The sequence below is a fragment of the Phragmites australis genome, chromosome 4 (assembly GCF_958298935.1).
Source record: "Phragmites australis chromosome 4, lpPhrAust1.1, whole genome shotgun sequence".
In the NCBI taxonomy this organism is placed as follows: domain Eukaryota; kingdom Viridiplantae; phylum Streptophyta; class Magnoliopsida; order Poales; family Poaceae; genus Phragmites; species Phragmites australis.
In genome coordinates this window covers 37,680,025-37,751,251 of record NC_084924.1, presented here as the reverse complement: position 1 = coordinate 37,751,251, position 71,227 = coordinate 37,680,025, and the positions used below count along the sequence as shown (strand labels likewise).

Below are 71,227 nucleotides of genomic sequence, written 5' to 3'. Positions count from 1 at the left end.
TAACTCAAAGCATCAAACCTTCCGATTTGTTGGTCTTTAACTCCCTTGAAAAATCTAATATTTTGTTAAATGCTCCGGTGTTCTTACTCTTCTAACACCGGACCATCCGGTGAGGTGATCTTCACCCTTCGTCAGAAATACTCCAGTGTGTTCACTGGGGCATCACCAGACCTTCTAGTGAGTGCAACTTCACTGAACTCCACTAACAGAATACTCCGACGTTGCCAAAACTTTTATCACCGGACCATCCAGTGAGTTCAATAGCCTCTGGACAAAATGCTTCGGTGAGTGCAAACTTCTTTGCACCGTACTATCCGACGAGAATAATTTATCTGGGACTTCTCCAATTCAATCAAACTTTATCCTAACTACTGTGATTTCTTCATGTATTGCCTTTATGAGACCTACTAACATATATTCTTGACAAACATGTTATTTCCAATGATTATATTACCGTTAATCACTAAAATCACAATCATGACATAATAGGGTCATTTTTGCCACAATCTTCCCTTTTTGTGATTGGTGACAACACAACCAAAGCAAGAGGCAAATGATATCAATTAAGAAAATATATGATTTCAAAACTTCACAAGACCATACTCTTTGCTTGAATGCATGTAAGAAAAAATTATGATACCAATTGTGAGAACAAATGTATTTTTACCAACATTATATCTCTCTTTTTGCTACAATTTCCCTCAATATTATGCCCCCCTTCTCATTGTGGCTGCCACGCAAATAGTTCTTCCTTTTTCACCATTGTCATTATCTCCCTTGATTGATCTATGCAAGAGTTTCTTCACCTTTGTCGACTAGAGATGTATCCCCCTTTGTCAATAATCTACTCAAGATAGTTCTTACACATTGCATTGGTCTTAAAATTGTCTTCCTTTGTCAACGATCTCAAAATGGCTATAAACACATGTTGAACTCGAGGAAATACTTTAGAGAAAAAACTTTAGAATACTTCATCTGTGACTTTATGGAATGGCTCGACATAGAAGTCGTGGGTTGACATGAGCATGCGGTGGAAGAGAGAAACATACGAACTTTGGAAGTACAAGCAACAACAGGAGGAACTACGGCTGAAGTGTCAGGAGGAGGAGCACATGAGGAAGGCAACGGAGGAGCGTGCAGTAGTTGAAGCACGCGAAGCAGAGAGGGAAATGAAGCGGGAGAGGGTCTGTCGTGCTAAGGCAAAGGATCCCGATTCTCTAAGAAAAGGCAAATATCCTAGGTGCACTTAGTAGAGAGCATCTATTGTAATCCTACCTATTTTTATTCTCTAAGATATTTTAGGTTTAGCAGCGGCATATTATTAGGTTAATCTTTACGTATACCATACATGTTAATGTTTGTTATCGTCATCTTTTTATGGTTAAAGTTCATTCGTGCAATGACGATAAATCCTATGTCGCATGTAATATTGATCAGCATATGTAACCTTCGTGTCAGTTTATATTATAATTGTGTTTGACAACTATTATTATTCGACAAATTAGATTTTGTATTCTCCTAACGTTACTTCACTGAAAATTAACTCACATATTTTTGCATCAACTAAATAAAGAAATGTCGATAAAATGACATCAAATCAAAATTAAATATAGAATAAATCACTCTGTGATGTTGTTTGGATAACTATTTGCATAACTAGTATTTTTCACCGAATGAATGTGTAATATTTTTAAATTGTCATATACAAAAGTTATATTAAAAAAACAAGTATACATATGTATATTCCATTATATATTAATAAATATGTCGTTTATTCACCAGGAGAGACGGAAAAAAGTTCTCGCCCACTAAACAGGCGAGATGTTTTCCTCTCTAATTATTTTATGCTATGAGCACCAAGATCCACAAATTCTCCCTCGTTCAACGGACGATAGTAGCTTACGCATGCAATTTTTTCAAATAGCATGTATTTTGAAAATATTAATATATATATATATATATATGTATAATTCAGATTTGGACACGTTCAATTGTCTCCGCGAGCTGTGGCACACTGGCACCACCTTCTTCCATCGACTGACCGCGTCAGCCCACAACATAATCGTAAGCATAGCCCCACCATCAGCCCACCGACCGTCTCGTCCGCTAGGCTCGCATCCTGCCTCTGCTGTGCAAAACCCCTCCCGCCGCAACCGCAGCCGCGCAGCGCTGGGCGAGAACGCGTCAGCCTGGCTGGCGACACCGCACGGGGCCTGGCGTTCAACAGGCCGAAGTGCGCAGGCCTCGCGCACGAGGTGGGCTGAGAAGTGGACAGATCTCGCCGTCTCGAGTATGGTCTCTCTGCTGGTCCTCGCGCCGGCGCACGGGCAGGGCCGAGACATCGGATACGTTTGGTTGTTTAGCTTTGATCGGCTATAGCTCAGCTGGCAAACTGGCCCATTCTATGCCGTCCTTGCCTCGCCTCATCATTTGGTTGTTTCGTTTTGGATGGCAAGTCTCGGTGACCATAGCACAAACAGTTCACAGTTAGGGCATGTGCAGTAGTATAGATGGCTACTGTTTATAATACGATTTTATGCCATATATACATAATATAATAGGTAAGTTATTGTGTGAGTTGGTTGTAAGTAATCTAAATAATGTGTGAAAAGTTAGGATCATAAATAACAGATGACATCTATATAATGAAGAAAATATTGTGAATGATTATTCGATGTTTTAGATCGTTTGTTAATTAATAGACGATATTTTTTTGTCTTATTTCTTTTTTCCTCTACGTCAAATAAAATACTACTCCATCTGTCTCACAATATATGACAGTTTAGACTTGAGCACAAGTATTAAAGTGAAATATAAAATGACTATCTTACACTCCTTTATTGCACATTGATCTATTAGTAATAATGATATAACATTATTGAAAAATGAGATTTACATTAAAAAGGAGAAACTTAATAGGGAGGTAAAACTGAAAAATATAGGATAAAGTTACCTCGAAACCCTAAAATGTTATATATTTTGAACACCCTTGGTTTGGTTTGGTTCGGTTCCCTGGTCCTCTCGCGCGCGGCCCGCCGCGCCCCAGGCTGGCAGACGCCAATCCCCACCACAAGTCCACAACCACCGACGCCTGCACGACCCGGCGCCGGCGGTCTCCACGCCGTGCCGCCATGTGGCGAGGGTGAGTGGGTGCTCTAACGAACCAGGGGAGTAGAGGACCCGCCTGTCCACCGGATCTTCTGGAACTCTAGGATCCATGTCCTGTTTGGTCCAGCCTTTGAAGCGTGCACCACAATACGCTTCGTTGGTACAGGGTGTCATCCGAATAGTGAACGTGGGGTACGTGACAGGACAAGCGGAAAACACCCAACAAAATGGTACTGCTGCTGTTGATTGGAGCACGTATTTACTGCGTTTCAAGACTTCCAACACATAGAGCCGTAGGCTGTGTAGTTAACAACATTAGAGCAACTCTAAGAGGCTAATCAAATTTAACTGGTAATATTTATATTTAGATATCCACTTAAAAGATTTCTCTTTTATATTTCTATATACTCTAGCAGACGAGCTAAATTCCACTTTTTATATCTCATATACTACATTTTATTGGTAATGATGGTTTCTTGCAACGATTTTATTCTAACAGTATTTTTCTTCAACAACTATATTCCAATGACTAATTTTTTTAAATAGTTTTTCAACGGCTATATCTCCGCTCTATATATAAACAATTACCACATAAGCACATGCATTATAAGAATTTACAAGAACAGTTACCACACAAGCACACGCGTATAAGAGTATTTACCACATAAACACACACGTTGTAAGAGCATTTATCACATAAGCATATAGGTTGTAAGAACATTTATCATTAAAGCATACACGTTGTAAGAGCAGTAAGAGTAGTTATCACAAAAACACACATATTGTAAGAACAATTATCATACAAGTGCACACGTTGTAATAGTAGTTATTACAAAAATACACGTGTTGTAAGAGCAATTATCATACAAACACATACGTTGTAAGAGTGGTTACCACATAAGCAAATTTTTGAAATTTAAATTTATACCTTAAAATTTTAGTGAAATATTAAAATAGTCAAATTTGAAGAATTTTTATTTAAAATTTGTAAGAGATTTTTAGTAGGAACCATTTAAAATGTATTCTTTATTATTTATTCTATGAGTAAAAAAACCAGTGTGATTTTTAGATCATCAAATAGAATTATGAAATAAAATGGGAAAATAAATATAGGTGCACACATAGCTAGCTAGCTTTCTATGTTCCTCACGGTGCTGTCATCGGATAGCGAGCGGAGAGGCGATCGCCAAATTTGTCGAGCAAGCGGAGAGGTATGGTGAGCCTACAGGGATGGCCACTTGTTTGGCGAGTCTGCTGGATCCACTGTTCTTAGCCTTTTGGTCAGATTTACGGATAGCGAGCTGGTTACCGATGCTGCTGGAGATTCTCTTAAGTCGCCGGAGAGGAAAACCTCGGCCGCTAAACCATGAACTGAAAGCTTTCGAGAATCCAGTCACATGGGGACGTTTGGCAAGAATTCTCGGAGGCTTCTTTTTTCAGAAACAAGAGAATTTCTGTCAAGCGAATAGTTTGATTTTTATTCTTGCAAACAAACAAGGGACCTGTTTCTGTTTTTTACTAGCAATAGAATCACTCGAAAATGAAGTTTCTTACTTATAATCACCTTCCTTTCTTATATAGATCCATTTGGTAGTGTTCCGAATTTTTTCAGAAACATTTTAGATTTGATTTTATTAGGATGCATAAACCAATCAATTCATCTAAAAACCTAAACTAAATAGACAAAGATATATAATTCACTTATACTTCAACACTCCTCATCACATGGAGACTCCCTTAAGTCTCAGACGTGGATATAGGTTGCACCCGCTAGGACTCGAACTCGAGAGCTCTAGCTCTTATACCATATTGAGTTGTATGCATAAACAGTTTATTTAAAAAACTAAGCTGGTGGAGGAAAGATAAGCAATTAACTTATACTTCACCATATTTTTTTTTCTAAAAACGTTTGTATAGTGAATCATAATCACTTCTAAAATAGTTTGGCAAGATGTTGAATTTAATTTCTTAAAAGAGAGAATTATGATGTAATTAACCAATTTATCCTTATCAGTTCAACAAAAATGGGCATCCATCATGCTTACCAATATACTAAATGCATTATGTCGCTCTGCAGTGGCAGAACTACTTGCCCTTCACCTTATCAACAGTCACGATATCTAATGCACATTTCACAATTACATATGCAGGCTTTCAACAATTTCATACTTCTAATTAATGTACATTTCACAGTGCTAATTATCCATATGATACTCTTATAATCTACAACAGTTACTGCACATTTTACAGTTACATATGTGTTTTACAACAGCTGTATAATATACATTTCGCTATGCTAATTATCCATACATTCAGCATATCTGGCTGTTGACCGGTTGCCACTCTACAACATACAATATCTACAGCATCTAATGAGGCAATACAAAGACAGCTAACACTGACCACCTGAACTAATCACTATATTGAAACTTGCAATGAAAATAAGGAGACCAAACTAATTGCCAAAATCGTCGAGCGCGGAGAAGCCCTGATCCTCGACCGCGGTGAGGAGGGCATCCGCGGCGACGAACAGGTCATCGGCGGCGGGGCGCGTGAGTCAACGTCAAGAGCCTGGGAGATGAGCTGCTTGCAGCCCTCAAGGTCACGTGCCGTCAGGAGCTTCTCGGTGACAACCATCCATCACTCCGCCTCCCGCTGCATGACGATAACAGGATCCATAGGGCACTCACCATGGGGGGGCACAAAGTCACCAGGGTAGGTCAGGGGTTTGACTGGGGGTAGGGGGAGATGGGATCGAGGCCTTGTGGTGTCGTTGATGATGGGTTCGTGGGCAGCAGGACGAGGGAGGTAGCGATCTGGCCGCGATGGTAGGTGATGATGAAGATCGCCTGACTTTGCTGCTCGTTACTGATGCGTGGAGCCAGGCTCACATGTTAGTGATGAAGTCACGATAACCCTAAAGTTAGGGGATCTCGATCCGGTAGGTGAGAGGGAGAGCAGATATAGAGAGGTGATGGGCGAAGGACGGAACTGGCCGGGTGAGATATTTTAACCAGAGGTAGACGTAAGTAATTACACACAAGCTTGGAAGGGAGGTGCTGAACAACTCACCCATTTTGGCAGTGAACCTGAGTTTGAGCCGATTCACGAACACACACTAAAAAGGAATCAATTCAGTCAGTCTCAAAGTGAATCGGTCCGTTTTTTGCGCTTGGGACCGATTCTCACTAAAACCAAATCGTTTCTTATGTCCAAACTGGCAATACAATGTCCAAGAATTGAATTTACTGAAATTAACTAAATAATTACACAAATTAATTCTGATTTATCGTAGAAACGATTTTACAGAATTCAAATTCGAAACTTCTAAGAGATTACAAAACCGTAGAAACCGTGTTATAGTATAAAAAGCTTAAGGTGGTATCGTGCCTAAAGTACTAGACCACTTGCAGACCCATTTAGGCCAACTCGAGCGGTTGCTTTATCCTGGCGTTATCCAGTGCTACAGGAGATTTGCTGACTGCCTCAGGCCGCAACGCAGCTCCAGCAGCTACTGCATTTTGGCTTTTTCACTGCTACAGTGTTGCCGATTGGATACGGGAGGAAGCAAATTTGCGGATGGATAGGGTGTCTGTATCACTGTTGACTGCGTATGCACGTGGATTCGAGGGGAGGAGGAGAGTAATGTAAGATAGAAAATAAGGTAGCTGTTGGAAATAAAAAAAATAAGGGATACTGTAATAGTGTTAGAGGATGCTGTAATAGTGTTATAGAGGACGAAATTTTAAAGTATCTGCTGGAGATAATCTTAATCAGCACAGTCCTCATCAAGCCACACATGACGAAGTATCTGTCACCTAGTACACATGAAGGTCAAAGTTCTTAGCTTGACACCGGAATAGTAACACTACACACGAGCGGCACCGTTTTCTGGTAAGACATTTCTCAATGCTTTAATATGGCTAATTTTTTAATATTAATTAGGTGTGCTAAGAAAAAAAATGATATGGTAAATTGTTTAAAAGAAGAAAGATTAGACTTGTTTCTTATAAAAGAAATTAGCTTTTTAATAATCTCGAATGATTTTGAGAAAATAAATTATTTTAAAAAACTTTAAGAAATAAGTAACAAATATGTATATATTGGAAGCTATCCTCTCCTCTCTAAAATATTAGGTATGAAATAAAGTATTAGAAGTGGCTAAAAACCTACGTCGCTCCATTAACCAATGGCCCGATTATTTCGAAGAAAACATCAATCAAATATTTTTGACCAATCTCATTCCAAATCCAGGTCAAACCTAGGCAATAAAATTGCTAATCCCATTCTAATCTACTCCTCCTTTCCACAAGCTGCTTAGCGCTGTATCTCTGGCTCTGCACCGGTCGGCACACGCCCACGTCAGAGGCCCGACCGGACACCACGGCGCACGCCGCAAGCCGCGCGGCCGCGGCCATGGGCGCCGCGGCCTTCGACTTCGAGCACAAGAGGTGAAGTACCATTATACCATACCTTACTCTCCTCCAAATCAAATCCATGCAGCAGCCAAGCCGAGGCTGCGCGCGACATCGTCGTGCCGCGCGCCACGTGCTCCGCGCTCTCGCACCGATGCGAAAAGAGTTCTTTTTTTCTCGCTCCACCCCTTCCCCAATCTGCGCTGCTTCTTCTTCTTCTTCGATTCCTCTTCTTCGCTTCGCGCCTGGGCCTCCCTCGGGTGCCGTGGCAGCGGGGTGCAATTAACGCCAGCGCGCGGCTCCACCCGATCTTGCCGCGATCCGTTGCAATCCCGGATTCCATTTTCCAGAATTTCCCATTCCATGTGCGTGGATCTCGGGACGCGGGCTAGGGTTTATGGCTTTGGTCAATCCATGGCGTGCGGTGCCGAAGTCGCACTGTCGCTTCTTATTTAATGCGCGCTGATCCCCATGGACGCCGAGTCCCGGTAAAACCCAAAAAAAGGCGCCTCCTTTGCCCACTTTGGCTGCCTCCTCTTCTCGTCTCTCGTTTGGTGTTTTGTTCCTTGTTTTGGTATTGATTACTAGGTTTGATTAGCGGGGGCTAATGCCGTGGTCGGGGTTGCCTCGGGGCGTTGTGGTTGATGGTGAGGTTTGGCGCAGGGACGCGTATGGATTCGCGGTGCGGCCGCAGCATCTGCAGCGTTTCCGCGAGTACGCCAAGATTTATATGGTAAATTTACCAGAGTGGAAATGTTATGTTTCTTGTTTGTTTCGGGAAAGTTTTGATTTTCTTTTTGGTGGGGTTTGTTAGGATGAGGAGGAGGAGAGGGCGCACAGGTGGAGGGACTTCTTGGACAGGTTGGCTGAGTCCGCGGATGTGCCCAGCACACCCAGCATTTTGCGGTCCGAAGATGGTGCTGCTGCCAGAGATGGTGATGCAGGAGCTGGAAAGACAAAAAAGAACAAAGGCAGTGGGACACATTGTGTTGAAGAAGAAAATGAGGAGGAGGAAGCTGAGAATGAAGAAGATAACAACAAATTAGAAGACATGAAGGAAGCTGATGCCACCGATGAATCACGAGAAGCAAATGGTGAGTCGGAAGATCTTAAAGATGTAACTGACAACTTGGACATGCTGAAAGAGAAGACTAGTAGTAACTCTGAAGAATCAATCGAAGTCTCAGAGGAATTGAAAGAAGTGAATGGGGACTCTGAAGAATTAAAAGATTTGAGTGGAGGCTCCGAAGAATTGGGAGAAGTGAATCACGACAACTTAGAAAAGTTGGAAGAACTTTCCTTGGATAAGGGGTTGTTGGATGAACTAAAGCCCATAAAAGTTGAGTCTTGTAGGCGGGTGCGGGCATCGCTTAGCATCATTGAGAAAATGATGAGCTATCGGGTGGCGAAGAGAGATAATGGTGCAAATGACATTCATGGAAAGGGTGCAACACAGCTTGCTTCTATTGAAGAGGAAGGACGGACTGCAGAAGCGAGTCATGAAGGGGATCCAGGTGAGGAGTCTTATGTTGCGGATAAGGCGGAGCATGGACAAGAGGCACCTGGTGATTCTACAAGTACTCAATTGGAGGGAAGCAATGGTGGGTCTTATTTTCCTTGGAGAGAGGAGCTTGAGAGCTTGGTTCGTGGAGGTGTGCCAACAGTTCTTAGAGGAGAGGTGCAGCTGCAAACAGATTTGGAACCTGCTGTTGTCTGCTTTGTGTGTGAGATTTGATGCCTTTACACTTACATGTGGTTGACTTCCCTGCAGATATGGCAAGCATTTGTGGGTGCTGGTACTCGGAAAATTACTGGGTACTACAACAAACTGCTTGATGAAGGGACTGTAAAATCGGATGAAAAGGACCTTGAGGGCCCTGTGCTGAACGAACAGACTAGTGCACCGAGAAAGCTTCCAAAGCCTGAGAAGTGGAAAGGACAGATAGAGAAGGTTGTTCTTTGAAACAGTTTGAATTGAGAGGAAGTATGCCATGGTTAACAAGCTCTAGTGATTTGTCTGTTGCCATTACAGGATTTGCCACGGACATTTCCAGGACACCCTGCATTAGATGAGGATGGGAGAAGTGCTCTGAGGCGGTTATTAACAGCATATGCAAGGCATAATCCATCAGTTGGGTACTGCCAGGTAAATTGATGCCCATTGAAGAATTTTGAATTTTATCTAGCCTCTTGTAAGCCTAAGTCTGTAAAACTAAAGACTGTAATCCATGCTTACTGGTCCATGTAAACTATGAAAAGCAATACTTCTATATTGTTAGGTCTGATGAGCATTTATGCAAAATTGTAATCTGTGGCCTTATAAATAGGATTGTGATATGTGATAAAGAGCTATGACAAGTCGCCACTTTTCAATAATTAGTCCTGAACTTCTGATGAGCAAAACAATTTTTAGACCTTATACATATGGTAACTTCAGAAGAGATTTACAAAAGGTAAAACCAATGAAGTTCATCTCTAACGTACAGAATTTGATTACTAGCTAGCTTACCAGGTCGGCAGAATTACCAAATGTACAATGCAGTCTAGCGTTACATTTATCTTGCTTTCCACACACCTCACAGTATTAATCCGGTTTCTGAAACAAGCACTATAACCAAAGTACCTTTTATCTTATATCTTCATTTATTTCTCTCGCAGGCCATGAACTTTTTTGCTGGTTTATTTTTGTTGTTCATGCCTGAAGAAAATGCATTTTGGTATGTCTGCATTATATGCGCCTTGTATCTAGAAAAAAAAAAACTTATTGGCCTTTTTGTAGTACAAGACTGCATGGTGTCTCCATTGTCACTTGCCTTTGAATTTCAGGGCTCTGGTAGGAGTTATTGATGATTACTTTGATGGTTACTACACTGAAGAAATGATTGAATCTCAGGTACTGTTGAATTCGTGAATCATTATACATGCCTTGTTTCCTTTGAACATTTAGATTCTGATGCTGCTCAATTCACAGGTTGACCAGCTCGTTCTTGACGAGGTTGTACGAGAAAGATTCCCTAAATTGGGTATGCATTCCAATTATATTACTGATATATATTCATCTTTGTTACGTTCTCAGTATATTAAAAAAAATCAAGCATATGGTTTGTGTGCTTATTGCTATTTTTTTAAGACACAGTGTATCAAAGTATCTACACTTAAAATTTCTACCATTGAAAGAGTTTTTTTATGGTTATTTCTTTTCACTTACATCAATTGCAACTCTCTTCAGCCAAACATATGGATTTCTTGGGAGTTCAGGTGGCATGGGTGACCGGACCATGGTTTCTTTCAATTTTCATCAATATGCTTCCATGGGAAAGTGGTCAGGTTTTATACAGTTTCTTGGTGCTTTCATTATGATATATCGTATAATTTTTTTTTTCAGTAGTTCACTGTTGTAAGATTCGGTGATATCCCCTTATAGCCGACTAACATTTTTACTAATAGGATATGGAAAATCCATACTCTTATTTTTTTTATAGGTTGCATATTCTGTGTCCTATGTGTGTGTTCCAACAGATCAATCTTTTAATGATATATGATTAAAACTTCCCCTCTCTTGTAGTGCTTCGTGTTTGGGATGTCACCCTTTTTGAAGGAAATCGTACAATGTTGTTCCGAACGACGTTTGCTTTGCTGGATTTATATGGTATTATCCCTCTTTTGATGCTAGCTCTGTTTATTAACGTCTAAAAAACGTTAATATGTCCTTTATTAATTCTTTTTAACCATTTTTTTTATGTGCAACCAACATTATTGTCTTCATATGTTAATTTGTAGGGCCTGCACTGGTAACCACAAAAGATGCTGGAGATGCAATTACATTACTGCAGTCTCTTGCTGGCTCTACTTTTGACAGCAGCCAGCTTGTATTGACAGCTAGTATGGGCTTTCAATCAGTCAGAGAAATGGTATTGCAAGAGTTAAGGAAAAAGCACAGGCCTGAAATCATAACTGCAATGGAGGAAAGATCAAAAGATCGTAGTTCCTGGAAAGATAAGAAGGGCTTAGCAACCAAACTATATAGCTTTAAACATGACCCTTCATCTGTGTGCCGACAAGTTAATTCCAAGGAAGGGGCAGATGGTTTGCAAGTGAATGGGGAGACCGGATCAGCAAATCTTGACACCTACCTTAGTACTAGTTCTGTACTAGAGAATGATTTGGAAGAGGGTGTTGATCTTCAAGATCAGGTAAGAACTCTGATGCTATCTATCTTTCGGACGTGCTAATCTTTTCTATAAAAGAAATGGAAAATATTGTACTTATTATTTGTGTGCAAATATATGGTTTAAACTGATGGTTAAAATCTGGTGATGTATAATGGTTCCATGTCAATATCATGATCTTTTTTTTCTTTTGTAGAACCGAATGGTTCTTTTCATATTGTTTATATTTTTTCGCTTAGAATCGTATCCTGACATATTTTTACAACCCAAGTATTCGAACATTCTTTTCTTATGTTTACATGATGAATTCTACACACGTGCAATGTTCATGCAGATAACATGGCTGAAGGTTGAACTGTGCAAGCTGCTCGAGGAGAAAAGATCTGCTGACCTCAGGTTTTTTTTCTTTTTGTTTGGGACATATTTGTGTCCGTATGAGTTAAGACTAGCAACTTGCGCTCAATTTAAGTATTCAGCTCTGGATACAATAACTTAAATAATATTGCTTGGTTCAGTAGATTTAACATATCCAAAAATTGCGTCTTTGGTTTGAACACAATTATGCCTATTGACGCTCTTCATACCATATTTGAGTCTACTGTTTATCTTCTGGAACAAAGGAAAGATTAGAAGGAACATGCCCGCTGTATCTCCTTCACATCTTCATGACACCTCATGATTTTTTTCTTAAGTGACTAAATTCATCTTTTTTCCTGTTCCTGGGTTTCATGACACATCTAGTTAAAATTATTTGTAAGTTGAATCATATGAATTATTTTTGTGTTGTGGCACTTTGTTAATTTGGCCCATTAATATATGCCCATAAAGCTAATATTTCTTTATATTTTCAGAGGCGAAGAGCTGGAAACGGCTTTAATGGAGATGGTCAAGCAGGACAATAGAAGAATGTTGAGTGCTAAGGTATGATGGTATCTGGAATCACTTCCTTTTCTCCTCTCAGTTTATGGTTTTATGATAATAGAATATCCTTGAACTATTATATGTTTTTGAATTCTTTGAGCAAAACATTCACTTTATTTCCAGACGATAATTTACTTTTAGAGTTTTAGTCCTTGAATCCCCCTTTTGGTCAAATAATTTTCTATATACATTCTTGACTTAGAAAGGCCTCACAGGTTGAGAAATTGGAGGCAGAGGTATCTGAACTGCGAAAAGCTTTTGCTGACAAGCAAGAGCAAGAGCAAGCAATGCTTCAGGTGTTGTCTTACTGCCTACATTCTGTGGCTATAATCTGTTGGTTCTTAAGCATCATATTACATGATCCTCTCAAGTCCATTGGACCATCTGGTTGTCTAAAAATATCCACACATTAACTTGCCTGTACAGATCTTGTTAAGAATGGAGCAAGAACAGAAAGTGACAGAAGATGCCCGCATAGCCGCTGAGCGAGATGCTGCTGAACAAAAATATGCTGCTCACGTGCTCCAGGTTAATTCTTGGAGGAACTTTACTATCAATATTCTAAAACTGCTACTTTCTTACTGGTCTACTTGCACAATTTGTTATGTCAGAAGGCAGATGCCTAACTTTTCCATACCTTTTGTGTGCAGGAGAACTATAAAGCAGCAATGGCAGCACTTTCACAAATGGAGAAGAGAGCTATAATGGCAGAAACAATGCTGGAGGCTACAAAGCAGTACCAGGCTGGGCAGGTTAAAGCCAACCAATCTTTCACTTCAAGGTATGTTGTGGTTCTACACCTTCACAGTACCTGCGTCACTTAGGAGCTATGATCAAAAGCCTATTATTTTTCACGCTGGGCATGACTAATTTGCTTTTGATGCACGTGTCTCACTGTCTATTGCTTCAGTTGGTTTATATTCCTCTTCCGTTACCCCCCCCCCCTCTATCAGACCTAGTGGTTTTTTTTGCTACCAAACATATAGACATTTTCACTTTTCTTTACCTTTGAATACTATCTTCATATGGTAATACTTCATTTACTTGGTATTTCTGTAGTTCACCACGTGCAGACAATGTCCTTGGGAAGACGAATCAAGAGCCAAATCAAGATGCACCTAGCAGGAGAATAGGCCTGCTTTCTAGGGGACTTGGATGGCTAGACAAGAGCAAGGTGCGTCCATAAAGTCAAAGTTTAACAAAATAACATTGAGTTAGTGACATGTGGTACCAGGCCCCACTTGTCATTGCCACATACTTTTCTTTTGCAAGCTTTGATTCTTTTTCGGCTATGTTGTCGATTTTCCTAAAATACTTAATGTGCTAGGACATAATAGCTGATGTGTCCCTACTGAAGCAACATCCTCTTTATATAATATTTGAAAAAGAAAACATAAAATAAAGAGCATTATTCATCTTTATAAGAAAGGGAACACAATCTTTCTAGTTGCTCTAGAAAAATTGTACAAAGTTGAGCGCAACTAGAAAAATTGTACAAAGTTGAGGAGCTGTTGGTTCACTATTTTAGCAGGTTAGGCAGAATTCAACTGAAACAGCTGAAGGCTAAACTCGTCAAGAACCTGGGAGAAAATTGTAGCTCCTATCAAGATCTCAATTGTTCATTAATGGCTGGATTGTCTGATCTCCAGAACAATGAGTTCAAACCATCATGGATGCTTCCTCCGTGGTAAGATTCAACTGGCATTTTCCATGAAGTTTGCAGGAAGTGTACTTGTATCATATTGAGTTCAGTTGTCAGATAAAGCTCTCTTGGTAGGTCTGAAAACTTGTTGTAAGGCATCTGTGTAAATTTTTCTTCTTCTATTAGTTTCATTAAGATTGTCCATAGTGTTCCAAGTAGGAGAGAACAGAACACAACTTCCCATACACATGAAGAAAAAAAAAAAATCCTTGTTAGATTAGCTTACGACAGCATTGAGTTGTACTGGAGAAGGGCATGCTTTATTTCTCTTCGGAAAGAGTTGTCAAAACCACTGTAAAGAAATGATCTTTCAGTGTATTCTTGTTCTATTGCTACGGGTGGCTTGCAACATGTTCTTGACATATCGTATGTACAAAGATCATTGTATCATATGGTGAGGTATTCTGGAAAGCTGATTGTCGTCAGAGGTTCCTCACAATGTTATTCAAAATAATTTTGGAAATGTCACGTCATTTTCCTCCCTAAACCTGTGTGCCATCATGCGTGAATGCCCGTTAACACCCTTGTTTCTGTCAGCACATTAAGACGAATGTTACATATTAGATAATAAGGTCTTCCTGGCTTTCAGGTTATGTCCGAACTTTAGATTAATTTGTACTTACTGATTGCATCATAATACTCTCTTTAGACCTAAATCTAAACCTATATCAAAACTAACTCTAAATCTATTCTGAATCCAACTCTAAACCTACTCCAATTTATACTAGCTTACAAATAGAATAAGACTAATAGTTTTGAAATTAATTATTCCGAATCTTACAAGAAAATTAATTATGCTGAAACATAATAGGAAACTAATTCTTTTCTTCCCTTAATACTTTTCTGCGCCTTTGGTAGGTGATCCCAAATCCGGAATCCCTATCATTTCTCTCCTACCCAACAAGCAGCTCGTCCTCGAGCTGATAAGATGGATAAGCCTGCTGGAAGGACTGTAATGGCTCCCAAGTTGCTTCAATTGCAGAAGAACCTTGCTAACGAACCAGAATTTCGATGTGAGAATGAAGGACTTTATCTAGGGAAGGAATCACCTGGCTATGAACAATATCCGACAATTAAACTGCATCAGTTGGAGGTGCCCCATTATATTTCTTGAGCAAAGCCACATGAAACACATCATGTATACGCGTCTTGTGAGGAAGACGAAGCCTATAAGCCACATCATCAATACGTTCCAAGATCACAAAAGGACCATAAATCTTGGAGACAATTTCAAATGTGCCTGATCAGTAACGACAGCCAAACGATGATGCAAATGCAACCATAGCCAAACGATGATGCAAATGCAACCACACCCATTCTCCTACTTCAAAAATCACCTCTCCGTGGAACTTATCATAGTACTTCATATATTCATGGGACTGAAAAAGCTACTCTCTTATTTCATTCAAAAATTCATCTCGTTGCTATAATTGCCTATCCACAGCCACCACACGAGAAGTACCCAGTTGATAGAGCACAACAAAAGGAGGATCACACCCATAAACAACTTTAAAAGGGTTTTTTCGAAAAGTAAATTGATATGAGAGTTGTAACAGAATTCTACCCAAGGAAACCATTGTAGCCACTGTTTAGGACTATCTCCACTTAAACATCGAAGGTACATCGCAATAATGTGGTGGACTATCTCAGACTGACCATTAGATTGAAGATGAAAAGATGTACTCATATTTAGCTTAGTCCTAGAAAGACAAAACAACTTCTTCCAAAAGTTGCTAGTAAAGATAATATCTCGATCACTTACAATGTAATAGGGAACACTGTGTAAATGAACCACTTGATCAAAGAAAACCCTAACAACTAAAGGAGTTGTGTAAGGGTGTTCCAAAGCAATGAAGTGAGCATATTTGGATAATCGATCAACCACTGTCAAGATCACATATTTGCCACCGACGTGAGGAAGTCCTTCAATAAAATCCATAGATATATCATCTCAAACAGAAGATGGCACCACAAGCGGTTGCAAAAATCATGCTGGATGCAAGTGTTTAGACTTATTACACTGACACACTACGCAACCTTTAACAAATTCTTTGACCAATGAACGTGCATGAGGGTTAAACATAGTAGTCTGTAGCCGGTGTAATGTTTTCCAAATACCCTCATGACCCGCACCATGAGCATCAGCAAGGAGAAAAGGCCAACATTCATATTCTATATGCACAAATAGATGTCCCTGGAACACCACCAAATCATCAATTAAGGACCAGCCGTCCACAGCTTGAGAATTCATAATCTTGTCATGTATTTAACGCAATTCTGGTAGACGACTAGTTTCACCATGCAGCAAATCGAAAATCTCAAAAGATGGGCTAGACAATGACAACCTAGTCAAGTATGCATCTCTACGAGAAAGGGCATCCACTGCTGAATTATACTTCCCAAGTTGAAATTTAACCTCAAAATCATATCCAAATAACTTGCTAACCCATGTATGCTGCAAAATAGTGGAAAGACGCTGATCTAGGAAAAATTTCAGGCTATAATGATATATCCGCACAATAAAAGAACATCCCCACACATATGGTCTCCAATGACACACTGCTTTAACCAAGACAATTAATTCCCGTTCATTAACAACCAACTTAGCATGACCAGGGGCAACTGGTTAGCTGAAATAAGCTATGGGATCGGCTCCTTGATGTAAAACAACACCAAAACCCGAGCTGGAGGCATCACAATCAATGATAAAGTGCTGTGAGAAATCTAGAAGTTGAAAAAAGAGGCTGAAGTGAGGGCGTTTTTTAGGACTGAAAAAGCCTTAATAGCACAGAGAAAACCACCTCTTCTCCAAATAAGGCGATAAAATGACATTCATTAAAGCCTGAAAGGTTGTTGAAGCATTTGTGAGTCCAAAAGTCATGACTAAAAATTTAAAATGGTCATGATGGGTGTGAAAGGATGTTTTTCTAATATCATCCGGATGCATACGAACTTGAAAATAGCCATTGAGTAAGTCCAGCTTAGTGAAAATTTGGCACCCTTCAACTCATCAAACAATTCACCCGCAACTGGAATTGGGAATTTATCCTTTATTGTCTTGCTATTAAGTGTACGATAATCCACACAAAAATACCAAGCACCATATGATTTCTTAACAAGCAGGACTGGAGAAGAGAATTCAGAATGGCTGGGATGAATAATACCTTGGGCTAGCCTATCAGCACATTGCTTCTCAATTGTCTTTAAGCAAATGAGGATATCGATAAGGATGGAGTGAAACTACTGTAGTGACAAGAAGAAGATGGATGCGATGCTCGTGCATTCGAACTGGGGGCAAACCACACGGTTCAACAAACAAATCCTCGAATTCTAACAACAATTTTGCTAACAATTCATGCCCCCGACAAGGTGTGCACATGGGCTTGTTTCGACACCTGAGTGGAACCGTGCCACATAACACAACGTTTGTCCCTCCAGAAGGACATTGCCAATTTGTCAAAATCCCATAAAATTGGTCCGAGGATGCGTAGCCACTGGACACACAATACAATATCAAATCCTTCCAGTGGAATAACATAACAATCAAGTACAAAATCTCATCAATCTGAATTATGGTGTTATGGCAAACCCCCCAAACTATCAACGCGATCACCATTAGCCACCAAGACTTGTATAGCAGCGCGAGGAACAAGTTGAAGCCCCATGGTTGTTGTTGTTCACCTAGAAATAAAGGTGTGAGTTGATCCGGAGTCCACATGGGCAGCAAAAACATGACCACCAATTGAAACAGGAAGATGCATGGTATTGTTAGTACGAATCCCTATAAGAGCATGGAGGGAAATCTCCATCACTTCGTCATCACTGTCCAGATCATCTTGAGGATCCTCAAGTTCCATTAAGTAGATGCCTTTCATAGAGCACTAGCCCATGTGCTCCTTGGAAAATTTTTCTGGACAATTGAAACATAAACCTTTAGCACGCTGATCAACCATCTCTTCAGACGTAAGACAATGGAACCTAAAATTAGGTTTAGCCTGAGAGGGGGTGGCCGAGGTGGAGGACAACGTTGTAGCAAAATAGGGCTAAACAATGCTGGAACGAGAGTTGCTTCATTGACGAGGGGTCGATTTGCTTGGGGTTGGTTGAAGATTCCCAACATCATCTTCCTAAGGATGTTTCTCATCTGTACTAAGAGGTTTCCCAAGGCCGACGGTGAACAAACTGACTTGCTGTCTGGGAACAGGTGTTGGAGTAACCTAAGCGAGAAGGGCCAAAAATCTCTTTTGATATTCATCCACATAGCTGGTCTTCCGGAGACTGGCCAATTTACCCAAGGGATTGTTGCAAATGGGATGACCGAATCGCATATTGATGTAATGCTCGAATACCGACCAATTGACGAAGCCATAGTCCCTTTCAAACTGCATGTACCACTACTGAGCACCACTAGTCATATGATAGGAGGAAAGCCAAACATTTTCGTTCTTTGGCGCACGTTTCCCGTGAAATAATTGAGTAAAATGGTTCAACCATGGTAGTGGATCATCCTCACTATTGAAGGTGGGAAAAGTGAGCTTATAGAAGCGAGGACTGCAGCGGTCGTTATCTGAAGGCAAGGATTTGCCTTTGGGGTCGCCTGAAGTGGCTGAGCTGAAGTAGCCATACCCGAAGTATTGACGCCCTTCTCCCAATCATCCTGGTGGGCTTCGCGAGTGGTCACCTTCTGTAAGATCGATTCCATCATCTTGATGAGTCCTGCAATGCTAGAGGTGATATCCCCCTTGACGTAGGTGCATATTGGCGACTGGTGGAGCACCAGCAATGGCAATGGCATGAGGTAGTGGTGGTGGTGCGTCAATGGTGTATGGCGCAGGAAAACAGCAGCGGATGCGGCATCGCAAAAACAGAACAAGGGCAGCAGAGGTGGCGGCGGTGCAGAAACAGGTTGAGGAACAAAAGGTCTCTAGATACCAAATATTAGATAACTAGGTCTCCTTGGCTTCGAGGCTCTGACCAAACTTTAGATTAATTTCTACTTGCTGATTACACCATAAGGCTTTGTCAATGATTAGTCCCTAATAATATATATAGGGCATGTCGGATGATGGGTGTGTGATCAGTGTTTCTAGTGGTTGTTGGTGAGTATGTGTGTGTGTCGAAGGAACTCAAGAATTTCAAGATTTATTCAGGTTCATGTCTCCCTCAAGATAATAGCCGTACGTTATGTGTATTTTCTTATGAGTTAGATGATGAACTTTCCTCTTTACAAGCCCGATCCTCCCCTTTATATAGTAGGAGACGAAATGTACATACAAGCAAACTGTGCCAAAATATGGTGACTACCTTAACCTGACAAAGACAACTACTCCTAGGTTATCATTACGAGTGGCGAGCACGCCTGACCTGTCCTGGTCATCTTGCACGCCCTGTCCAATCCGTCGACCACCGTCATGCCTGCTGCGTTCTCGTCACACCCATCTGCCCTGCCGTCATGCTCGCTTGATAGGCCGTCCCGTAGCATTAAATGCTACAGGATGGGTCACACTGTCTATGTACCGGCCCATAACTTCGCTTGCCGAAAGGGTGTCTGGGGAAGGAAAACATGTGAGTGAATGATATTAAATGCTATTAAATTAGTTAGGTGAGTACCTGCCCGTGACCAGCAAGGGCTGGTCACAGGATTTCCATCTGCGACCAGGGGACTGGTCGCGCTAGGGGGCTATGGTTTTAAAAATATCAACTGTTAGCTGGTATCTACCAGCCTGGACCCTCTTGACAGAGGATCCTTGTATTCTTTACATCAACATGCTCTCTTTATATAGAGACATAAATCTAAACCTATACCGAAACCAACTCTAAACCTATTCTGAATTCAACTCTAAACCTACTCTAATTTATACTACCTTACAGATATAATATGACTCTAATAGTTCTGAAATCAATTATTCTAAATCTTAATAGGAAACTAATTTTTTTCTTCCCTTAATATTTTTCTACACCTTTGGTAGGTGATCCTAAATCTAGAATCCCTATCATACACTAGTTTGCACATCCCATGCATGCCTCGTCAATTATACTACAGTTGAAGTAAAGCAACTGCCTAACATAACCTGAAGTCAAAACCCATATGACAACACAATGCATGAACAATTACACTTTGAAAATGGCAGACATATGTGGCCGAGAGCAAACATTCTGGAGATCTGGGGGGAAGTTTCTGAAGAAAAATAAAAGTATACCGAATTGATATCCTTTGGACACAATGGACATCATCAACAAAATGCTATGGAGCTCGTCATAGCCTCATCATCATGCAAAGGCGTCTGGAAATGCTATGGAGCTCGATGTCGCAGACAACCATGGGTGGACCCAGCATACAGTGAGCGGGGCTTCAAATTCTTGTTTTTCAGAGAATTTTAGTGGATTTAGCACTTTATTTAAGTTGTAAATATCCCATCACTGTTATGCCTCTACTCAATTTTTAGATAAGTCCAGCTCAATTTTTAGACTGAGTCCACCCACAACATCTGATGAGCCTCGACCACATACAAACAGAGTAACATCGACTAGCTATGAGTATATGACCTACGAACAAAAATTTTCGACATGTCTTTTCCAGCAATTCTAACGTACCATTTGATCAGGCAGTAGAACCTGTTCTTACTCCAAGACAAGGCAGTAACCATCACAACAAAAAGGCAGGTCCTAATAGAAGAACACCAGTTTTTGCTTTGCACTGAGACTCCTCAGCTTCTTTCTCCCTGATCCTGGGTTTGGTTCCCATCAGGGCTAGTTCCAGTTGGTCTGCTAGGAGCCAACGATCCCCGACGGGCCGACCGCCTCCTACTTCTGCACTCCATCTCTGAGATCTTAGCGAGAGCTTCAACGACATGTGCAACCGGTGGTCTCTTGCTGGCTGTTTGATTGACACAGTGTGCAGCAACAGTGAGGGCCCGATAAACGAAGTCGCGTGGTACTCACCGAGCAGCGCTGGATCTGCCAGTTTGTGGAAATCCTTTTTGTTGACCAGGGGGGAGCCTGAAATCATACAGCAACAAGAAAGGTTACATCGAGCGATCGCTAAAGGAGAAAGCATACCTCTGCACAGCATGTAAGAATCTGAACCTTGGTGAAAGTAGTTAGCATATTAAGCTGTTTTCTTTTTCAGAGAAGAGTTGTGATGTGTCGATCTTGGTTAACATTTAAGGGACCAAAAAGGATACTGGCTTTAGCCAAGGAACAGGCTGAATGTAGGAGCTAAAGCAACCTTGGTCGTAAGCTAGAGTTTTAAAATCATCCTTCAACAATATAGTGACAGAACTGTGATTCAATAACTGTGACTTCTGTAGCAAAAATAGTCCTATTAGACTATGATTGTGATTTTAGTGATTAATGATAATATAGTTATTAGGACTAACATATTTATCAAATATATGTTTTAGTAGGTCTCATGGATGCAACAAAAGAGAAGTCGCCGAAGCTGAAACAAAGAGAGAAATGAATTAGATTTGTTCCGTAAATTTTGATGTGATCAAATAGAATGGATTTCTGCATAATCTTGTAGATCTCTTCACAAGCTTTCCATATAGCCAAAGATAATCAAAATCAGAGTTCGGAGAAAAAGTTATGCCTAAAATACATAACGTTGTCTGCTGAAATTTGCCTGACCGGATAGTCCGGTGCTCACATAAAAATTAGTCTGATACTATATAGGATAATCCGGTGAGTAAAATAAAAAATAGTCCGGTGTTCAAAGAAATTTTGAAGCGGAATCTTTTGCCTCACCGAATGATCCGGTGTTCACAAAATGAACACACCAAACTATTATTTTCAGAGAGCTCCAAAATGAAGATATGCACATAGGATAGTCCGGTGCATTTATTCGGTGTTCAATAAGTTATTACAGGATAATCCGGTGTTCAGAGATAAGTCTGAGTGGGTTCTAACGGCTAGTTTCTTCTGCTATACTCATCGGATGATCCGGTGTTCACAAAATGAACACACCGGACTATTATTTTCAGAGAGCATCAAAATAAACATATACACATAGGATAATCCGGTGTATTTGTCCGGTGTTCAGTGAGTCATCACAGGACAATCCGGTGTTCACAGAGGCTTGAGTGAGGTTCCAATGACTAGTTTGTGAGAGTGTACTCACCGGATGATCCGGTGTTAGTACCACTATTCTCACCGGATCATCCGGCGTTAACAGCTTTTTAGAGCCGTTGGGTTAACGGCTAATGCACGAGTTTAAGGCTATAAATACCCCTCCACTCAGTCATTTGAGCATGCTGGAGTCCAGAGAAGTTCATATACACTTGAGAAGACATCCAAGCCACCAAAGTGCTTAAAATGATCATCCAAGGCGATTAAGCACAAGATTAGTGAGTGATTAGTGCTTATAGGTTTAGAGAGTGAGTTGCTAGGTGATTGATACCTAGAGAGTGGATCAAGGAGTGATCCAACAGTATACCTCTTGGTACGCCAGCACCTTGAAGTCTTGGTGACTCGCCGGCAAGCTTGTTGACCCTCCGACTTGGTGTGGAGTGGCGGTAAAACGATTGTGCATGGACGCGGAGACCCTTGCCTTTGTGGCTCAAGCTCTGAAGTGATCATGACGGTGAGGAACTGGAAGAAAGGTTAGTGGTGAGATCTTGCCTTGGTGGCTTATTTGGGTGGAGGCCTTGTCTTTGTGACTTGGTGGCTCAAAGACCATGACCGGGTGCCGACCGGGAGCATATCTTTTATGGAGCTCCAACGTGGATTAGGGGTGGCATTCATGCCATCGATACCATAGAAAAAATCATTTATACCGAGTTTCCTCTCTCTAACTTATTTACATTTCCGTATTTACTTACTTGCAATTTACCTTCTTAGATAGGTCTGCTCTGGACTCGGCTGAACGAGAGAGTGGGAGAGAGGGGAGAGCAGCGGGGGGGGGGGGGGGGTGGGGATAAGGGCGAAGCTGATCACTTCTCGTTGAAGGATCAACTTCCATGACTCGACGGCAGGCTGCAATAGTCAACAACGGCGGTCGAGAGAGTAGCAAAGAGCTGGAAACAACGGAATGGGCACATGAACAGTGATTCGCCTGTCAAATTCATTCTCACCACTTTATCCATCCATTTGAAGATCTTTTCATGGTCCAAAATTCATGGGAAAAATTTTGTGCAAAACTATAATTCACGTGCAACCCATTTTAACTTGTTTAACCTAAAAATATTGAGCCAATTTCAATTTAAAAATCTCCAGAGATGCAAGCTTTTCTAACTTGTGGAAATTTTTATGCCTTCAAAATCATTCCCAAAAATTTAGAAAAATTCATTTATATTCTTCATATTACATGGACTAATTTCTAAAATTATTTCCAACCTTATGTTTCATAGAAATATTGTGAGTTGCTTCACAAGGCACCACTTAACATTAATTTTCACAATTTATGTTTAATTGAATTTGCATGTTAATAATTTCTCAAAATAATTAAGCATGATGCCAATGATGCTTATGATGCTTAATGACATGCTTAAGCCATTTGGGCTATCACAACACGGTAGAGGGGCTCCGCGCGAAGGGCCATCTCTCCCGGGGGTCACCACCATCAGGAATTTGAGTCGTGAGTCAAGGGCCTCGTCAAGAAGATTTGGATAGTTAGCATACTTAAGATGTCACGCGATCGACAACAAGAGCCAAGGAAATGGGAACGAGGTTACCTGTGGAACTCTCTCGAGTGTCGTCATTGGTTTCAGTGTACTGATATGCTGAATGTGCTATCCTCCGTAAGGGGCACAACCGGCGCTTGATGAAATCATGGACAACATCTAATCCTGTTAGCTCGACCTCTCAAAGCTGCTTGACCCGCCTAGCGAGGGTCATCAGCTGGCAGTTGATATTTATAAGACTATGGCCGTACCACACGACTAGTAGGGACTAGCACGACCAGTTCCGTAGTCGTAGATGGAAACCCCACGACCAGCCCTTGCTGGACATGGGGCAGCTACACACTTAATCAGTCTAATCGCATTTAATCCCATCCACTCATACGTTTTCCTTCCCCAGGTACCCTTTCGACGGATGAAATCATGGACCAGCGTAGAGGCGGAGTGACCCGTTCCATAGCATTTAGTGCTAGTAGATGGCCTGACAGGTGAGCATGACAGGTAGGGAGGCAGGCGTGATGACGTTTGGTAGATGTGATCGGGCGTGCCCACTCTGAAAATGCATCTAGACCCCCTATGTGGGTTTTGGATAATTGATGATAAATAATTAAGGGACTAAAGAGTTTAATAAGATTATGAACAAATATTAGTCCCATCGAAGATGTAAAAAGGCGTTGTCATCCCTCAAAAAGAAAAGAGAAGTGGCATGCAGTAACTCAATAGATTTGAGTTCTTTTTATTTTTTTTTAAATTTGTGTTTATATGTGCCGTACTATTAAGAGGGATGCGTTTAGATTGACTTGAAGATGTCTCATTGTTTAAAATACCCATTTAGACCAAAGATAAGAGATAGAATCACCCACGAACACAGGGAAGTTCTAAGTCTTTGTCTGTACTCGGATATTTCAGGCTAATCCGGGTACTTCGGGTTGCTAGAGTCTCTGAGTTTAGCTTCGGCAGGTGGTGCTCGGTTTTGATTTTTAAGCTAACCCGGATGCTCTGGGTTGATCCAGAGCATCCGGGTTGCCGGAGTCTTTGGACTTTGCTCCAAGCAGGAGTGCTCAGTTAATGTTTGAATGTTTTACCCGGATATTTCGGGTTCTGATGTTTCATCCAGACCTTCCAGGTTGAGTTTCAGCCAGAAGTTCTTGGTTATGTGTTAAAGTGCTAACCCGGAGTCTCTGGGTCATTACACTGTAATGGCTAGCTTTTTTAGGGAAGGGTATAAATACTCCCTCACCTCTTTCATTCACATGCTGCTACTACTAAACCAACAAGAGACAAGAACATTCATAACCATTCAATAGCCTCTCACACTCCTCTAGTGTATCAAATCTTGCGAAGTTTTTAAGAGTTGGGTTGAAAAAGTGAGATTGAGTACTAGTGAGCATAACTCTATCATATGAGCACTTGAATTTGTCATTAAGCCATCAATTTGCATTCGTTACTCTTGGAGCTTGGAGCTCCTAGACGGCTAGGCGTCACCTGGAGAGCACCCAAGCTTGTGGAGTGCCCCGAAAAGTTTGCGAAGGTCATCCTCACCTCCGCAAGGGAAGAGAAAGTTTTGAGTAAGTCTAAGCTTGATCTTTATGATCGCTTGGTGAGGATAAGGGTTGAAAGAGACCCGACTCTTTGTGAGCACGCCAATGAAGACGTATGATCATTGGATCATAACTTCGGGAGATAAATCATTGTCTCATTTGTGTTCTTACTTCTATTCTTGTTCTAGTTGATCTTTAGGGAAATTTGTCCGATCTTTATGTTTGTGAGTTTGTGATTACAGGTGGTTAGTTCAAAAGTCTTTAGACAACCTTTGAAACCTGTGGAATCGGCTATTTACTTCCCTCTAGGCGACATCCAGTACATTCACACTCCCTGCAATGATGACCTAAGAGTAGTTGTATCTATCAAGTATAGAACAACCATCGTCTTTCGTAGAATCTGCTTCTATGCACACCACGTCTCATGCTATATAAAGGGGAAAGAGTCGGACTGGTGGCGCGAACTGGATAAGTTGATCAAATTGATAAGAAAATACACATAACATATGGTTGTTATTCCATAGGAGACCTAAACTTGAATAATACATGATGTTCTTAAGTTCCTTCGGCACACACCATACACACCAACATTCACTGAAACGTTAATCATGCACCCATCGTCCGGCATATTACAGATACATTATCAGAGATTAACTCTCGACAATCATTTTATATTTTCCTTTTTTTTCATACTATGTCATGACAGTTGAGCAATAGAGGCTTGTAAGGTTGCAAATTATACATGATTCATACAAGTGTTATTTTGATGATTTTTTTGTTATTTTTGAAGGAAGATTGACATTTGAGGTATGTTTGAGGATAGAGGTCTCATTTTAAAAATTGACTTTACTAATTTGTTTCACAGTTATAGGGAAATTCGTTTTCATATGTTGTAATCACATCAGTGCTACCGCAGCACACACGAACATCTGCAGATCCAAAAAGAAAAAGAAAGAAAGAAAAGCAGCCGTGCTCGGAAACGACCAAAAGGGGGAGGGGGAGGCGGGCGGCGTGTGTCGTACGCCTAGCAGAGTTGTTTCTCAAATCCCTTTGCCGCCGCTGCCGCGCCGCCAGTCTCGCTCTCCGGCGAAGAGTGGTCGTCCGAAGCGGCCATGGAGGAGTACGGCGGAAGAGACCTCCTGAGCGAGGCGATGAGCTCCGGGGCGCGCGCCGTAGTGGTGGAGGACTGCGTGGAGGCGCCTGCGGCCTTCGTCCTCCACCTCCTCCTCAAGCGCGCGCTCGCCGCCGGCAGCGCGGCTGCCTTACTCGCCCCCGCGTAGCCCTTCGCCCACTACGACCGCGTCCTCCGCATGATGGTACCCCCCCCCCCCCCCCACATTACCGGCATATCGTCGAACACGTTTTGTGCTTACGGTCTTCATTACCTAAGGCGCCTAGCTCTATTCTTCCAAAAAGTTATTTCACAATATTTTTGTGAGTATTGATTAGCTAGTGACTAGAGAGGGCCCAGATTGTTAGGATCAAAGTGGATTTGGCTGTAAAAAATGGGTGATAGTCAATCAGATAATATGAGGTGAACTGGGTCTTTAGAGCAGCTCCAATGTATGGGAAAAACGAACCGTGGCTCGGGGAAAACGAACCAAACACATTAGAGCAGTCGAACTGTGGGTGTCAGAAAGCAAAATCGGACTCTAAATATGGTTCGACTCTTGCCGAATAAAAAAATATTTTTTGCACATGGCTTGTAGGACCGGGCGGACGGAAGTAACAGGTGGAGTCTTCAGCGTAGCCGCGCGAAGGAGGAAAGAGAGAGAAGAAAATATTTTTTATTTGCCTGTAGGACCCGCTCACACTGGAAGAAACAAACCGTGTAAAAGCGAACCGAACGTTACCCCTTCGATTCGACGATACACTGGAGCTGCTCTTAGAGTCTTGTGAATAAACTATTTGTCAGATGTTGAAGTAAGCGTCTCACACCAGCCTTTAAAACGTACGATATTCTTAGATGTATGCATGATCCTTAAGGATGAAACGGCTTTCAGAATTGTGAGAATGTCGACTTATGGTATCAATTGCGCATGCTACATTTCTGCCATCCTAAATTGTGCAAAATGTTGTTCAGAAAGTCAGTGCTGGACTACATACTGTTTGGTTACCAGTATCTGTTTCTGCTCATTTGTTGGCAGCAATAATTCATGTACTACCTGAAGCAGGAGGGTCTTTCTACTTGAAATATACACCACCGCATGACTTTCTCGTCTGAAAGTCTGAAATTTGCCAGGGCTGTAACCTTTCCCTGCATAGGAAGAGCGAGAGGCTTCCTTTCTTTGATCTGCAAGCATTCCCAGGCAAGCAGTCATTTGATTACCTTGTGTTGATTCCAGATGATGTTGCATAGTTACCAACTAGTGAGGCACCGAGCACCAATTTGTTTGCTCCTTTACTGCAGGTGGAGCGAGGGAAGACGCCGTTACCAACAGTTTTGCTCAACTGTACAGTGACATTCGGAGAGTGGTGGAGGTAAACAGGACAGGAGAAAATGTGGGGCGGTTTACTGTCATGATAGACGATGTTTCACTGTTCGAAATTGCTGCCCTTCCGTAGATGATGTGTTGGACTTCTTGCATTATTGTGCCACACTCACATCTGAGATGGTAGAATATTGATCGATCAACCATGGCCCGTACCATTGCTAACTTTTACCCGTGCATATCTTCCACACATTGTTTGTCTTGGTAGAATTGCTCGATGGTGATCCTGATCCACGAGGATATACATGCAAGCGAGGAGAGCATGGGTCTCCTCTTACATCTGCGCTACATGGCAGATCTTGTGATTGAAGCGGCACCTCCGAGCACTGGTTTGGCCGCAGGTGTTCATGGACAGGTTAGGCTCTTGATCCTGTTCTCCTACGCCTGTACGAGTGATGGGTTAATTGGTTTCGTTTTGAGCTGGTATTTCGATAAGCCCGCACGAGCCAATCTTATTCTTAGGGCTGGCAACGTTCGCTTTACCCTGATGGAAATGAGTCTTTCCAACAGCTGTCGGTGGTGAACAAGGGTGTGTTCAGCGACCAAAGGCCAAAAGTGCAGAAAGTTTGGAACTTCCATTTTAAAGTTTAGGAAAACGGTGCTGACTTCATCTATACAGCGAGCAGACATTAGGATATGGTAATGCTTTGAGAAATGACTTTGGTCATGTAAGTGAACCCAGTCACAGAGGCTACGTGGGAGTTGTATTCTGCATGCCATTTGTAAACCCACCCTGTATTTGAGGGGGCTTTTTTTTACAATTTGTTTTGAAATTTTTCATATCCGTTCAGGACATCAAAACTTAAGCATTGAGTACAGCAAGTTTATTGAGCTAGATCTATCATCATGAGATAAGAGGGCCTGACCAGCATCACAAAATATGCAGCCACCATATTGCAGAAACTACACAGTTGTCATGGCCAAGTAGCAGAGAAAGCAAATATATTATTGACTCGAAAAGAAAAACACAATGTTGAAATGATGCCAGCTCAGCCTAGAGATTTGACATGCATAATCCAATGACAATGTCGCTGGTTTGATCCTTCTTAAACTCTTGACCAAGTATATCTGTGCAAGGGAACTGAAGATCGCAACCCATCATGACGTCTGACATAGTACAATGGATGGCCATTACCCATTATGCAGCTGACTCCATAGCACTTGGATGTTCATCTGGGGGCAACCAGAGAATAATAATAACTGCAGTTCTTACTCATTGATCGCTCTAATGTGGGAACCAATGTGCTGCTATTAGCAATGGAAAGAAACTTCCTAATTCTCTAATGTGTCGACGCAGACACAGTGTTGGGTTAGAAGGGCTGTGTCATCTGTCTGCTTCTTGGCCAGCATGATCGTCTTGTCCAGATTGTCGAACAAATTGCCCACGGACCCTTGGCCGCTGCTCAGCCAACCTCTTCCTGCTTTGATAGCGCACCTGAAAATAGGCTGACAAGGCCATCAGAAAGATAACGGTCCAATGCAAACCATATTCAGGCAGGCAATCAGAAAAAAGAATTTTGAAAAAAAATAAGAAAAATGAAAGAACGCCAAAATATATTACTTTTAACAGTTACTTATTCATTTCTGCGTTTTAATGCTGCTATATATTAAAATTAGTCCCTTAAATACTTGAAAGTAGCATAAGCATTTCTCTATTTCTCCTTCAAAAGTAGAGATTAATAACAGTTTTTTATCCATTCTAATTATATTTATGCAATCATCTGGATAACATTCTAGTCGATCTCACCATACTGAGTGGAATTAACAGGGCCCTTTAACTCAACTGCCTATTACTATTTTAGGACTCATTGCCACCGCAGGCATGTAAGGCCCTCTCCAACAGGATCTGCAAATTTGAGGATTCCTAGTGCTACAGTACTTTACGGGGTACTGTAGCACTAGGAATTCGTCTCCATCAGTGTCTGTATCCAGTGATACAGTACTACTACAGTGTTAGGGATAGGGGATACTATAATAGTGATAGGGGATGCTGTAATAGTATTTTGAGGATGAAAATTTGAGGTAGCTGTTGGAGATGGTCTAACTGAAAGCAGGTTACCTTTTTACCAAAGTTCCGATCTTTCCGCTTCAATCTGAATTTGTTCAGGGCAGCTTCTCGTTGCAGAGATCGATTCTCATACATGTCATTACCACTGCCGCTCCCACTTCCATTGCCATCTCCAGCCCCATTTTTGCACATAATACCATTAACACTTTCCATGTTTGGTCTTGCAGTATTGGGAGCAGCGCTGCTTCCATTCTGCCCATTGCTTCCATTATGACTTCCTGAGATTGCCCTGTTGACACTGTAGTTTGCAGCATGACCTTCAACATGAGGATCAAAGACATTGGATGATCCACACTGGGCATCTGATGATCCACGCTCAATTGATGGTTGTTGTTGTGCCATAACATGGAGGTAATAATGGATGTGATGATGCTGCTGCAAACAGCTTTCTGGTACCTCTGTTGGGTGGCCCACTTTCACTGCATTGGCAATTCCTTCATCAGCTTTGTCTTTCCCGATCACATTAGCCAGTGATGCTTGGTGCTGCACAGGATGGAATGCTGAGGTATGCTGGGTAGATTTAACAGCTGATGGTGAAGTCACTCTCTCCCTGTTCACAGAAGGCTTTGCGATGACATTCTTTGTACTGGAGCCCGTGTCATTGTTGTTGCTACTCCCATTGGAGCCCTGCTTGATTGGAGCAGCATCTGAATTTGACTTCATCTTGCAGGTAGAGTCTGTTTTCACTGCCTCAGAACTATTATCTTGTGGTGAACTGCTTTCCCCAAATCTTGTTCCACATTGATTGGAAGCCACAGATGTATGGTACCTTGCAAAATAAGAAACAGTAAGCATGCAACTTATTGTTGTGTTCATAACCTAGTAATGACACTGATATTATGTTTTGCACCTGGTGAATGCTGAAAGATCTGATCTTCTCAGAATATTTCGTTCATCATGGATTTCAGATGCAGCTCTAGTTGTTTTCAATCTCTTCAAACCCAACTCATTGGATGTCATATCAATACGAGAATCATCATTCCCATCGGGCATCTCGGAAGGGCAACCATGTGCATCTGTTATTCTTACTGCCTGTTGGGCTTCTGTGTTTCTGGCTATTGAGCTAAACAAATCAGCAGTTTGAGTATTTGGTTCGGCCAGCATGTTTGTAGCATCATTTCCTTCCGTTACTTTATTTTTAGATTTTCTTTGGGCCATGTGAGTCTCATGACGTTTTTCTATTGGATTAACAGACATATCATTGAGAGAAGATTGATACTCTAAACTTGAATTCCTAGGAGCGCCTATTTCCAAGTATTTTCCCATGGGTTCATCTGTAAAAAAACGTGGAGTTTGGTGAGTGAGACAATAGTGTGAAGAGGTTTACTTTCTTTTATACAATGAATGTTGTGGAGCATATGATACCATTATTTTCTTTTTGTTTCCTACTGTTCCTTTTGTTTGCAGTTGGTAACCACTTGTTGCTGCATATCTCTGATTTGGGGTGAATAACTTGTGCACATGTACTATCAGGTGGATCAGCTAGTTGACCTGGAGACATAGGTTGTGGGCTGTCAATCTCCACAGCGCGCTTTGTCCATGAACTCTGCATTTTAAAACAGATTGTTGACATCATAATACAGTAACATAAAAATCCTACACATAGAGAAAGTTATCAGAAAATATATTTATTTTTCCAAGAAAGGTAGGTTGTAGCCAAGCAAGTATCAAGTGAGTCGATTTCAATGCAAGAGATAAATAACTTTGTTCCTCTATTTTAACTGTGGCATTTGTTAACTGGTTATGTAATTGTATCTTCAGACATTCCACAGAACAAATAACCTTTATGACCTAATTTGAGGTGATATGAATTTTGTTGTAAGTAATATCCCAGTAGTAGCCTTTTATTTACATATATCGCTGCCGTATTCCCATACATATATAACTAAAAATGTAAGAGGAAGAAACAACAATCAAGAAGTAATGAACAATCTCATACTTGAGTGCCGCTGCCATTATCACTATCATCCCTAGCATTGAGTCCAATACTGAAGTCATCATCGTCTTTGTCATCATCATGACTGATGTCACTGTTGTTCTCATACTTGTCATCAGCCTTTGGTTTGGCACACTTTTGTGGCTGGATGCCACTTTCGCTTCCACTGCCACTGGACTGAGTTCCAAAGAGGCAAATTTAACTCAGAGTAACCACAAAAGAAACCCAGATAAAGTAGAATCATATAAACTAATAGCTTACACTGTGGCATCGCCTCCATATGTGCTGCCAAAGATTCTTAAGCTCATTCTTACGTAGTGGCTTTACTAAGAAGTCAACTGCTCCCTTTGACAAACATTTAAATACCATACCCATAGAGTTGTTCGAAGACATCACTGCATGCAAACGGCAAAACACATCAGTGTAGCAGCTAAAAATATTTACACTAATTAATTAACAAGACAACATTTCATAGTGTATTAGAGGAGCTGAGGAAAGCTACTTACTAATCACAGGAATGTCCTTGCAGATTTTGTGACTTGTGATCTTACTAAGCAGAGCGATGCCAGATAGACAAGGCATGAAAACCTCAGTCAATACAAGGTCAATGTTGTTTTGCAGATCTTCAAGATGTTGCCATGCATGTAAACCGTTTTCAGCAGGGATAACTGAAAGGGAATGAGATGAAGTTGCTGTCAATACACTAAAATAACTGAAATTCTCCTTGTTTTGAACAATGTTGATAACTAAAAGCTTCCACTGCTAATGATTAATGACCAAATATAACTCAAATAGGAAATAGAGCATAGAATAAATCAATAAAACATACTGGTCAGATTAACAAATACATCAAGGATACGACAGGGAACCACTGTAGAAGGGAGCGCGACAGGTGATCTGGTGTAGTATGGGAGCGGTGTACACCTTATGCGCAATGGGACCACATTATGTGACACAGGCCACTTCTCAAGCTTTCCGCAGCGGGAGAGGACTACTTTCGAAATAATAGTAAGAGGGAGCCATTTCTGTCCGAACGAGCGAAGAGGGCACTAGATGAGCCAAATGCAGTGCCCATTGTACCTATTGGGGCATGCCCACGCATAAACCCTCTATTATTGAGATTGACCATGCCAACCATAGTACCATACTGATCAACTCATGCACCAAGACAGTTTACATTCAACATTGGGCACCTTCTTCCTCTAAAAGAAAATTATATGTCAACCAATCATTGGCTATGGAATATGATAATAACATTTTTCTAAATTTATCTTGGTTCAATGGTGACTTTTGAGCCGTGGTCGGTTTTGGAACTGTCATTCAAAATCATACTTGCTTTTTTACAGTGCCCAAAGCAATCTATACAGATACAAACAGCAAGTGTTAGACATTCCATATTAATCTGTTAAAAAGGGGAGAAATCCAAGAAATTCCCTTATTGATCAAGGAAAAAAAAGAGAGATGGTCTACACTGCTTACATTACTATGCCAACTATAGCATTGTAGATTAATTAGATGTAAGATATCACAACCATCACATTGCATGTGAAACACAAAATTTCAAATGCAGATATCTTAATCTTATATTACTAGAGCGGGGGTAAAGGTCCTCAACCGTGAAGCCATGTCACCAGAAAAAGGAGAGCCATCTGTTTGTGATCGTCTGGGCGTGGGTTTGCTCTCAGCCAAGGGTTCTGGATGCCGATCCCAATCCCAAATCAGGCGTCCCATCCCTGACGCCGCCGTCACCTGCTCGGGCCACCGACTCAACCTCGCGCCACTCGACTCTTCCTGCTTCGTCATCAACAGGCACCACGGCCCGTGCAGCGCTGATTCTCCTCCTTCCTCCACGGCGACACACGACGCATGCGTTGATGCCATCCACCGCCACCACCACATCGCTCCTCGCTGTTGCAGCTCCGCGGGGTCCCTTCCTTCCAAAAGCTTCTATAAGCCCCCCCCCCTTGCCCCCCAAAGATCCCCGACGCCCGCTCGCGCCATGTGGTAGCACTTGCGCAGGATATGGCCGCGCTATCACGGCGGGCAACCATGCTACAGGACTACTATAGCACATCCAAGGGAACACGGACGACATGGTCGTTGTCCTCAGCTCCTTCGACCACCGTCTCTCCGCGCTCGAGACCACCATGCGCCCCACCCAGGTACCACCCCTTCGTCTTCTCTCCCATTTCAACCACCTCAGCTTTGTTTGTGAAATTTGACAGGGAAGATGTCTTCTGCCTGGTGGGGTTGCAGTTGAGGACGCACGCAATCCAGACAACGCACAAGAACATCGACAGGATGATCAAGGCCACCGACGACATCCTCTCCGGGTATGACCTTGCCCGTCGGGTGAGTTCACTGATTCTATGTCAATATGCTAGCCCGTCAATTTTTATGTTTTGTTGTGGCATTGTTTGGATCTGGGGGATTAAATATGCAAAACTCCCTGTGCTTGTAGTGATGTGTTGTAAAATTGTCAAACTTTGTGCTGGATCGAAGGACGGGTTTAATTAGTCTGGGTTAATGTGTTTCGTGGCATACTACAAGCTTTTTAAAGTGTTCATTGCTGTCATCATTCAAACAAATATGGGGTTTTCAATGCCAGGGATATTACTACCAGTAAGATTCTGTCTTTTAGGAGATCCATCAAGTTATATGTTTAGCATCAGGAGATTAAGATGGGTTACCTTTAGCATTTCTTCTGGTAAGAATATTATTTTTGGATCATCTTGCAATGTTAAATTGATAGCTCGCTGAACTGAAATTAAAAATATAGTAGTTCTGTATGTTACTGTTAATTGGCTTTTTTGTTTGTAAAGCTCTAACTTCAAACCTCAGAATTTTGGCAGCTTCACTTAGTTTGTATAAAATAAATGTTGCTTTCAGGCTTTAGGCTGAGGCAGCCGTATTGAGGGGTCCCCATGTATTTTATCAGAAAGTCACAGCAGCCTCTGGTGACATGAGATAAGCTCTTGGTGTTTGCAGGTAATGCACTTATTTTGCTGAGGAAACAATCATATTCTCTGCAATCTGTAACCTACACTATTAAAGCTGAAAAAATATATCGCACTGCATTTTTTGAAACCAAAAGAATTCTGAATCTTGTTGATGCACGCACAAACACTATCAGAAATGTTTTCTTCTGCATAAGTTAGCTTATACCTATAGTGATTGTTTAAGATTTGCATTTGTGTGTTTAGCAGTGTCATCCATTAGTGTATAACATCCTTATTTTGTGAATTCCAGGAGTGCCATGGAGGTTCTTGAAACAAGGCTAAAAGATTCATCAGATCAAGGTCTAGGAACAGTAAGGTTTGTTTCTCACAATCTCACATGATGTTTTTGATACTAAGTTCACAAGGAAAAATGATACGTACGTGGGAGGACTCCAGACCAAACGAGACTGAATAGTTCATATGCACATTGATCTAATTTGAGGTGTCAGATGTCGTCTTTGCCTATGAGTTTTCATGGGCCAACTATGTGGATCAATAGGATTAGACAAATCTACTCTTATACTTCTATCTACCTATTTTCCAAATTGATTGAAAGCAATTTGTACTACTGCCATCATTAGATCTGAACTATTGTCCTGCTCTAATTAATATTTCAATTTGTGTTACTGTATCTGTTATTTCAACAAACCTATTGAGCCTCTCTGAGGCCAACAAAAGGCGACCACGAGAATGATGCCTGTTGTTTGGATTTCTGTAGTATAAACTTGTTGCTTATGCTTATGGTATGTTCTTGCTGTTTGGAACCCTGGAACATGATTATGACTCTGGTATGGCCCTGTTGTTTGGACCTCTGTAATATAAACCTGTTGGTTATGGTTATGATATGTTCCTGCTGTTTTTGGAACCCTCCAAATACCCGATGTTCGGTCAATTTTTGTATGATGTTGTTTGATTCCCTGTAGTACAGGCATGTGGATCATAGCTATTATGGGATCATCCTGCTGTTTATCGCACTAAAGTATGAAAATGTGCAATGCACTATTGTTTGATGCACTGTAAAATTTGCCTGAAGACTCCTTTCTTTTGATTACTTTCATTACTCCTTCCAGTAGGGCAAATTTTGAGCTAACACCAAGAATACACAACAACGCAAATAACAACAGGGGCTCTCAGGCGCGGCAACGCCACGCCATCTTTCTAGTTATATATCAAGTATAAACATATGTATCTAGCCGTGCAATCAGACTGGGCAGTTCTGTTAGTTTCTTGTAACAAACAATGCCAATTTCCATCTTATAAAATTTGTGAGAGACAAGATTGTCACACAGCTAGTTCGAGTCCAACGTAAATCCAAGATGGAATCCAATGTAAAAAGAAACAAAAATCAAATTATTTACTCTCAACTAGAAGTTATAGAACCAAGTGTGCGACTAATTTACCCAAATGAAATTAACTTTGCCATTTGCAGGGCATACCTTCATAGCAGCACTTGCGGAGCAGAGCACTGACCACCTGACGAGTAGAGTCATCATTCTCCACTAGCAAGACTCTCAGTGTCTTCACAGGGAGGAACCTCTCCCACAGGATGGTCCGTCCTTGCTGCTCCTTCTGCTCATCCACTTGCTGCGCACCCGATGGCACACCGTGGCCATTGGGCAAGTCCTCTTGCTTTTCCCTCCATTCCTCCGCATGTGCTTCGACCCCATGGCCATTCTCTACGGCGCCATTCCCCATCCCCCTAACATCCTTGCAGGAAGGCCCGTCCGGGCCGGCTTGGCATGCGCTACCCATCAGCCAGATTCGAAGAGAGAGAGTGTACAGCGGTGGTGTGTGCAACTAGAGGCAGTTTACAAATGGTGGAGCACATCCTACGTCAGCGTCAGAAATGCATATGCTGCATCCAGCTACTCGAATCTGCAACAAACATACAGGAATCAAAGACCAGTGCATCCTGAACACAGGAGATGCTTGGAATAAGCTCCTAGTCTTCACTAATGGTCAGAGAGGACTACTTGGGGCCGAACTGGAAAAAATGCCTCATAACCCATGTGCTCTGCGACGCCTAAAATCAGGTGCTCCCGATTCCTGAAAGCATCAATCAGCCCGTAAAAGTTAAAGAGAAATCCCCAAATAAACCAGTAACAAAGAGATCTGGAGCAGCAAGGAATCGCGGACGTTACCGATGATTCGGTACGAGTGGAGCCGAAACCACCGTCTCCCTTCAAAATTCCACCAATCCACAACCCTTGGGAGCTAAAAATACAACAAAGACTATGCTCCATCAGACAAAAATAGCAGGGAAAAACAGTGAAGCAGACAGCACACTTCAAACTGCAGCACCCCGCGCCGCTCCACCCGTGCCGGACTTACCGAGATCCGCTGGATGCGAACCTTCCGAACCCTGCCGTACAAGCAAACCCCTGACATCAGCTAATTTCGAAAAAAAAAACTCAAAATTATCTCTACAGAGCTGAGCTTATGAGCTAACTCTTGGTAGCCACACTGCCACAGCCAAGGGCCGGCGCGCACCTCGGGGCGGGGCTCAGGACGCGGAGGCAGGGGCCGGAGGCGACGAATCGAGGGGCAGCGGAGTGGGCGTGCTTCGAGACGAGGTCGCGTGGATGCTACGAGGAGGTGAGGCCGCAAGGGGGTCCAAATGGCGGAGGCGATGCGGTGGCGTGATGGCGAGCGAGGAGGCCGCGGCGGAGGAGATAGATAACGGGGGAGGAGTCCGCCGTGACGTGGAGCAAATGGAGGTGGGGAGCGTGGGCCCCGCCCGGGATCCGACGAGATCTAAAGCCGCGCGCTCCCTGCGTCCGCCCGGATCCGCAGATCTCCCCGGCCACGTGGAGCGCCCCGCGCGCGCATGCGGCTAGGATGCTGGCGCGTGGGGTCGGAGAAGTCTCTGGGACCCGTAGGTCGGTGGGTTGACGTGGGTTACGCGGAGCTGGGAGTGGGCCCGCCCGGGCGCGGGGCCCGCGATCCGGAGGGAAGATCATCACGGCGGAGTTTAACGGCGTTAAGGAGGACCTGGAGAGCGATATGTGACTATTTATTATTACTGCTTCTTCACTCAGTACAGTATTTTCTTCCGTTAAAAATATACGTTTCTCTCACTCTCCCCCTATATTTTGTGATTTTAGGTCCATTAACTTTTAATTTTCTATGTCTTGCTATTCCTTGCTATTCAGTTGAAACCATCATCTACTGCTGCATAGTTAGAACAATTCAGTAGGCTTTAACGTTTCCTCTTATGTTTCTGCAATCTTCTCTGGCTTTTGTTGGCTGTGAGTTTCTCGCCACTCGTGCATGCTAGCCTACGATGGGTTTGGTTTGAGTTCCTTTTATTTTCTTGTTTGCTTAAGCTGATTAGCTGAAGATGGCGATGGCAACCAGCACGGAATGCAGCTAGAACGTTCTACAGCCTGGAGAGTACTTCTAATGAATTCAATAAGCTTTGGGGACAACGCTTAGGAACTAAATTAAGTGTTAAACTAATCTCCCACGACAGTCATTATGTTCAATTACTAAGGAGCTGTCTGTCGCACCAGCTAATCTGTTGTTTTGTCCTTAACTTCCAGATCACAGAGTGCTCCACGATTAATGTCTGCAGTCCTCTTCAGACCACCTAAAACAGAAACAGGTTCAAGACACACGAGCCATTAGGAGATGAACCAACACGAAACCATACTGAATCCGGAGCTGTCAATGATCTGACGGCCCCCTGGGGAGTTCGATGAGCTGATGGCACAGGACCAGGCTTTCGTCGTAGGCATATGGACTGGACGTGCTTGAGCTGTGAACCCTCGTCGTTTTTGGACATGCTCACACGGACTCATGTCGTCTTCAGTTAGCCAGGCCAGGAGGTAGTCTCAGATGGCACGGTTACTGCCTCCTCCGTACGCGTAGCTTAGCGCAAACGACTAATATTGCCGGCCTCTCCTTCAGTCTCACCACGTGAAAAAAAAAAGCTATGGATGATCTTAGTGTTATCAATAATCAGTTATAAGTGATGGGTAAAAATTTGTTACCAATAAAATTATAGATGACAGATCGTAATAATGATTTGTTACTAATATGTATCTCTCATGTGTTAGGGAGAAAAATATAAATGACGAGTAACTTAATTACTTGTCACTTAGGTTAAGACAAAATAATGAGTTAATAGGTTACCCATCACTTATATTAAGATAGATGGATAATCTCTTCATCTGTCACTTATGTGATAACATAAGTGATCTCACAACCTAACTATAAGGTTACCCGTCACTTATATGTAGGTTAACTTGCAGGATTATCTTATTTACTGGTTACATCCTGGAGCATAGTCGGGATTTAGTAACCGTCTTCTTCCTGCAAACAACATCAATGCACCCAAATCCATATCGACAAACACACTTATATAAGAATTCAATTCATCACAGAATCATAAAGGTAACAAAGTTTCAACCAATTCATCACAGAATCACAAAAGTTACAAAGTTTTAATCAATTCATATTACATAAGACCTCATAACTTAGGGTTTCTATAGTGTAACTCGTCGTGTAGGTTGATGACTTCAGACATCATGAACTCGACGATTGGTTATGGAATCTCCAGGAGTGCAGCGTTGTCGAAAAAACAAGCTGAAAAATTCTGCATAATTTGACCGTAACCAATGCCATGTTATCGTAGAATTAAACTAATTACTGAAATTAGTTACGAATAAACTTGTATTGAACTTACGGGGGATTTTATTTCCTTTGCTTCGATCGTCAGGAGCATGTTCCATGCAACATAGAATATGCAGGCGTTGCCCGGTGGTTGTTGGTGTCACTACTGAAAAGAAAATTATTGTTAGATCAAAAGGAAAAAAATCAGCATTAGAGAATATTTGGTAATCTATTTGTGACGGTGTTTCATGTTGTAATTAGGATCAGCTCGAAAGTACTTGTCAAAAGCCATGCATAAAAAGGGGGTCGATTAGGGAACATTTGAATGTTAGAAAAGTTAAATATGTAAACTAAGTCAAACAGAACTTACGCGTCGAGAAATCCTTTTATAAATTTCTAATCACGCTCTCTAGGTTTGCCTTTTAGTCCTACTGGTCTTGATGAGTCGAGATATCACATCAAGTTTCACTTGAGGCAAATGACTAATAAGATCTAATGGCCACCGGTATTGTGAGCGCCCAACAGATAGTCTATTTTGGAATATTGTTGCATTGCCATAGCCACATAGTCCACAACGTAGCCGCTATGAAGTTAGATGATCGAGATTGTAATGGCCACATGGTCAAGAAATTCGATAGGCTTCTTGTTCTTTTTTGTTTCATTGATCAAGTTTCTACAGATAAGAATATAGTTAGATTCAAGACTTAGTGATATTAATTAATAAATGTCTAATTTTAAGAGACTTACAATATAAATATCCATAATAATGATACATATATGGCATCAAGGTTGAAGAGATCATATAAGTCATTGAAACTCACAAGTAAGTAGCCGTTTTCAATTAAGAAGTGATGTCGTTTGTACTATACGACTACAGATTAAGCCTTGTTGTCTCTAGAAGTCTGCATGTAGTAATTATACAAGTCGACACATGTTTGTCCCGCCCTTGTTAGATCACCTTCCTTCACCAAGGGCTTCCTATATTGGAATTTCGTGTGGGCACTAGTCTACGTTGCTTTAATGTCGGTGGATTTCTTCACCAGTACAATGGCATTCAACCTCTTCGGTATGTGCTTCTTAGAGCTTTTCTTTTTGGCTCCCTTTTCCTTCTTTTTTAGGCTCTTTGGGAGAGACGGAATTGGAGCTGGAAGCGAGGCTAATGGATACAAAGGAGAAGATAGTGAAGTCAACTTCTCTGGAGGAGGAGAAGCCTTCTCTGGAAATGAGGGACACGGCGGCGGTGTACTTGAAGCTCGTCCAGACTGAGATGCACTGGAGACCATGATGTCTCCCCTCTTCCACTAGTTTCTTTGACGAAGAGCTTCACCCAGTGTTGTGACTTCATCATTGGGGGGGAGCTCCAACACGTGATCGATGACATTTCTATGTACCATGTCCACTGTAACCATGACATAGCCAGCACGTATCGGGACCGTATGTAAGATATGAATATCTAAAAGCATCTAGCCCCTTGCAACCTCGACAAAATACCTACTAGGCCTGATTATAAGGCTGCAGGGTGTGGGCCCTTCTAGCAGGTCAATCGTATCCAGCTCAGTCACAGCGGCTACTCTTTTGTGCAGTTCCAAGGCTAGCTACATTTTTTATGGAAATCTTTATTACATGTGTTGTAAGCGTTTGCATGATATTTGCATAACTTTCTGTGTGATGTCCTGTGTAAATGCATCCACATCCACTGCACCCGACTTCTTCCTCTTCTTGTACATTTTGAGGTCTTTGGGAAAGCCGTATTTACAGCCCTGGGAACTGGATACACCTCGCACTCGACTTGGGTGCTCCAGTTTTTCCAGCATCGCTGAGAGAACATCATGTTCCCTGACCTCGGTGAAAGAACTTTAGCTAGCTTTGGTTGCATTTTTTTTATTTTTTCTGCAATTGATTGGGTTTTGCTGTTTCTAAATGTGATTTCTCCGCTTTCGGATAGCTCACCCCTGCACGTAAATATGACCGTGATCGTCCTGGGAATTGCAATCAAGAATTCTCGTAGCCTTCTTTGGCTAACTTTTCATCATCTACCTGTCATTTTGCCCTTTTTCCCATGTACCCAGTTGCGTCGGTCATGTGGTTATGCTTGTTCCTAGCCTGAAGCTGTTTTTTCTGCTCACTCTCCTTTTTAAACTACTCTGAGTTCTTTATGTACACAAAAACATCATAATCTTCCTCTTTCAAGTTCTTGTAGCTCTCAAAGGGTGTTACCCCTTTAGCCAAGTATCGATCAACAAGCTTGCTCTTAAAGATTCAGTGAAGTTTCGCGATCGCTTTCATTGCTGCATTGACCACAACGATTGTTTGATGCTCAGGGTACTCCAAATACTCCTTAACGACATTATCGAACAAGTCATTATTCACTTCGTCACTGAGATAATCGAACTTAGTTGTTATTGGCATTCTCTCCTGAGCAATGAGCTCTACGACCCTACAGAATCTATTCAATGCCTTTTCATTCGTAGGCAGTCTATTAGCATCGATTCTTATGATAGTAACCTTGTCCATCAGCCACTATGTTTGTGTCCTTGGCTTTTGGGCTCGTGCACCACTACCAGCTATCTGACTTGGAGATTGTGATTCCTCTATCTAGAGAGAAAACAAGGGGGGTTGACATGAACAAAAAATATTCCTTCATTCAAGAAGTATAAAATACATTGCCTCATCTTAATACCTATTGGCGGGATCATAGTCGAAGCTACCTGCTCGACGTCGGCTCGGAGGCTTGCACAGAATAGAGCTCGGGCTGTGCTACGAGCGCTAACTTTTGCTGTTGCTGAAGGAGGAGGACGGGTGCGGGCTTGGGCTCCTATCCGTCCCATCTTGTGCCCAGACGACCTCTAGTGTGAACATCATCTATGCTTGTGGTTTCTTAGGGGTGACAGTCCTCTTCTACCACATGGTTTCTTAGAGGAAAGAAAAAGAATCAAGGGTTAAGAACATGGTAGATTCAAAGGATTTTCTTTTGATCAAGTGTAATATAATCATGGTGATTAAATCTACTATTCAAACTATCATACCGACTAACAGATCATGTAATATTGTAATGTATGAAAATAATAATACATCTAACAGAAAGATTATAAGTTAGAAGAGTGCTTATCCATGAAAGTTTAGTAGAAAAAATGGCCATCTAAATAGCAACTATATATCTTAATACAAAGTAGAAGGCGTGTTTGCAAAGAATCCAATTTATTCTAGAAGCAACAAAAATGTAGAAGCTTATCTATAGAAGAAATATATTGTACTAAATAATGTGATAATATGAGCATAGATTTCATTCCACATATACATATACAAAAACATAACTGAAAGTACTCGTACACATGACCTTTGAAAAGGATGACAATAAAGCATAAAGATCAATTTATGAAATTATGTATACACCAAGTACTAGACACCATGTACATTTCTTTTGTATAAGTGCTCTCAAAAAATGTATAACAATTGGCCCCAGGACAAGAAATGTCATGCTCCTTAATTGTTCTAATGAATCCAACATCGACTGGATAGTTTACTAAGTTCTCAACTAGTTATTAGAACCTGGACAGATTTCTCAAAACTGAAATATCACCATAAATAGTGCTGCTATACTAAGCTAGAGAGCAGAGATCCTAAACAGATGAAATAAGTTGCATTCAAGACAGATAAAGACTGAACAACATAGTAGAAAATAAGTACTAACATTAGCTAAAAAGCTCACTCGGCTAAATTGTCTAGAATCAAAGATGGTAAACTCTTTCTCAGCTAACAACAACACTAGAACCAGTGATCAAAATAACAGATAGCCCACTAGAGAAACAACACAACAAATGTTCTTCGGTGAACTAGAACAGACCAGGGAGTATCACCAACCATAGTCTCCAGGGGCTACCAAATGTATCAAATAATTCAAGAATTCACAGGTCTAAAACTATTATACTTAGTAAGACCCAATATCAATGCATTTGTTCATCATCGAGCTTTTCATATGTAACCAAATTGTACAGATAAATTGAGAGAGGAAGGGAAGTGAGTGAACCTTGAATACTCACAGTGCTATGCACTCAAATGAACGGGACTCCTCTAGGATAGTGGTGGTGAGGTGGGCGGCGGTGCATGGAGGAAGGCCACAACGTTGGGCTCTTGGTCCTCCTGCTCGTCGGTGGGGGCGATGGCAGCATAGGTGGGCTCCTCCTCTAGGATGGTGGCGCGCGGAGGAAGGCAACGTCGCCGAGCTCTTGGACCTCCTTCTCATCGATGGGGGCCACGGTGGCACGAGCGACCTCCTCCTCCTCCTCCTCTGAGATGGCGATGGCGGGCTCCTGGTCCAACGAGACCACAACAACGAGTTAGGGCTAGGACTTAGGACTTAGACAAAATGACATGGAGAAGGACAGGACCTTAGCCAATGTATACTATAAGGTCATAGGTGATGGGTGAATACTATCATCCATCACCTATTATAACCACATGTCACTTATAACAAGTCATAGGTGACGAGTAAATAGTATCACCAGTCACTCATCTACAATGTAAAAATATTTATTCTTCATTAATAATTACTTTAATTATATGATTAAGTATACGATTAAAAATTTATACAATTACACTAGATCTATGGCATCTCGCGGTAGATCGGACAAACCTAATATCAAATCTAACATAAATATAATTCGCTTGCACTAGGATTTTGGATAAAGATGCAAAATGGTCGATTACAACTTAAAGCGTAAAAAAAATCTACCAAACAAAGGTTAGAAGAGGAGGAAAAAGGGAGATACAAACATTCAAAGATCTAGCAACAATTTAAACTTCAAATCAATAACATATTATAGTCTCTAGTGGAACCGAAGAAAATCACATGATCTACTGCGCATGCAATACTGTTAAGTCTTTAACTGTTGAGCGCGCACAGTAGCTAACCACCTCTTATAATAGAACTAAGTCATCAATGATGGGTCATAAAATTACTCGTCATTTATGACACATCATAAGTGACGGGTCACAATATAACTCATCACTTATGATTATCCTAGGAAGACTTGTCACATATATCTAGTTATAAGTGACGTATCGTAACATGATCTATCACTTATAACCAGGTTATAAGTAACAAGTGCAGTTAGAACCCGTCATTAATATGATAAACGATATGTTACATTATTACCTGTCACTGATAATAAATTATCAGTGATAGGTTAATATCTAATTCTGATACGAGACTATATAAGTAATAGATAGAAAAAAAGATCTATTATTAAATTATATTTTCTTTATCTATTTTTTACTGAAGACGGCAACAGGCAGCAGCTAGCATATGCGTTGGCCAGCCCAGCATGCAGATTCTTATGCTCTCACAAAAGGCTCTTCTCTGTAGCTGGAAACGGACGTAGATAACGAACAAGCCTAAGTAGAACTACATATATATGTATATGTATATATATATGTATATATATGTATACATGTATACATATATATATATATATGTATACATGTATACATATATATATATATATATATACATATACATATACATACATATATATGTATATATATGTATATATATGTATATGTATATGTATGTATATATATGTATATGTACATATGTATACATACATATACATATATATACATATACATATGTATACATGTATACATATATATACATATATATATACATATACATATATATACATATATATATATACATATACATATATATACATATATATATGTATACATATATATACATATATATATATGTGCATATGTATGTATACATATATACATATATATATATATGTGTGTATATATATATATACATATATATATATATACATATATATATATATATATATAGGTATATATGTATACCTATATATGCATACATATATATGCATATGTATATATACATATATACATATATACATATATATATACATATATACATATACATATATATATACATATACATATATATACATATATATACATATACATATACATACATATACATATACATACATATACATACATATACATATACATACATATACATACATATACATATACATACATATACATACATACACATATACATACATACATATACATATACATACATATACATATATATGTGTGTGTGTGTTCGCACTCCTAGACCTTGGCATGCACCATCGTGGTGATACCCCCCACCGTCCATGTAGTGCTCGTTAGACACCGAGGTCCATATCGTTACAAGCGGCAGCACAACTGTCATCATCCCCTAACCAGCTCTTTCGGTCCAAGCATTTAGTTACTTTTGTGAACATATTTGATCTTAGTTAATGGGACGTGTTAAGGAGTTTTTTTTTTAAAAAAAATCTTTCGTGGACGTGGTTGGATGTTATTTGACACGAGGCCTTGTGCAAAAGACGAGTACTTCAGAGTCAGCACCGAAAGAGATTTGATGAATTATATGTTGTGATATTTTTTTCACTTTGATTCGGTTTGATTTTGAGTGGATAGATCATTTAGCTTATGGTCTCATGTGTTCATGTGCGCAGATTCGAATTTGTGTACATATTTTTGGTTAAACCGCCTATGCATTTTTTGTTTTTGTTTTTTATTTATGGGTGTGGTTCAACGGTTATGGGACGTGGGAGGAAATCAGAGACTGTCCTATAACAACTCACATCCATGATGAATCCGCTACTCATTGTCTAACAGTAAATCTTCACGAAGACCTAACCTATATTTTTTTAGTCACGTAACATATATATTTTATTCACGCCAGCATATATTTTCCGGTCACAATAGCATATATTTTTCAATCATATCAACATATATTTTTTAGTCACGCTAACCTATGTTTTCGGGTCACCTAACGTATATTTCTCGGTTACAGTGATATACGTTTTCTGGTTATGACAATACATATTTTCTGGTTATGATAATATATATTCTCTAATCCCGTAATGAGTTTTTCCCGGTTAAGGAATAGAGATTTTTCGTCTCTGAATGAGTTTTTTCCGATCAAGAAAAAGGGGTTTTCTAGTTGCAGGCTGATTCGATAAGGTTGGTTGGCTGACACGTTAAATATTTATTTAAAACATTTTTATTAACTAGCGATGTGTGTAGTATAATCTGAAAGAGAAAAAAATATGAATAAAGTTCAGTTGCAGAATGATTAGTCCGAGAAAGACATCTGAATCAGTTAGGCTAGCACTAGGCCTGAGCGAAAATCAAATCTAACTACATAAACTTTGTACGTTTTTTACGTCTTTCTTCCGGATCAGAAAACATCCATTTCTAAATTGAGGCCTTTTTGGAACAAGCTAAGGGAATTTTTGTAATTACCGTGGGAATTGAACTATTTCTCGGTCTAGCTTTGCACAGTTGGTACCATGTACTAGTTCTGATAACGAAGGGTTATATTCCCCGTGCCCAACCAGGGGCTTTCATCCCCAACTTTTGAGTTAGGGAGCATCACAGCCAATGGAGATCGCGATATATATTCTGATTAGAGGGAGATGTAAAGATCTTTAAATGGATCATGTCTATTGGATAGGTTCGATGTAAGATATTGTAGACACGATTCAGATACGGCACGACCTGAGTCAAGACAGGCCGGATCGGCATGGCACGAGGTCACGGGCCGTGCCTGAGCCAAGCGCGTGGCACGGTGTGCTGACTGAGTTGGGTTGGCACGGGTATGGCTCAGCTCGGGCCGCCACGGGTATGACACAGCCAGATACGATCCGGCTCGACACGCATGGACTGGCTATTTTCTATTTTGTTTAATTTCGTAGCTATTTTTTTTTATCTATTTTCTATTTTTTTATCATATTTTTATCTATTTTCTATATATTTTTAAATTTTATAGTTATTTTTTTATTTTATCGGGTTGGCTGTGCCGATGGGCCGCCCGTGCTTGTCGTGCTCGTCGGGTAGGCCGTGCCGCCGAGCCTTAATCATGTCCGAGACGGCCTGGTACGACATGGTGATCGACGGCCCGTGCCGTGGGCCGAGGGGGAGGCACACGGGCCGGCACGGCACGGCACGGTCCGTTACAACAGCTAGGTCATTCGGGCCGTGCCGTGCCATGCCGAGCCGAGCCGGGCCTGTGTCGGACCGGTTTGAGTGCCCCATTTGGCCATATCTAGAGAGATGAATAGATGCCTCAATAAATTTCTTGTGAAATTGATGGTCTTCTTTTATTTGGATCACTCAATGCACCTTAAAACTCAAATGAAAGTAAAATTGAGAGATATTTGAAGAAGAGAAAATCGAGGCAACATGACTCCATAAATATTATATGAATCATAGATTCCATTTAAGATCAATCTATGTGTCTTAGCACTCGAAAGAACATAATCAGCGAAGAAATAAGAAAAAATGAACATCGAGTGACGAAACTCTTCAAGTTGATTGTCTAGAGGCACGAGAATTCAAGATCTTATCACATAAGCGTGTGTATGTGAATTTTATACCTCTAACAACAAAAAGAATGATCTCATAAGGTGCTGAAATTTCAACCCAAAATCAAAACAAAAATTAAAACCGGAAAGAAAAAACTTTCACACAAGGCAAGAAAACTAAGAGGGGGAAACTAGAAGGAGGGGAATTCAAGTATATGAAATAAAATAAACTTCATTACTCAAAGATGTCATTCTATTTTAGTCGAATTACAAAGATTTTTCTCTTAAAACTCTCATATATTATATAGACTAAGCACTCATCCTCTTTTACATTAAAATCCTAACACAATACTCTTATATAAGTGACATAAGAGGCTCAAATGGCTAGTTTAACCTCTTCTATAGTCCTACCCCTCTATTTATAGACATATGGACAAATGAGGGAGAGTATATCACCAAAAGTACTTATATGATCCAATTTGTTGGCAGTAGCAAACATATCAATATGAAGCTAATATGGGTGGCAAAAACTGAACCAAAGTATAAATTCTTCACCTGGCTTCTTGTCCAAAATAAGATCCTAACTACTGACAATCTGGCAAGGAGGGGTGACCAAATGATTAAACCTACAAACTTTGTGCAACTTATGATGAAACGTCAAATCAAGGAATGCACTTTTACAAAACTAGTTTGTAGCGAACTTGTTCACTGGTATGGCACCATAAATCTGCCAACTCAAAATGAATGCTCCACGATTAAGGACTGGTGTAGAAGTGTCAGATCAAAATTGATAGAAGACAGAGAAATGATTTTGATGGAGCGATGATTTATTTTTATAGAATACCTAGAAAGAACATGATAGTAGAATATTAAGGACAACAACGATCTCTTCTCTAAGTGGCCGGCTTGATTAAGGACGGCCTTGACCAAAGAAGATAGGCCTATGCAACCTAGCCTTAATCTTTTTTTTATAATGATTTCTAAGGTGTTGCCCTCAACCCAGCTCAATAGTTTTGTTATCCTGCTCATCTTTGTGTTTGTTTTTTTTGTCTTTAGTCGGCCTTCCTTCCGCACCCTGTTTTTTCGGACGTTGAAGCTTTGTTTTTTTACCTTTTATTTCTCCTAATATATCAATGGCAACGCTTGTGCCATTCCTTTGGAGAAAAAAAAAACTCCTGATGGGCATTGCTTAATTGGAGCAAAGATTTTGCTCGAAACCGCGCAGTTCCCAGTCACGTTCACGCTGGAGCAATCCAATTTTCATTAGCAGCTAGCTTACGACGTATTTCCGGCATTCGGAGTCAGCGAGAGCCGAGGGACGCAAAAGGCGGTCGTGTCAATCGTACGGTGGGACTGCCATCAGATCGATTCTGGAGGCAGCATCGCCCGCCTTTCCCTTATCCCCCAGCACGGTGTGGCCAAGACAGCGTGCTTTCCGGGGTCGCGCCTTGCTTGCTTTGCATCCCGCGCATCTCCTTTTGGTGTGTGGTCGCGGGCCGAACCTTTCTCCGGTTTCCGCAATAGGGCACGCGGTGCAAGTGCAGCTCCCGTCTCCTGCTGCCTCGCGCTTCGCTCGATTCGCCTTTCCGCCGGTTCTTCACGTGGCCGCGGCGGATCCTGAGGGCCAGGTTTCCTCGTTGCGCGCGGCGGGGGAATGCGTTGCATGCCTTTGTCCCGGAGCGGAGAAAGGGGTTGTCGCGGACGAGCTATGGCTGGCTGGATATAGATTTGGCGTGCACGTACGGCGTCTCATGGGGGGTTGGCTTCTCCGGATCACGCGACGGCGCGCGGCACTGCCGTGATCCAAACTGTTTACTTTTGCTCGCTTCATCCGAAGCGGCTGGCTAGATTTTAGACAGTGAGAAAAAGTCCGATTTTAGATTATAGCCTCTATCTGTTTTTCAACCTTGAGCATCCTCTCATCCAAAGCTTTACAGAATTTATAGCTCGTGCTCATCCTGAGAGAACATGGTAAGTTCAAGTATGCTCTACTTCTCATTCAGGATTTCGAAGAGAAACGAACAATCACATGCCTGAATATATGGTGTTCAAGAGTAAATCCATTCGACAAGCGTCTGAAGTTTACTCCAAAAAGTTAAAGCGTGTGAAGACTAATAACAATTTTCATGCTCTCTAGGCAAAAATCCAAAATTAGACAATATACGTGACCGTATTTACCGAAATAGACAACATATTAACGTATTTACAATTTTAGCATCCATATTCGGCACACCGTGTGTCGAATATGGCACTGTAGCTCATATTCGGCACACGGTGTGACGAAAATGACACTGTAGCACAATTTTCGGCACACCGTGTGCCGAAAATGGACTGTAGCACAGTATTTCGGCACACGGTGTGCCGAATATGGGCTGTAGCACCGTATTTCGGCACACGGTGTGCCGAAATACGGTGCTACAGTCCATTTTCGGCACACCACACTCCGAAAATGAACAGTACCGCGCGTGAACAGTAACATCAGTGCGTTTGAATTTCGTTTTTCCTCTTTTTCAAAACGGTGGTCTTCTGTTACTCCAAAAATGTTAAAACTTTTTTTACATATTCCATAATCCATGTGCAACCCATTTTAATTGGATTCACCGAAAAATCCTTTGTATATTTAAAACTAAAATTATTCAAAAAAGACTACTTTTATAACTTGTAATAATTTTTAGTGTCTCAAATAAACTCCCAAAAATCTAGAAAAATTCAGTAATATTCTTATTATGTGATGAAATAATTTCTAAAATTATTTTCAACTCTAGTTTATATGATGAAAAAATGAGTTACTTTGTAATGCTTCATTTACATGAAATGATAAAAATACATATAAATGAAGCATTACAAAAAGAACTCACTTTTTCATCATATAAAATAGGGCTGAAAATAATTTTAGAAATTAGTCCATCACATAATAAGAATATTAGTGAATTTTTCTAAATTTTTGGGAATTTATTTGAGACACTAAAAATTATTACAATTTATAAAAGTAGTCTTTTTTGAATAATTTTAGTTTTAAATATACAAAGGATTTTTCGGTGAATCCAACTAAAATGGGTTGCACATGGATTATGGAATATGTAAAAAACGTTTTAACATTTTTGGAGTAACAGAAGACCACCGTTTTGAAAAAGAGGAAAAACGAAATTCAAAAGCACTGTTTTTACTGTTCACGCGCGGTACTGTTCATTTTCGGAGTGTGGTGTGCAGAAATACTGTGCTACAGTCCATTTTCGGTACACGGTGTGCCAAAAATTGTACTACAGTGTCATTTTCGTCACACCGTGTGCCGAATATGAGCTACAGTACCATATTCGACACACGGTGTGCCGAATACGGATGTTAAAATTGTAAATACGTTAACATGTTATCTATTTCGGTAAATACAGTCGCGTATATTGTCTAATTTTAGATTTTTCTCTAAGATGGTGCGTTTCACTTTAGGTTCATTGTGCGTACTCTGTATCTACTTTCCTTTTATCCTACAGAAACAAGTCCGGGATTCGCTTTGGAACGCCACTGAATGATGTCATCTACCCCATATCCACAAAGATAAAACATGTGAAATGTGTTGGATAAATACGTAATTTTACATTTAATTTAATTCGTAGATAAATTATAAATAAGAAATAATATATTATTATTATTATACAACAAGAGTATAATCTACACACGCATATAACATAACTATACATATCTAATATACTCCATATATTAGACCTGAGGAGGTGAGCAGTGACTGTGTGCTCTTCTAGTCCTCTCATCCACACATATTAAATAGGTGAAAGAGACAATTACTTTTAAATTAATCTAGCAAGGTAGGACTAGAAGATATATTTCACCTCCATTTAGTTAGGTTTTTTAAAATTTATTTAGAATTCTTCTTAAATATAATGGATTAAGCTCATATATATATATATATATATATATATATAACAAAATGAACCAACCTGACAGTTGTGCGGTGAAAAATCGCTCCAATCACTTACCAGTCAGATACTTGACTAGCGATTGAGAGATCAATTGACCCGAAGCAACCCCGTCATCCAAACATGGAACGTCCCCTGGAGGTGCAGACATTGATCGAAGTCTGGCGGTAGTTTAAGGGTCAAGCCTACTTTACATACCTGAGGCCAACCTTATCGTCAAGCTGACATGTTATCTAGCCATTGTCAGCTGCTGTAATGAAACACAGGTGGGCAAATGTTGTGTTGATTCAAGTCTGCAAGCGTCATGCTGGCAGGGTCACAGAAGAGTGGCTTTGTTGCCACCAGAAGGTGTGCCCGATTCTGGTACTTTTAATTGTAAAGAAGCCTGAGTGTATGCTAGTCAAACAATCACTCACATGATTCCCAGTTATATCACGAGTATGAGCATAATTAGGTTTACATTATCAACCTATAAAAGTAAAATGTTGTTCATTTTCAGACCTGGTAGACGAAAGAGTATAAAATGCATAAGCATCAACCTGGTAATAATTCAGCGAAGAAAAAAGAAATCATGCACAATTTAATTGTTAAGAAAAACTACACAACAAGAATAGATGTAGTGTGCTATAGGTATTTGGGTTGCAATGGCATTTTATTAGCCGTTGTAACGCTTTTCCTTGATGTGCTTTTTCATTATGAGTTGGCTTATGATGTTAAGCTTACGATTAAGGAGGAGAATATTGGATTGGATCTTAGCTACCTGATGAGTATCCTAACCGAACCGAGAGAAGAGAGGGAGCCCGTCCCTCACGTACGTGCCCTGATCAGTGGCGTAACCAACATGCTGGTTACGGTCCCACCCCATGCAACACTATAAAACCAAACGAGGGGGAGTCTGACGGGTAAGGTTAACTCACAAAAGTCTCAGCCGCTTCTCCCATATCCTAAAACCTAACCCGATCACAAGTGTGCTGACAACGGAGTGAAGGCCGCTGCATCGGGATCATCTTAGTCAAGCTCTCCCTCACGCTGGCTACCTCTACACCGAGTTCTTGCCTTCACCGCTGCCACTACACCGATGTCATCTACGACCCTGACATCGGCAGCTTTCTTCATCAACTTGTCCTCATCGTTGCACTGCTTTGAGCCATCATCAACCCCTAATGGCATGTGCAGGCTCGGGTATGTTCACGCTTCTACTATAGGGTATTCATGTGCTAGGACTATTAATCATGACGATTAGATCACGCAATTATGCTCACAAGTTGGTCTCAAAAAGAAAAAAGTTTCCGATAGCAGAGCAAAACATTTCATATTGATAATCAGCCCCATTTGCAACTTCCTGCTACTGAGTAAGGTTTGCTCTGTAACTCAAGAAAATTCCTGCAGGCTGCCTTCTTAAACATTGAGGAATTGGTATTGTCATACCTAAGCACTTCTAAAACTGACACTCTAATGCAAAAGCTTAGACAATAAGTACCCCTTTTTTTCGAAAGGTTGCACTAAATTGTCATAGTCATGCATACATACTTGGGTTCAGCAACCAAGAGATTGTGGGATCGAATCCCGGAAAACCACTATAAGGTTTGTTTGTGGTTGTTGTATGTGCTGTGTTGCGCTGTAGAATATAGTTAGTTAGAGGAATACACCTATTCCAGTGTGACTTATGATGTTACGGATAAAAAAAAAGATACTTTCAACTAACAACTGCACACACAATTAGAAATAAATAAGATTTTTTTAAAAGCCATCGTAATGACAAACAGAGCATCACCTAACTTGCAGCTAGTGGAACTCTTAACCATGGACGTCAACCAAAAGGCATGGGTGCCATACCATTGGACTAGCTACCACTTGTCAAATTAAGTCAACTATCAATACTAGGTAAGGTAATTAGCACACAACAAAGAAGTGATTTTGTGGAAATAAACTTTCCCTTGTTATTTCAGAGCAATCGTGTTCATGCAGTAAACATACTGTGCATAGTGATTAAAAGAAAATACACAAGCAACTCATAAGAATTTCCAACTCTAGTTCTGTTGCTACCAAAAGCTGAATGTTTGAGTTGTTCTAAAAGTGCAGCAGCGATGGGCATCCCAAGGTGTACTAAGTAAATTATAGCACGATGATATAGCTTCCCGCTTTTTTTCTATTTACCTTTAGAGAGGTGTCAGCCTTAATCTGAAAAGACAATGCCAGCTGATGATATTACGGCATTTCAGCTTACTGACTGAAAATAGTTTTGATCGTAAACCAGCAGCATATGATGCTAACACAAGCACTCTAGACATTCCAAATGTTTTTTGGATACATCTAGTTATCTGTTGAAAGATTTACAAGTGAAAAATCTGTTGTTTTTTGGACCGTTGGATCTCCATCCAAGGATCCAGATCAGCTTGCACAATATATAAAAGAACTCTAACCCTAAACCCCACTCATTCCACCACACACTGCCGCGCCACTAGCCCTATCCCGCCATGCATCCACCTCCCCAGTCTTGTTGTCGCCACCCTGATCCTGGCACCGACGCACTATCTTCCACAGATTTGGTGCCCCTGCCTCGGCCGCCAACCCGACCGAATCCGGAGACTCCGCTGCAAGCAGATCTGCCGTCCTCAATTGCTACCACTGCTAACCACTGCAACCACGACGCCCCCGACGCCATCCCCACCAAACTGGCGGTCCTCTACCCGCTTGCGACCGGTGGTGCCCCCGATGCTCCGCCCTCATGACTGCCACCATTGCTAGGTCGGCGACCTCCCCGTCATCCCAAAACCCGAACACTAACCCCAACCCAAACTCCTAACTTTGCTAGAGAACAAGACCTTGCCGGAGAGGTCGAGAAGCTTGCCAGATAATAAGACCCAACACGAATCTTTAAGCGAATCTGATGGTATGAAATTCGACAGATTTCCACCCCTCAAATCTGTCAACAGATAAATGGCATTTCCGATGTTTTTTTTTTTCTAGGGCAGACTTCACCATTGAATTTTCACTGGGCAATAACAGTTAATCAGAGTTGCTCTTCACATAAATCAAATTACCGAATCATTCAACATTACTAGTCAGCTAAAACCTCCTATACAACCTCATCCCGATTCCTAAACCAAGACACCAGCAAGCAAGAAGCGCCACCAATATCATTCAGAATCAGCAGTATTCGGTAATTCATGCCATGCGTTGTAAATTGGAAAATTGTGATTCGATTCAAATGGGATAGAGTGCTAGTAAAGGTACAAGAATTTCTACAGACAACAGAGATAGAGAGAGGTGGCAACCATTTCGCAACCGCACTATGCAGCGCCGGCCTCCTCCTCGAGCTTGCGCACGTAGGCCGAGAGCACGGCGACAACGTCCCTGGAGGGCGCCTGCAGCGTGGTGACGAGGGATGTGGCGGGCCCCTGCAGCGCTCCGAGCAGCTTGGCGTACACCTCGGCGCGGCTGGGCATGGTCTCGAGCGCCTTGAAGTCGCCGGGCCCGTAGAATTTGCCCTCGAAGACGGCGCCGACGAAGTCGTTGGTCTCCTCGACGCGCTCCTCTTTCTGGAAGGCGCGGTAGGGCTTGAGCGCGGCGGGGACCTCCTCGGTGTGGACGAAGAGCCAGGCGTTCATGCCCTTCATGCACGGCTTGAGCGCCTCCCAGGGGGTGCCCTCGACGGCCTTCCCCACCAGCGTGTTCTTCGCCACCAGCAGGCGGCAGGTCTCCGGGAGCGCGTCGCGGATGCCCTGCAGCTGCTTCACCGTGAGGCCCTCGTACCGGATGCCCGCCAGGAGGTAGCACCCTTCCAGCTGCTCGCGGACGGCGGCGACTGTGTCCTCCTTGCGGCCCCGGGTGATGGCCGCGCGGATGGTGGAGCGGCGCGGGTGGGGATGGAGCGAGGCGGCGGTGGACAGCGTTCGGAACGCGGGGAGGGGCTTCGCGGTGGGGAGCGTGGTGGGGAGGAAGGAGGTCTCCATTGCGAGGGGCGGGCGCCGGAGGAACGGCGTGTTGGGCTGGGCGCGGGGAGAAACGGTCGAGGGGAGGAACAAGAGAACGGAGTGGGAGGGCTTATCTGTGAGAAGATGAGAGGGTTTTCGTGGACTTGGTCTACGTGGACCTTTGGATATGTGGGGCCCAGACTGCCCAGTGTCAGTGACTCGACTCGACTCAGGTACTTGGGCTATATATATGCGAAAATTTGTTCGGTAGCACTGAAAAATTACATCTTTCAGAAAATACTAAAAGAATCTCACTTTGTAAAATATCATTGAAAGATCGCAACATCCGAAATATAACATTCTGTTACATTTTGCTATTAACACTGTTAAATCGGACAAAACTACCCTCCTCTGTTCGGCCCTTGTTCTGTTCGCTCTCCAACTCACCTGCACCCTCACGTTTGCTCAGGAAATGAGGACAGCTGCCGCTGCCGCTGCCTCATGCCTCCTGATCCCAGCCACCCGCCACTGCAAAAAAGGGCCGCAGGCGGACGTACAGGGGAAGAGCAGGTGCGGCACACATGCGGACGGGGGGGGGGGGGGGGGGCGGAGCAGGGGCGGCGCAGGGGGCAGCTGTCATGACCCAGGAATACATGGACGGCTGAGATGCTTCAATACCCTTTCATCGCTGGATCAACGGTCGACATCATTCTTCTTCGTTTTCCCTGCCTTCGACTATTAAAACGTTTTACCGCGCTTTTACCCGGTTAAGTTCCGCTGTGAACCAGCTCATCTTCTTGTTCATTAGCTTAATTCCGAGATTGGTTTAGCTTAATTCAGTGATTAGCGAATATATATAGCTGGAGACACCCTGGTGTGGAAAAACTCAATTTGTATTCTGTTACACCAAAACTGAATGGGAGAAAACATGAGGGATCGGCCTGGTGCCTGAGGGCGAATCTCCCAAATCCTTGCTGTTCTTCGATTTGATTCGACTTTTCTCCCTCGATTCGTGACAAATTGGTATCAGAGCTCTTCGATCTTCGGCGAAATTAGCAGCAGAATCGATCGAGCGAGGGTTGTTCGGCACTTGTTCGGACGTAAAATTCCTGGAGCTCATATCGATTTGTAGCTGACGGAGGAGACGGCGGAGGATTGGACCTTGATTTGGGTTTCTCAGTTTATCTGGGTGTAAAATTCCTCGGTTGAGTTCCTCCAATCCGGGCGGCGGTAGACCTTGTGAGCGGATCTGAACGGGGAAGGAGTATTCCTGAACCGATCTGACTCACTGGAGAGAATGACTCGCAACACTAAGGCAGCAGCAGCTGCTGCAGCTGCTTCTTCTTCGGGCATCACCTTGACTGAGGAATTGGACGAATCTAGCCAAGGATTCGCTGAGCACTTGCAAGAGGAGGTTCTGGGGATCAAGTCCCAGATGGGAGTTTTTGATGTCAGGCTGACCAATGTGCAAGACCGAATGGACTCTATGCAAGAGGCACTGATGGAACTACTCAGGAGGACCAAAGGGTTAAATGATTCAGATGAAATCATGGCTACTAAATCAGCTGCTGAGGCGAAGGATTTGATGAAATCAATATCAGAAGAGAAGCCACCTAAAGTTCTTCTTGAAAGTAAGCACGATAATGTTAGTCCTATCTCCCTCAATCCTAGTCAGGCTTTTGGATTTGTTTATACTGATGTTCCTGCCAAGCCGGGTTCTCAAATTCGTGATGATGACAATGGAATGGATAGGTCCCCTACTTTTCAATTGCACACTCAGAGTAGAAATACACATCAAAACACCTATGTTCCACCACACGCTAGGCCTTATGATCTGGGAAGGCAATGTAACTGGTATCAACAAGATAAGGGAGTCCAGAGGCAATTTGAAGGAAATTTCAGTATGTCTATTTCCAGACCCAAGCTAGATTTTCCCAGTTTTAATGGTGAAAACCCTATTGGTTGGACCAGGCAGTGTGAGAAATACTTTGAGATGGCCAATGTACCTCCTGACATGTGGGTCTCATTAGCTACACTACATTGTGCTGGGAGCAGAACATTGGTGGACTGGGTCAAGATTAGCCTCTAGACAAGTGAGGTGGAACCAGTTTTGCAATTTGGTTTGTAACAGATTTGCTGAACACAATATGTTTGATGTGGTAGAAATGTTCCATTCTCTAATCCAAAAAAACAGTGTCTCTAATTACATAGACAGGTTTGAAGAGCTAATGGCTAGTATAAAGAGACAGCATCCGCGCTTATAGGAAGACTACTATGTGAGATGTTTTGTGAAAGGGCTGAAGGACCAAATTAAACACTATTTGAAGCCACACAAACCCCATAGCCTGGGAGATGCTTACTGCATAGCAAAAGATTTAGAAAAGGCTGTCATGAGCAGGAAGTCCTCTTTGACTCAATCAGCAAGTGTGATGAGGTCAGCTCAGACTACTGGTCAATTTTCAAAAGTGATTGCACCAACTCAGGTCACCAGTCAGTTCCAGGAGAAATTGCCTAACATCAATGTGAAGCCCAAAGAGCCCGGGACTTGCTGGAAGTGTTCAGCACCCTGGACTCCAAAGCATAAGCAAAAATGCAAGTTCTACCAGGGAGCTGCTCATGCTATCACTCTTGAAGATGATAGAACTGATGACCTGGGAAATGAACCGGGTATGACTGTGCAAAGAGATGAAGAATACTTGCAGCAAACACCCATATTGATGCAAATTTCCAAGAATGCAGTGCATGGAATTAGATATGTGGCTACTTATTGTCTTCCATTAACTATTGGCAGTAAGAGGGGAGTGGCCTTAGTAGACAGTGGTAGTACCCACAGCTTTTTGGATGTTTCATTCGCAAGTAAGGCTGGATGCAATATTCAACACACACCTTTGCAAGCTGTAAAAGTGGCAGGAGGAGGAGAAATTCAGACTGGGGGTTTTGTTCCTCAATGTACTTATCAAATTATGGGAGAAAAGTTCACCAACCCTTTCCAGCTCCTTGTGCTGAATTGCTATGATGTAATATTGGGATGTGATTGGATTTTTCACCATAGTCTCATTGGAATGGACTTAAAGAAAAGAGAATTAACCATTTATAAGGAGGGTAACAGGAAGGTAAATTTTCCTGATTGTACTCAGTTGGAGAAGAATTGTGCTATGGGGGAAAACCAACTGAACAAATTGATTTCTAAGGGAGTTATGGGCTATATTCTACTTATTAAGGCTACCAGAATGGACTTCAACCAAGGTGAGGGTCTTGATGAGGAAATAACTGAACTGCTAGATCAGTATGCAGAAGTATTTTCTGAACCTAGTGGTCTTCCTCCAAAGAGATCCTGTGTGCATTCAATTCCCTTGAAGCCTGGCAGTGTTCCTCCCAACTTGAGGCCATATAGAATTCCCCACTACCAAAAAGATGAGGTAGAGAGATTGGTTAAAGAGATGTTAGAGCAAGGGGTGATCCAACCAAGTGAAAGCCCATATTCCTCACCATCAATCTTAGTCAGAAAAAAAGATAACTCTTGGAGGTTTTGTGTTGATTATAGGCAGCTGAATGATCTCACAATCAAAAACAAATTTCCAATTCCAGTGGCTGACGATTTGTTTGATGAGTTGAATGGGGCAAAATATTTTTCCAAGCTGGATTTAAGGTCTGGATTTCACCAGATCCTCATGAAGGATGAAGACATTCCTAAGACTGCCTTCAGAACTCACTTGGGCCATTTTGAATTTTTGGTAATGCCATTTGGGTTGACAAATGCTCCTGCCACCTTCCAGTCAATGATGAATCAAGTGTTTTCTGAATTCATCAGGAAATTCGTGCTTATATTCTTCGATGACATATTAATTTACAGCAAGTCTAGAGAGGAACACATCCATCATTTGAAGGTGGTGCTTCAGGTTCTCAGGGAAAATCAACTAAAGGCCAAGAGGAGTAAGTGTGTCTTTGCTGTACAGCAAATTGAATACTTGGGACATGTCATAAATGCAGAGGGTCTCTCAACCGACAAAACCAAGATTCAAGCAGTCAGCAGCTGGCCAATTCCTAAAAATGTGTCTGAACTCAGAAGTTTTCTGGGCTTAGCTGGTTACTATAGGAGGTTTGTTCAAGGATTTGGTGTCATATGTAGACCCTTGCATGATATGTTGAAGAAACAATCCTTTTCATGGGGACCAACTCAAATCCAAGCATTCCATGATATTAAACAGAAGTTGATTTCTGCCCCAGTACTGGTATTACCTGATTTTTCACAGCCTTTCACCATTGAGACTGATGCTAGTGGGGTTGGTCTAGGTGCTGTTCTAATGCAGAGGGGACAGCCCATAGCTTATTTCAGTAAGGCTCTAGGAAAAAAGGCTCAGGGACAATATACTTATGATAAAGAAGCTCTAGCAATCTTAGAGGCAATTAAGAAGTGGAGGCACTATTTTCTTGGGTCTAAGTTGATTATAAAGACTGACCACCAAAGTTTAAAATATATGACTGAGCAAAGACTAACTGAAGGAGCTCAGCACAAGCTGCTTCTAAAACTGCTACAACTTGATTATTCTATTGAATACAAGAAGGGAAAGGAGAATAGAGTGGCTGATGCTTTATCAAGAGTTGAAACTGATTGTTTTGCCATAACTTCTGTTCAACCTTTGTGGATTGGAGAAGTAGTAAAAAGCTATCAAGTAGACCCTTTGTGTCAGCAGCTTATTTCACAGTTATCCTTATCTCCTGACCCTACCACTGCTTATTCCCTTCATGGAGATATCTTGAGATACAAAGGGAGGATTCATATTGGGAATGATGAAGTGGTTCGACAAAACATACTGACAGCAATGCATTCATCATCGATAGGGGGACATTCTGGCATAGCTGCAACTTATCAAAGAGTTAAAAAGGTGTTTCATTGGGTCGGACTCAAAAGATCTGTAGAGACTTTTGTGTCATCATGCCCAGTCTGCCAAAGAGCAAAAACTGAACATTGTCACTACCCAGGATTGTTGGAACCCTTGCCAATCCCAGACATGGCATGGACTCAAATATCCATGGATTTCATAGAAGGATTTCCCAAGTCTAATGGCAAAGATGTGGTGCTTGTGGTTGTTGATAGATTAACCAAATATGCCCACTTTATTGCCTTAGCTCATCCATTCACAGCTTCCACAGTTGCACAATTGTTCATGGATAATATCTTCAAATTGCATGGTCTCCCTACTGCCATTGTATCAGACAGGGACAGAATATTCTTAAGTGAATTGTGGCAATCTTTGTTCAAGAATCTGAAGGTTTCTTTGAGGTTTAGTTCGGCTTACCATCCTTAGAGTGATGGACAGACATAGAGAGTTAATCAGTGCTTAGAAACCTATTTAAGATGCATGGCATTTAGTGAACCCAAAAGGTGGATCAATTGGTTGTCTTTAGCTGAATGGTGGTACAACACCAACTTCCACTCTTCACTAAAATGTTCACCCTTCCAAGCTTTGTATGGATTTCCTCCACCCATGATCAGTGAAGTATCTGTCCCTGGACCAGACAGCCCAGCCAAAGACTTTCTTGCAGAGAAACAAGACATGATCAACCAGCTGAAAGTGAACTTATCACAAGCTCAAGCAAGAATGAAAAGATATGCTGATCTGAATCGTTCTGAGAGACAATTTAATGTTGGAGATTTTGTATACTTAAAGATGCAACCATATAGACAGCTGGCATTTGGCTTCAGGAATTCATTGAAGCTGGCAACTAAGTTCTATGGACCCTTCAAAGTGATTCAAAAAATTGGTCAGGTAGCCTACAAGCTCTTACTTCATGCACATGCCCAGATTCACCCGGTTTTTCATGTTAGTCAGCTCAAGAAACACATTGGTGAGCTTGCTGTTCCATCTGAAGATCTTCCCTTGGTGGATTCCCATGGTCGCATCAAGCTGGAACCAGTAGCTGTTCTGGACACCAGAGCTCTTCCAAGGAGGGACCAAATTATTACTCAGTGGTTAGTACAATGAAGTAATTCTCCACCTGATGAAGCTACCTGGGAAGACAAAGATTTCATCAAGTCGCTGTTTCCAGATTTCTACATCAAAGTAATCAAAGAATGGTGGCCTGGAGAAGCATCTCAGATTTCCCTGAAGAAAGTTCAGAACAATGAATCACTTGAGGGCAAGTGATTTCTCAAGGAGGGGCGATTGTCATGACCCAGGAATACATGGACGGCTGAGATGCTTCAATACCCTTTCATCGCTGGATCAACGGTCGACATCGTTCTTCTTCGTTTTCCCTGCCTTCGACTGTTAAAACGTTTTACCGCGCTTTTACCCGGTTAAGTTCCACTGTGAACCAGCTCATCTTCTTGTTCATTAGCTTAATTCCGAGATTGGTTTAGCTTAATTCAGTGATTAGCGAATATATATAGCTGGAGACACCCTGGTGTGGAAAAACTCAATTTGTATTCTGTTACACCAAAACTGAATGGGAGAAAACATGAGGGATCGGCCTGGTGCCTGAGGGCGAATCTCCCAAATCCTTGCTGTTCTTCGATTTGATTCGACTTTTCTCCCTCGATTCGTGACAGCAGCACAGAGGACTCGCGAGCCGACCGAACAAGGCGAGCGTAGAAAGATGCGAGTCGATCGAACGCTACGTGGAGTTCTATGCTGCTCGGGCGTGACCCAAAGGGCAATTTTGCCATTTCGTTTTGAGGTCTGGAGAAAAAAGAACAAGAAAATATCCTTTCAACCAACAATATAACAGTGTTAAATTTCAGAATGTTGTAATCTTTTAATGGTATTTTACAGAGTGAAGTTCTTTCGGTGGTATTTTTCGAAAGACATGATCTTTCAGTGCTACAGAATGAATTTTCCCTATATATATAGCCTATAGTGAGGGAATTCTGGATCATTTGCAACTTATGAATTTTCTAGGAATTTGTAACAAATTATATAACTCCTACAGGTAGCAAATTTCAAAGCAATGAAGCAACATAACATTCTTCTTGTAAGCCAGCCATAAGAAGCGGATGCAACGACGAAAATGAAGAAACATTGTGGGGTGAGATCGTCGTCAGTTCAATGCAAGTAACAGCTGAAGCTATGCTGATGCTGTAAATTTGAAGTTGTTAAAAAGTAGTGCAAAGCAAAAAATATGGAAGTTCAATAGGGTGAATTGATGATTGTGATAATGGAAGGCTATATTTCATATATTCAGACAACTAACGTCCAGTACGAGATCAAGCAGATAATCTGCATGGAAACAAGAACACCTATTACAAACGAGGTGTATTTCAGTTTCAGCTCCACTGCTTTGACCTTTGTACAGATAATTTAGCCTCTTCACCTAAAATATAGGAGCATCAGATTATGGTTTGATGTCTCTAACCCGTATTTGTTAGTAGCATGAATAAGAGGTAGAACTCCAGACAACAATTATACTAAATTTACAATACAGAAAAAATGGGTAGCGCATGTTGTCAAGCATGCCAAATAACAACGATGGGTCAACAGAGCATAGATGCTTAGCGCCCTCACATCAATGATATTGTCACCGTATACATTCCTTCTCCAAAATATAGTTAATGGCATCTTCAACAGTATCAACAACCTGCAAGGCAGACACAAGTTTAATCAACAGCAAGCAAATATATGAAAGGGAATTCACGAGAATGGATTGTCAATGCTTCTGCATTCATCCTAGATATTCCATCGTGCATCAGATAAAGTGTTTGGTCAACAAATTTCAGCTAAGCAAGCAACCTGCCATAATAGCATGTGGAAAGAACCACAATCCAAAACCCACAATTTTAATGCCCATGAAGGCACAGAAACGATATTAAAGAAACATTAGTTGCTAGTGAAACATGAATATAACATATTTTGTAACGAAAAAAATACAAGACTACCTATGAGGAACTAGGTAATTTTTTTGTTAAGAAAAAAAAGGCATCCAAATTTTGAGCCGAAGATGTCTCGAGCCTGAGTGGTTGGGGCAATGGGGCGTAAGCCCATACCTCACACCAGCTGAACTAGGTTTAGTTCCTAAAACATATTTTCTTGGTAACAATGTTGTGTTGTGGAAGGACTAACAATCTACCAGACATTAATCGAATATTACTCAAACAAAGAGGCACATTTTATTGGTTATTACTCAAGATCCAGTCTCAAGGAGGTCAAAACTCCGAAGTGACTCCCTAGTTGTGTAAGCTGCTCTACTAATGAGAATGCCAAAGAAGATAACAGAATTACACAAAGACAATGGGGTTCAGTGAAAGATGAGCAAATTGCTTATGGTTATTCAAAATTTAAGACTGAAACTACTATCACGTAATACATATATTTTCTTGACAAACATGTGTTATCAGATGATTTAACATTCACAGCGTGGAACCAAAAAATCAATAATAATAAAACATACCAAATCAGCAAGAAACTGTGGATCGTTATCCTTTCCCCTAAAAACACCTGTCCTTGTAAGAACAGACGACCAAGGGTGGCCAGCCTGCAATGGAAACAATGGACTACTTGCTCATAACTGCTTTCAATGTAATAAAAGGGCAACATAGAAAAAGGAAGATATTGAAAGTGGATGATATGCTATTCAAACAGGTAATGATGTCTTCCAATGTATCAGGTAACCAATTTTTTGCTGGATTACATGCCAACTGTTCTTATAAGTTCTAATAATAGGCTATGTGGATGTACCATCTAAGGAAAGAGATCACTGAAAGCTGTGCAACTTCCTCACACCACCAACCACTCCATGCAGTGAATAGTGTTTTTTTAAGAAATGGTCAAAGGTATCAGAGGCTAACCTTCAAAGCTCCATTGATATCAACTTTGGGATTATCACCAATCATGTAGATAGTTGAGAACTGGGAATCTTTTACTTCCTTTGATGTCTGTGAATTTGGATACATACTCATAACAAGTTTTTCAAGTATGTTCGCTGCATTCTTGAACACAAATGGATTCGGCTTCCCGTAAGATGTATACTTCAGTGGATTATCATTTACTCTGCAGTTGAAGTGAGCAGAAAATAAATAAGCATGACACACATCCATGCTGAGAAATTAGAACTTTAGAAGTACAATATCTCATAAACCATAATAATGGCTTACTGATTGAAGATGCTTTCCAGTGCTATTCTGAAGGCACCCATTCCAAGCCGCTCAGAAGGAAATGCAGCCTGCCATAGGAGCTCAAAACGAAGTTTTTTTAAGTGCTAATGGTTATGTTACATATGAATGCATGGAATCTGGATGACAATAAGAGAAATCGTGGCCTGCAGTTCACAGTGTTGCTCCGTTACTGATACGTCGTATTACCTGGTATTCAAGATCATCAGCTGCAAAATACAAAGGAGGTTGGTCCCCTTTTTCACTTCCAGGAAGTCCACCAGTTGACAAAATGTCACAAAGTACCTTTCATGTATAAATAAAAAATGTCAGATTGTGAAACTTATGTATGCCAATCTCTTCAACAAAAAAAGAAAATAATCATAAGCCTGATATGATTGTTCAGATATGCTTATAAGCGAGGATGTTTGTAGATCATGAATTTAACATTTTCTACGAAAATGAAATAAATGCAGCCCGGAAGATTTTACACTACTGAAACACAGGCACGACAAGAGTACCTGCAGATCTCTTCCCCAGTCGACAGGATCACTGACAACAAACACTCCTTTAACTCGCTCTGTATAAACATTGTATGATGTGTGCACTTTGGCAGACATGTTACTGTCTGTTTGCCCAACTTTCCAAGTCTTGAAAGGAGCTAGGGGGTCAATATCTCTAAAATATGATGAATATTCATCTATGGATAGAACCTTTCTGCATATACAGAGAACTCATGAGAAATCCACACAATAAATTTGACCTATGATCATAATAGCAACACGAAGGATTACCTAAATCCATACTCAGACATCACTACTGCAGGCTCTCCTTTTCCAACAGCAACAATAAGGTCATTTTCAAAACTGCAGTGACCGGAAAAGGGGGGTTCCATTCAGGTGCTCACACGTCCATGAAAAAAAACTAGAATATTGATAGCAAATCACAAAGACATCTATACATTCTACAGGACAAAATTTGAAGGCAACTTATGTACTTTAATGGCATACCTATGCACCAGCTCTCTGTAAGGAGAATGGCCATGCACGACCTGCACCATCAGAAATTTTCATAGACCGAAATTTAACATAGTTTCTAGCTTAAAATATAATGAAAAAGGATGCAATCCTTTTCTTTCCATAATCTTTAAGGGTTTATTTGTTAGATTGAAGGTCCACTGCTGTGAGTGACTGTACATAAGCAATGACTCATGAGTATAGTAGAAGTACCTGTGCTGGAGAAATATTAACCCCTAAAAGTTCACTTAGCTCAAGAGCCCTTCTGTGTTCTGGAACTCCTCCTCCTGCCAACAAATTGGCAAACCTTAATAATCTCAATAAAAACTTCAGTAACATAATTGGAAAGTCGCAAGCACCACAATTTCTTTGTACAACCCTGATTTGTGATGACCATGTAAATGGTGCAAAAGAACTAACAATTCAATAGAGTGCTGAGTTAACAACTATCCCCAACAATAAACAACAACAACAACAATAACAAAGCCTTTCAGTCCCAAACAAGTTGGGGTAGGCTAGAGATGAAACCCATAAGATCTTGCAAGTCTAGTCATGGCTCTGGCACGTGGATAGCTAACTTCCACGCACCCCTGTCCATGGCTAGTTCTTTGGTGATATTCCAGTCTTTCAGATCCCTCTTTACAGACTCCTCCCATGTCAAGTTTGGTCTACCTCGACCTCTCTTGACATTATCTGCACGCTTTATTCTTCCGCTATGTACAGGCGCTTCTGAGGGCCTGCGTTGTATATGCCCAAACCATCTCAAACGATGTTGGACAAGCTTCTCTTCAATTGGTGCTACACCAACTCTATCACATATGTCATCATTCCGAACCCGATCCTTTCTTGTGTGGCCACACATCCATCTCAGCATGCGCATCTCCGCTACACTCAACCGTTGGACATGTTGCCTTTTAGTTGACCAACATTCTGCGCCATACAACATCGCAGGTCTAATTGCCGTCCTATAGAACCTGCCTTTTAGCTTCTGTGGTACCCTCTTGTCGCAGAGGACGCCGGAAGCTTGGCGCCACTTCATCCACCCGGCTTTGATTCGATGGCTCACATCTTCATTGATTTCACCATCCTTCTGCAGCATCGACCCCAAATATCGAAAGATATCCTTCTGAGGTATCACCTGCCCGTCAAGGCAAACCTCATCCTCCTCGTGCCTAGTAGTACTAAAATCGCACCTCATGTACTCAGTTTTAGTTCTACTAAGCCTAACACCCTTCGACTCCAGGGTCTGTCTCCACAGCTCCAACTTTCCATTTACCCCCGTCTGACTATCGTCGACTAGCACCACATCATCTGCAAAGAGCATACACCATGGGATATCACCTTGTATATCCCTTGTGACCTCATCCATCACCAAAGCAAAAAGATAAGGGCTCAAAGCTGACCCTTGGTGCAGTCCTATTCTAATTGGAAAATCATTGGTGTCACCATCGCTTGTCCGAACACTTGTCACAACATTATCGTACATATCCTTGATAAAGGTAATATACTTTGTTGGGACTTTGTGCTTCTCCAAGGCCCACCACATAAACATTTGATAATAATTCTTTCCATACCGAGATTGCCTCTTAGCCATCTAGATAGTTCAATTTTATTCAAGAATAACCAAAATGCACAAGTTTGGCAAGTTTTTTCATGGTGACTCGGCAGTCTAGTTCAGAATAAAATCCTCAAGTGAGTTAGCCCCAAAGTACAGTATGTATTAAAGAACGTACACATTGAATACGTTGTTTGAACTACAGAAGGAATTAGGGTGTAAGGAATAGTTAAGCCAAGATTTTGCTCATGTTAAGAAAAACAAGCCTGAAATGAATTTGATCGAAATGGAAGAAGTATTCCATTGCTCTCTGACGGAATTAATATGCGATAATGAGAGCAAAACAGGAACGCGCAAATGACACAGTAAACCACTCACCGTTAGTCAAAAACAGAAACGGAATCTTCAGGGTACCTGAAAAGGGCAAAGAATAATGGTCCATAAGCTAGAGGCCTAACATTGAAATAGCAACAATGGCAGCAGGAATTACTAGCACAAGTTTGTGCTTGTTTCAATAATGAGATATTGACGCAACCTAAAAATTCAATGTTAGCTTCAAAAACGATGTATATCATGTAATCCACACGACACCACGCCCGAAAGAATCATAGAAGCCTAATGCCTAGAAACCGTTCGACGAAATGTTCGAAAGACACGAATGCGGCAAGCATGGCCGCTCGTCCACTACGCCGGTACAAATACAGCAATGAGACACTCTCCGTGTCCGTCTGATGCCTACAAGCTGCTTCAACGGATTGCAGGAGAGCACGAGAAGCGCGAAGGTACTACCGTCTTCGGAGTAGAGGCGGCGAATGGCCCGCGGGGAGCCCCCGATCGGGCTGCGGCCGCGCAGGATGACCCCGTCAATGTCGAATGCGATGCCGAAGGACGGCCTCGCCGGTGCCGGCGCGGAGTGGGAAAAACGCTGGGCGAGATCCGACGGCCGACGGCGCTGCGCGGCCTGGAGCTCCGCCCGCGCACGCGCCGCGCGGGTCAGCGCGATGCGGAAGCCCCTCATGCCGCGCCGCCGTGCTCTACTGAAGTAGTGCTTTACGGCCTTCGGCTTCCCAGCGAATGCGAAGGCCGAGTCGAGGCGAGTGCCTCTGCCTCCGGCGAGGCGTCGTTCGTCGGGCGTGTGCGTGGCGGCGGGCGAGTTTCTATATTAGTTTTTCTCCTGTCGCTGACGTCTGGGCCACACCTTGTGCAGAACAAACGCGAACCAGGACCCCGCACAACCGCACTCTTCTTCCCAAGGCTCACGGACCCCGCGCGGCGACAGCCGCATAACCGCACCCTGGTCACGGAAACCCCACGTAACTACCGCCCGAGCTCGCCGCCGCTGCCCTGCCAGCAGAAGCCCAGTGCCCACCGCATGGCCGCGCGCGCGCTGCACGCCATGCCGCACGCCGCCGCCAGCGCCAGCCCGCGACCGGCCGCGGCGCCCCTAGCCCCACCACCGACCGCCCCGTGCCTCCACGCGAGGGGCCCGCGCGGCTTCCAGCAGCCCGCACGGCGGGTCCGCCTCCTCCGCCCTGCCGCCGCGGCCGCCAAGTCCGAGGCCATCGGTATCGCATCCTCCTCCGTCTCACCAGTCGCTTCGAGACTTCTATAGAGCAGCTCCCACGCTGACAAAGTATGTTGGGCGCGATTCGCAGGGAGCACCGCGGAGGCCCCGGCGGTGGAGGGGCTCACGAGGAAGCTTCAGGGGGTCGAGGTGTTTGACCTGAGCGGTAAGGCCGTGCCCATCGTTGATCTATGGAAGGACAGGAAGGCCGTGGTTGCATTTGCCCGCCATTTCGGGTCGGTTTGCTGTTTCTGCCGGAATCATGTTTGTCATTCTGGGCAATTGGTGTGCTGAGATGCTTCTACTGGTTGTTTGCAGGTGCGTGCTGTGCCGGAAGAGAGCCGACCTTCTCGCGTCGAAACAGGTTTCGTAGCTGATTCCTCACTCTGTTTATCTGTAGCCAAAAAGAACAAGTGAACAATCAAATGCTTGAGGCAATGCCGTTTCTTACTTCGCCATTTGCCGAGGTGCAGTAACAAAATATGAAGTCTTTCCCACTTTTTTGTGCCGAGAATAATACCAGCTCTGCTTAGTGGATGTTGAGACGTTAACAACTTTTCTCGTAAACCTTGTACTTTTTTTACATGATAGATCTTTTTAAGTCATCAAAGGTGGGGGAGTTCTTGCATCCCCTCCGGAAATTAAATTGATCCCTCAAATTTAGCCTTACAAGACCTGGGGAGGACAGATCTGGCTCAAAAGGCTATGTAGTCAGGATTACAAAGGAGAAGGGAGCTAGATATTGAAGAACCATTTTTTTTGTTAATTTCTGTAGTTTGTTGATTTCCCTTGAATTGCAAGTTGGTTTATGTATCTTATAAGGAACAACCCTTTTCAGTTTTGCTGTTTGTAAGTCATCCCATTTTTTTTTTGTTTCTTTAAACAAACAAGCATGAAATCTGCGTATTATATATTCAAAAAAGAGTTAAGCCCAGACGGACAATACACTGTCCCGAAGGGGGAAAGGACCACACACAACACCACCCTAGGAAACACCCTAGGACCACACAAACCACCTGAAAGAATCGCCTAAGAAACCGCTACACAACATGGCAACAAGATCCCAGAAGATGCGACCATCCAAATGTATGAGGGACTCAAGGAGATTTTGCGGAAGCAGCTCCTTAAGGTGATCCGCGCAACCCTCTAATGCATCCTCATTCAGTTTTTCGTCCTTCCCAAAGATTTCCAAACTCTTCAGCACCTTTAAATCAGACTTCTTCATCCTCGATTTGGTTGGACGAGCATTCCTGCATGAGATGATCTTCTGGGATGATGGCTTGATTCATAGGGACTCTAGCTCAGGAGTGACAACCCATCTCAATGGCACCACTAACCTTGTTGATCTTGTCCAAAGAGAGTCCATGATCAACCAACAGTGAAGAAGACGATTGGGAAGCATTTTGGGGACTTCCACTCTACCTGCAAGGGAGGCCTCAAGATGTAGCATTGGTGATTGCTCGAAAGAAAGCTCCCTTTGCTGAAGGCTGCCAGTCGGCTCCTCTAAGGTATGTGCATCAACAGCCAGAAGGGCCTCATCTATATCATCCTCGGTGGGAGCCTCCGATGATGAAGCATCCACCCGAAGATTCTGATCTTTAGTTGGGGAGATCCCCAAGTGAAGCCCCATCTTGTAACTCAATTGAGTTGCAAGGGGCGACCGGAAGCAAAACCGGCTCTAGAAGTTGGTTGGTTGCGTAGGCTATTGAGTGACCCTTCGGAGGCGACGATGCAAGGTTTTTCGTTTCGGTAATGGCATGCGGTGACTCCTTGATCGACTCTGTAGTCCCAACTGAGGATAAGGACCTCAGTGCAGAGGAATCAGCGACAAGTCTTGGCTTGCATATACCTCCACCGTAAGCGTGTTGAGTGGGATATGAAGCTTATCATAAATTGCGTGAGCAACTGCATCCACAGGGATTAACGAACTAAGTCCATCAAAGAACAAAAGCACCATGCATCGATTTGACGGAGGAGATACCATCGTCCTTGAGAGGGCACCATTCCAATAGTTCAAAGCAGGAACAGGCATGCCTTGCTTCAGGAAAGGAAAAGAAGCTTCACTTGGAGACGGTGGCGGTGAGGCGCAAGGCAGCGCTGATGAAGAAGCACTTGACGATGGAGCATTGCACTGTGAGCGGAGGCACAAGGAGGATCGCCCCGAGGACAGCCACATGCGCAGTGACCAA

At 42.0% G+C, this 71,227-nt stretch overlaps 5 protein-coding genes and 1 pseudogene across 11 annotated transcripts in view; 3 read left to right on the top strand and 3 right to left on the bottom strand.

Annotated features, from left to right (window-relative positions):
• Window positions 1-7,421: 7,421 nt before the first annotated feature.
• LOC133916361 (uncharacterized) lies at window positions 7,422-14,740 on the top strand. 5 transcript variants are annotated; one of them, XM_062359999.1, is made up of 18 exons: window positions 7,422-7,559; window positions 8,187-8,256; window positions 8,338-9,201; window positions 9,295-9,474; window positions 9,556-9,669; window positions 10,182-10,240; window positions 10,350-10,416; window positions 10,495-10,546; window positions 10,753-10,845; window positions 11,089-11,172; window positions 11,304-11,716; window positions 12,027-12,088; window positions 12,544-12,613; window positions 12,829-12,909; window positions 13,040-13,141; window positions 13,264-13,394; window positions 13,673-13,787; window positions 14,142-14,740. In XM_062359999.1, the coding sequence occupies exons 1-18, from the start codon at window positions 7,525-7,527 to the stop codon at window positions 14,178-14,180; spliced, it is 2,631 nt and encodes an 876-aa protein (XP_062215983.1). In that variant the 5' UTR covers window positions 7,422-7,524; the 3' UTR covers window positions 14,181-14,740. The 5 variants fall into 5 exon arrangements, with proteins under 5 accessions (XP_062215983.1, XP_062215984.1, XP_062215985.1 ...); XM_062360001.1 differs by lacking the exon at window positions 7,422-7,559 and adding an exon at window positions 7,587-8,011; XM_062360000.1 differs by lacking the exon at window positions 10,182-10,240 and having other exon boundaries at window positions 10,303-10,416.
• An 11,699-nt stretch (window positions 14,741-26,439) lies between these two features.
• Window positions 26,440-28,714, top strand: LOC133916360 (elongator complex protein 6-like; annotated as a pseudogene).
• Window positions 28,715-28,890: 176 nt separating this feature from the next.
• Window positions 28,891-37,616, bottom strand: LOC133916359 (two-component response regulator-like PRR73). 2 transcript variants are annotated; one of them, XM_062359996.1, is made up of 12 exons: window positions 37,459-37,616; window positions 37,300-37,330; window positions 37,110-37,182; window positions 36,942-37,014; window positions 36,405-36,843; window positions 32,476-32,637; window positions 32,231-32,364; window positions 31,973-32,146; window positions 31,399-31,579; window positions 30,884-31,307; window positions 30,025-30,802; window positions 28,891-29,400 (listed from the first exon to the last, which is right to left on the bottom strand). In XM_062359996.1, the coding sequence occupies exons 5-12, from the start codon at window positions 36,718-36,720 to the stop codon at window positions 29,290-29,292; spliced, it is 2,280 nt and encodes a 759-aa protein (XP_062215980.1). In that variant the 5' UTR covers window positions 36,721-36,843; window positions 36,942-37,014; window positions 37,110-37,182; window positions 37,300-37,330; window positions 37,459-37,616; the 3' UTR covers window positions 28,891-29,289. The 2 variants fall into 2 exon arrangements, with proteins under 2 accessions (XP_062215980.1, XP_062215979.1); XM_062359995.1 differs by having other exon boundaries at window positions 37,418-37,612.
• Window positions 37,617-55,018: 17,402 nt separating this feature from the next.
• LOC133916358 (large ribosomal subunit protein uL10c-like) lies at window positions 55,019-55,942 on the bottom strand. Its single transcript, XM_062359994.1, has one exon. It carries the CDS (start codon window positions 55,852-55,854, stop codon window positions 55,192-55,194), a length of 663 nt encoding a protein of 220 aa, XP_062215978.1. The 5' UTR covers window positions 55,855-55,942; the 3' UTR covers window positions 55,019-55,191.
• A 7,016-nt stretch (window positions 55,943-62,958) lies between these two features.
• On the bottom strand, window positions 62,959-68,634 carry LOC133916356 (mitochondrial hydrolase YKR070W). Its single transcript, XM_062359990.1, has 11 exons — window positions 68,264-68,634; window positions 67,853-67,888; window positions 66,133-66,206; window positions 65,914-65,954; window positions 65,698-65,769; window positions 65,425-65,620; window positions 65,114-65,209; window positions 64,907-64,974; window positions 64,601-64,802; window positions 64,204-64,287; window positions 62,959-63,393 (listed from the first exon to the last, which is right to left on the bottom strand). The coding sequence occupies exons 1-11, from the start codon at window positions 68,490-68,492 to the stop codon at window positions 63,334-63,336; spliced, it is 1,158 nt and encodes a 385-aa protein (XP_062215974.1). The 5' UTR covers window positions 68,493-68,634; the 3' UTR covers window positions 62,959-63,333.
• A 71-nt stretch (window positions 68,635-68,705) lies between these two features.
• LOC133916357 (thioredoxin-like protein AAED1, chloroplastic) overlaps window positions 68,706-71,227 on the top strand; it is a 5,430-nt gene continuing 2,908 nt past the window's right edge. For both annotated transcript variants that reach the window (XM_062359993.1, XM_062359991.1), the window contains exons 1-3: window positions 68,706-69,039; window positions 69,130-69,274; window positions 69,357-69,402. In XM_062359993.1, the coding sequence (XP_062215977.1) occupies window positions 68,847-69,039; window positions 69,130-69,274; window positions 69,357-69,402 (384 nt within the window). In that variant the 5' untranslated portion in view covers window positions 68,706-68,846. The remainder of the gene's footprint in view (window positions 69,040-69,129; window positions 69,275-69,356; window positions 69,403-71,227) is intronic.

Excerpts from the sequence above, each read along its gene's own strand:
- LOC133916356 (XM_062359990.1), bottom strand. The coding sequence starts at position 68,492 with ATGAGGGGCTTCCGCATCGCGCTGACCCGCGCGGCGCGTGCGCGGGCG. Across the intron at positions 65,955-66,132 it reads TTAATATTTCTCCAGCACAG|GTCGTGCATGGCCATTCTCC; the intron begins GTACTTCTACTA and ends CTGATGGTGCAG. Across the intron at positions 65,770-65,913 it reads TACAGAGAGCTGGTGCATAG|TTTTGAAAATGACCTTATTG; the intron begins GTATGCCATTAA and ends CGGTCACTGCAG.
- LOC133916358 (XM_062359994.1), bottom strand. The coding sequence starts at position 55,854 with ATGGAGACCTCCTTCCTCCCCACCACGCTCCCCACCGCGAAGCCCCTC.
- LOC133916361 (XM_062359997.1), top strand. The coding sequence starts at position 8,131 with ATGCCGTGGTCGGGGTTGCCTCGGGGCGTTGTGGTTGATGGTGAGGTT. Across the intron at positions 9,475-9,555 it reads GGAAAGGACAGATAGAGAAG|GATTTGCCACGGACATTTCC; the intron begins GTTGTTCTTTGA and ends TTGCCATTACAG. Across the intron at positions 10,547-10,752 it reads AGAAAGATTCCCTAAATTGG|CCAAACATATGGATTTCTTG; the intron begins GTATGCATTCCA and ends AACTCTCTTCAG.
- LOC133916359 (XM_062359996.1), bottom strand. The coding sequence starts at position 36,720 with ATGGGTAGCGCATGCCAAGCCGGCCCGGACGGGCCTTCCTGCAAGGAT. Across the intron at positions 32,147-32,230 it reads TATGGAGGCGATGCCACAGT|TCCAGTGGCAGTGGAAGCGA; the intron begins GTAAGCTATTAG and ends TTTGGAACTCAG. Across the intron at positions 31,580-31,972 it reads ATAATGGCAGCGGCACTCAA|AGTTCATGGACAAAGCGCGC; the intron begins GTATGAGATTGT and ends TTTAAAATGCAG.